This window comes from Daucus carota, chromosome 4 (genome assembly GCF_001625215.2).
Source record: "Daucus carota subsp. sativus chromosome 4, DH1 v3.0, whole genome shotgun sequence".
In the NCBI taxonomy this organism is placed as follows: Eukaryota; Viridiplantae; Streptophyta; class Magnoliopsida; order Apiales; family Apiaceae; genus Daucus; species Daucus carota.
This window is the reverse complement of record NC_030384.2, coordinates 23,551,401-23,623,489: the sequence shown is the minus strand read 5'-3', so window position 1 is coordinate 23,623,489 and position 72,089 is coordinate 23,551,401. Positions and strand designations below refer to the sequence as shown.

The following is a 72,089-nucleotide window of genomic DNA, read 5'->3' as shown; positions in this document are numbered from 1 at the left end:
GCTGCTCTCTGTAATGCAGGAGCAGCTCCCGGAGCTCGGTGTCATAAGAGAAGATTGTTTTGAAGTAAACTTTCTCCAGGCTGGGGTGTACTTCTCAGGCTTTCCTTTGTTCACGCCTCCTGAAATCTTGCTCAACTTGACAATTCTACCGCGGCCTGCGTTCAAATCGAACAATGACTACACTAAAGAGCCAATTCCTGTAGAAGGGCTAGAAGGTATATGGGATCTCATGTACAAACTCCCCCCACAAAAAGCAACTTTACAGTTTACACCTTATGGGGGAAGAATGGATGAGATTTCGGAATCTGCACTTCCGTTTCCTTATAGAGCTGGAACCTGGTTCAAGTTCAACATGTTTGCGGAAACTGATACAGATGAAGCTGACCGCATAGAGTGGATCAGAAGCATAACAACTTATTTGACTCCTTATGTGACAAGCAATCCACGAAGTTCATATGTCAATTATGTGAACTTGTGGTTAGGAACCAACAATCTACAAGGCCCGACGAGTTACCAGCAAGCGAGTAAATGGGGAAAACGCTACTTCAGGAACAATTTTGACAGGTTGGTTAGGATCAAAACTATGGTGGATCCTGGTAACTTCTTCAGACACGAACAGAGTATACCTCCTCTCTCTCTTTGAAACATAACCCACTCGTTATGGAGGGAATTATAATTTCTTGTATATTGGATACTGTAAAAAGATTGACTTAATTACCCGCTCGTTTGAGAGAAATATCTGTACCTCGTTATCAGCAACTCTAATATTCAATAAAATTTGCATTTTCAATATTCGATCTAGGAATACCTGGTTATCAACAGTACCATTGTTCTCCATTGTCCAGTTTTGATTTTTTTTTTTTTTTAACTGAATCTTACAAAATATTTTTATCTAGTTTTAAAATTTTAAGAAAGTAAAATGTGCCAATTGATTGATTTAGATACACAAGGACGGCATGATTATCAAGTATTTGCACCATCTCGTGTTTCTCTTCTCTCTTTACTTAAGCCAAAAGTGTCTACATGTCACCACTCACCACCGCTAACCTCTCGCCTCTCCGTCCCTCCTAATTTCGTCGTACTTGATAAATCTTTTTAAACCAAAATGGGTTGATACACTATAGCTTCTCCCACAAATGATTGTCGGTGACCGTCCTTGCAAAAACGTATCCCATGAGAAGTATGTTATATATAGGCTAGAGTTATGTGGAGGTGGAGTCCTAAATCTTGACCCTATAATATATTATAATCCAACGGTTGAGATTTTTCAATTTTATAATTAAAACTTAATTATTCCTTGCATCGATATCAGTCATTTCTTCGCCAATGGTCTGCACAATCAAATATCCTTTGTTCTCTACAATAATATTATCCATTACGTCTCGCAATAAACTAGATTCAACTTAATCAATATGATCTTGTGCATATGATTATATTTAGCAATTCAAAATGTCTCCATATGTCTTTATATCTTAGGTGGTTTAATATGTATTCTTTTTATCCTGTTCTTACATGATCATCGTTGTTCTGCAAGCCGTGGTCTATAAATCCTGCAATTGTTCATCACCGATGTTCATCTCGAGAGAACCTTTTTTTAATTTAGCGGAGAGATTTTAGAAAACATTTGACTTGTAAGTTGTAAGTGTCAAATTAATGCACGTGATTCTTTATCTATACTGATTATCTTTAAATTAAAAAATTTATCCACTTATCCTGGTATCTACCGTACATTACTATTTTACTCTAAGGGTGTTGGACAAGGTCTCCAAATATTTCTAAATTATTAGTCTCCATGGAGCCTAACTCGCATATAATAGGTATAATAGCCTAATATGCATCAACATTTTATAAAATTACTTTTTTAATCTTTTATTTCATTAGTTTATCTAATTAATAACTTGTATATATAACTGCTTAGATATGTAATTAATGTTAATTAATGTGTTGACCTACTTTATTAACACATATAATTAATAATTTATAATTAATATGTGTTTATATCTAACATATTAATTTTTTTATAATAATTATATCATTAAATAGTGTGTTGATTATTAATGATTATGTAATTAATTACATTAACCTAATATTTATAACAATATTACTAATTTACAGTTAAAATATCCAATTTCAAAAAAAACGTTTACTAAGTTCTTAACGGAATGCCTAGCCAAATTATCCAATTTTCACTAATATTTGACTAAAATACCAACATGAAACTTCATTATTGTCGGAGAAGATGCAAGATGATATGCGATGACTAGTTGAATATCAATGTGATACTCCACTGGTAGAGGAATATGATAGTGATACTTTGCTTGTATTGTTTTAAGTACAACTATTTGTAAATTATTATAATGATGTATTAGTATACTATTCAAACAATAAAAGATATGTGTGCACCAGACTATAACTACACGGACCTAAATCAATATGTCGCAACCAATTGAATATGTATGTCATACTTCACTAATAGAGGAATATATGTAATGATACGTAGCTCATATTGTTCTAAGTACACCTATTTTGAGCTCATAATAATGGTTAGTTCAATACTCAAGTAATAAAAGACATATTTAAACGGACTATAACAATAGGGACCCAAACCTAGCCCGATAATAAATTCTTTATTATTTGTATTGTCAAATAGGAGCAATGTGTGTGTGTGTGAGATCTTAATTAGATTATTGGTTGAATGTCCGGCCAAAATAACCAATTTTCAACAATAATTGACCAAAATATGAATATTCGGTAAAAAAAAAAAGCTCTAAATGCCATCATACCCGTGCCTCAATAAAATTTAACCAAAATACGAATATTCAGTATAAAGGTTCATAAATACCCACACAATATCTGACTGTAAGATGATTCTCATGATGACACGTCATAAATAGTTGAGTATCAAGATGATACTCCACGGGTAGAATAGTATTAGTGTGATACTCCACTGGAAGTGTTTATAAGCTTAATTAAATTCTTGGATGAATATTTGTCAAAATAGCCAATTTTCAATGATATTTGAACAAAATATGAATATTGAATGAGAAGGGCCTTAAATACCCACAAGATTATCCACTGACAGAAGAGAATATCAGCATGATAAGCCGAATATCAAGGTGATACTCCACTGTTACAGTAATATCAGTGTGATACTTTGTGCAGTGCCTTCTCAGCAGGAGAACCCACGTTCCAAGCGCAAGGTCAAACTATCAATTATGATGCAATGGTATGTCTAAAATGGGGTCACAATTATTGACTAAATAGTTTGGTTGGTAGTGATATGTACAAGATAACTATGATATTATTAGTTGTTCGACTTATGTGTTTGAAATTATCAGGTGTTTGAAGTAATCAAATTATATGTTTTCAAGTCACTCCTATCTTTTACAAATAGGGATTCTTGTAGGCAAGATGTAAATAAATAAAACTAGTATTTTTTTATATTATTTTTTCTGGAGAATAGCCTTCTCCAATAGGCAACCGCAACATTGTTGCTTTTATTCAGTTAGACAAAATGACATATATTTTTAACTCACATTGATGATAAGTGAAATGCTCAAATAATAAAAAGGACATGTTTGTATGGCACTAAAACAATAAGGTTCAAAACCTTATACAACTATAAACTCTCTATCATTGTATTGTCGGACAATGACAAGACTAATAACACCCATTCGCGCGTAGGAGAACATGTCTGTGCTACGATGCTAATTATTTATAACAGGTTGACTTCATTTTGAATTAAACCATACATACAATTATTCAACCCTCACAAAAAATTTATATATGATGTTATTCAAGAAAAAAATATGATCACTAGTAGTCTCGGATGTTGTTTTACTTTTTTGTCAAGTCTCGGATTTAAAATTCAATTGTTCAAAATCAAGAAAATTATACGCAAGACATGAACATTTTAAAAATCCACCATATGAAATTATAATTCAACAATGAATTTTAATTATGTCATAATGCTTGAGGAGAGGACTATATATATGGATTTTGTTTTGGATTTTGATTTTTATAAATATAGATCATGTAAAAACGCATGCTAATTTCTCGATTTTTACCATGATAAACGTATCTTTATATAGAATTAATAAAACATCTTACTAGCCAATAATTCTTGTTCATGAGAAGAAGACTATGTAGAAGGATAAAAAGAAGTATGTTTTCGAAGCAGATCCATCAAATTTTGAAACTGAGAAATCCCCTGAAATTTCTAGAATAGGAAGGAGGATCATCATGAATCTTGAAACAACGATCAATACTGTGGCCTGCGATTTTGCAATATGTGTGTTGATAGAGGAATTTGGTAATCAACAAAGATGAGGTTCATGGCCGGAATCAAGATCCGTGACGGTGGTTTTGGTCGCCGGAGAGCGGTGGTTGTGTGTTTTAGGGGGTGGCTGAGATTAGGGTTTTGAGTTGGTCTCACGTGCTCTCAACTCATGATCCCCCAATGTGCCTACGTACCCCTATATTTATAGGGGATCAAGCCATACGTAGTTCTATTGAACCAAGACTCCTAGTTTGATCAGGACTAGGCTTCTCGGGGATAAGACCAACCCTGGGGTGGTGACTTATCTCTTAGACGTCCAACGCCTTCAGAGTCCTACTCCAGTTAGAATTAGTCTTGAGGCTGACTACCTCAGGCTCCTAATCCAAATAGATCACGGATTCGACAATATCTCCACTACGAGAGATAGCATCTACCACGACTCTTATGGAGAAGTCATCTGGGAGAGCCATGACCAACCCCTTGAGGTGTAGGGACGCGTCCTCACCTCCCGGTGAGGTCTTCGTCTTCAAGCAAGGTAAATAAGGAGCCAAATTACACGATCGTCTCAATCCCCCGATGAGGGCTAACTCACCAGAATACAGGATCCAGACATATGATCGGCCTTCATATTACCCCGGAGGGCCTTCAAGAGTCATGATCACCTCAAGCCCCCACACGAGGGTTAACTCGGCAGATAGCAGGATTGAGGATTGTAGATCATGCCCGGATGAGCCCGGGAACTATCAGATGAGCCTGATAACTACCAAATGAGCTTGGTAACTACCAAATGAGCTTGGTAACTAGTCTTCATATCCCTCGGAAAGGTCGTCGTATCCCCCGGAGGGGTCGTCATATCCCCCGGAGGGGTAGGTCTTCCTATCCCCGGAGGGGCGGTCTTCATCTCCCTCGGAAGGGTTGTCTCAGCGAATGTACACTCTCCCATAGGAAGAGCCTTCTTACAATATGTGTTTACATGTGGGAGCGACCCCTGAGGGCGCGCCCTTGCCTTCGCCGTCTTGTCCCATCGACCACTTCAGCAACACATCAGACATGTCCTTCTTTAACATGAGGCCGCGCCCCTCAGTCACCTCCGTAGAGGGCGCGCCCTCCTCCAACACCATGACCAATTTTGGTCATAACAGGGTGGACGGAGGGTCGGTCGCGTCCTTCCATCAACGTCCTCAAGAGTCGCGTCTCTCCTTCCATCAACATCCTCAAGAGTCGCGCCTCTCCTTGTGACTCAGAGGACGCGTCCTCTTTACGCAACATCGGCGGATTAGTCACGCCACGGAGGGCTGCGCCCTTCCGTTCAGACTAGTCTCTTCAAGGGTCGGTCGCGTCCTCACTTTATAAGCAGGAGGACGCGTCCTGATACCTCATATAGGACTCTTAGCCCAATTCATGTCTTACTTAGTTAAACTAAGTACATACCCGGCCCAACAAGGACCTAGCCAAATTTGGCTATAACAAGTACTCCCCAAATTTTCTTGATATTGGAGACAGGGGAATTTTTACTCCATACCACACATCCTCTTCCGAGAGCGCGTCCGCGCATAGAGGCGCGACATAAGCCACTTCTATTCCTCGACATTCCAAGATGCAGACTGTGCACAAGCCTTGCATGTATATAATGTCGGTGTCTTTGATCATTTAGCAAAGTTGCTAAGCATGAGGCTGTCGCGTCTTCTTGATGTGTTCATAAGTAATAAGCAATCTTTATGTAGATAAAAGAAAACAGGGGGCGCGGCCTACCTATCGTTGACAGTGGCGCAGCTTCGCTTATTCCTTCCAAAGGACACATTTAACCATAACACTCGCGCCAATGATCTTCAACAGAAGAAGGGCGCCCCTTCGCGGTGCGAAGGTTTGTGGCTGTTTTTCAGCCTTAGTGTGTCCATGGTACCTGGGAATAGTAAATATAAGGCGCGACTTACAAAACGGCGCCGCCTTGTTATAACATGACCCCTTTTTTATCTTTTTTAAACAATTGCCTAAGTAGAGGGCGCGGCTGAAGGCGCTACCTTGCAATATTTCTTTTCTTCCAAGGACTGTATAAGCAGAGGGCGCAGCCTTACTTGTGAGGCTCTTTTGATCTTTTCCAAGGATTAAGCAGAGGGCGCGGCCTTTGGCGCAGCTTTACTTTTTCACGCGTGAATCACTTACTTAAGAAAATCAAGAGGACCACTCCCCAGTCCATACATCACCCCATATGGGGCATCACGAATCTTATCGTGGTTTAAAAAGCTTCGGTGCATCGCACGGGTCCCAGAGCTCATAGCTCAATGGGGAATTAATAGTATAAAGTGTTATCCAAAGCATATCATGGATATGTAAGATCCAGAGCGTATCATGGATGCGCAAGTATAATGTCCAGAGCGTATCATGGATGCGCAAATATAGTATCCAGAGCGTATCATGGATATGTAAATAATCATAGCATCTAGAGTAGATCGTGGATGACATCCAAAGCGTATCATGGATGGTTAAAATTCATAGTACCCAGAGCTGGTCATGGATAATTAGGTTACCTTTGAAAGGCCTTAAGTGTATCATGATCAAAGACCTTGCAGGTATCGTGCTACGTTCTTGTAGAACGGAGGGCGCGCCCTCATCAAGATGGACAACTCCTTTAGCATATTGGACTTGACCTGCACTCAATCATGAATACGACTTAATAGTGACGGTCAGTGTTACCTCATGACGCGCTCTGTTAGGGGAAGACGCGTCCTCCAAAAAATATAGACCCTGGAAACATGACTTTGGAACTTGGGGCGCGTCCAATTAGGAGAAGGCACGTCTTTGAAGCATCATCATTCTCAATATTTTTATCCTAGGGGCGCGCCCTCATGCGCTCCTCAATTGATGGGTACTCCCGAGAGGGCGCGCCCTAGGGAGGGACGTGACCTCTTCAAGACTATTGAGCTCCTTCATGCGTATGTTTGTCTTCATACACACTCATATTAAACAATCAATGTATCAGACATACCTGAGGGCGCGCCCTGTCAGAGGGAGGCGCGCAATCCGTTCTCTGATAGAATACTAGTTGGATATGGCGTACCCCTTTGTGAGGACGCGCCTTGTTAGAGGAAGGCACGACTATTCCTCACGGCGAAGAGGCGTATTCCTCATCGAGGTAGTTGAACACCACAATACCTGCAGCTTTATACAAGCAGTGGTCCTAGAGAATTAAATACTGAAGGGGTTTAGTATTTACCTGAAGGCGCGCCCGGTCAGGGGAAGGCGCACACTCTAACGGGTGCGCACTCCACGTGCCATCCCTTCAACGCACTGACACTTCAACGGGTGAGCGCTCCAACGGGCGCGCCCCTCAACAGGCTAGCACTTCGACGGGCGAGCGCTCTTTATAACTTTTCAAGTTATGCTCTGTTTGAACAAATCACCTTTCGCAAGTTCCCCTTTCGTATCATCTCGTGAGGTTTGAGCCTCAAGATGTGCTTCTCGTGAACCTTGAAGCATTTTCCAAGGGGAGGGCGCGCCACTTCTGAAAATTTTTGATGCTTCCAAGGAGGCAAAATCCTTTCTGTAAATGCTGGAGGCGCGCCTTCTTCAAAAGTTTCAAGGTGTGCATTCTTCATGGTAGTGGTCGACATCATGTTACCTAGAGGAGCGCCCTGTCAGGAAAGGCGTGCCCACCGACTCCGATGTGCTATTACTTTAACAAGGGAGCACTCCAACGGGCGCGCTCTTCAATATGATAGCACTCCAACTGGCAAATACTTCGACGGGAGCGCACTCTGACGGGCGCGTACTTCGACGGGAGCACACTCTGACGGGCGAGCACCCCGACGGGCGCGCCCTTCGAATGTGTCAGGTCTCCGAAATCCTCATTCTTCGATGACTCCCCGGTCCATAAAACCCGACTCGCAAATTAGGTTACCTCCTAGAATTTTGTTGATGATCGTCCTCCTTCGAACTCCCAATGAAGATATCATCCTTTTCTGGAGAAGTAGATGAAGGTCTCTTCTTCTTTAATGCTCTAGCCATCGCCCTGCCGGAAAACGATCCTCCTCTATGTGCGAATCTCCATCGTGTGACATCTCTTCCTCCTAAGATGGAGATCTTGAATCTCCATCGTGTGACATCTCTTCCTCCTAGGAATTTGGTAATCAACAAAGATGAGGTTCATGGCCGGAATCAAGATCCGTGACGGTGGTTTTGGTCACCGGAGAGCGGTGGTTGTGTGTTTTAGGGGGTGGCTGAGATTAGGGTTTTGAGTTGGTCTCACGTGCTCTCAACTCATGATCCCCCAATGTGCCTACGTACCCCTATATTTATAGGGGATCAAGCCATACGTAGTTCTATTGAACCAAGACTCCTAGTTTGATCAGGACTAGGCTTCTCGGGGATAAGACCAACCCTGGGGTGGTGACTTATCTCTTAGACGTCCAACGCCTTCAGAGTCCTAGTCTAGTTAGAATTAGTCTTGAGGCTGACTACCTCAGACTCCTAATCCAAATAGATCACGGATTCGACAATATCTCCACTACGAGAGATAGCATCTACCACGACTCTTATGGAGAAGTCATCTGGGAGAGCCATGACCAACCCCTTGAGGTGTAGGGACGCGTCCTCACCTCCCGGTGAGGTCTTCGTCTTCAAGCAAGGTAAATAAGGAGCCAAATTACACGATCGTCTCAATCCCCCGATGAGGGCTAACTCACCAGAATACAGGATCCAGACATATGATCGGCCTTCATATTACCCCGGAGGGCCTTCAAGAGTCATGATCACCTCAAGCCCCCACACGAGGGTTAACTCGGCAGATAGCAAGATTGAGGATTGTAGATCATGCCCGGATGAGCCCGGGAACTATCAGATGAGCCTGATAACTACCAAATGAGCTTGGTAACTACCAAATGAGCTTGGTAACTAGTCTTCATATCCCTCGGAAGGGTCGTCGTATCCCCCGGAGGGGTCGTCATATCCCCCGGAGGGGTAGGTCTTCTTATCCCCGGAGGGGCGGTCTTCATCTCCCTCGGAAGGGTTGTCTCAGCGAATGTACACTCTCCCATAGGAAGAGCCTTCTTACAATATGTGTTTACATGTGGGAGCGACCCCTGAGGGCGCGCCCTTGCCTTCGCTGTCTTGTCCCATCGACCACTCCAGCAACACATCAGACATGTCCTTCTTTAACATGAGGTCGCGCCCCTCAGTCACCTCCGTAGAGGGCGCGCCCTCCTCCAACACCATGACCAATTTTGGTCATAACAGGGTGGACGGAGGGTCGGTCGCGTCCTTCCATCAACGTCCTCAAGAGTCGCGTCTCTCCTTCCATCAACATCCTCAAGAGTCGCGTCTCTCCTTGTGACTCGGAGGACGCGTCCTCTTTACGCAACATCGGCGGATTAGTCACGCCACGGAGGGCTGCGCCCTTCCGTTCAGACTAGTCTCTTCAAGGGTCGGTCGCGTCCTCACTTTATAAGCAGGAGGACGCGTCCTGATACCTCATATAGGACTCTTAGCCCAATTCATGTCTTACTTAGTTAAACTAAGTGCATACCCGGCCCAACAAGGACCTAGCCAAATTTGGCTATAACAATGTGCAATAGTAATTTCCCGTTTTTCCTGGAATTTGACTTGCCTTTGGAAATTTCATCAATAGTTCTAGCATTAGGTTTGAAATCATTTTTGTGAAGTGAATATTTCCCTTTCTATTATCAACAACGAAAGCTAGGGATTCTTTTTGTAAGGTAAGCTGAGGGAGTTCGTTGATTTCTTTTTTCTTGTGAGAACATTTGGAAGCTATTAGAGAGACTAGGGAGTGTCTTCTATATAATAATATTGCATTGAATTGTAGGAAACCTGTCACTGAGATTCATCATAAATTAAGACAACTTTCTTATAGATTTTTTGATAAAGATTTCAAGTGCACTTATTGCAAGTGCAACAAGGAAGTGAACTGACGTCATAATGGCATCCCAAATAGTTTTAATCTCAGTGAAAGAGTTTGAAACAGGTTTAGAGCCTTGATTTAAGTCAGAAAGTTGTTCTTTAAGAGCAAACACTTGTATTATTGAAGAAAACAATATTGAAAACAACACAGTTTTTGTTATGGAATCATCTAGATTACTTAATTATCATGAACAAACAAGATCATTATAATGTTCTCAGGCCTTGGGACGAACAGAGGTGACATCAGGTTTGTTTATAATTCCATTTACAAAATCGAGTTTGTTTTTTGCGGATAAATTAAATGTCATATAACATTTCCCCTTGCTAAACAGGTTCCATTAAACTTAATGGGAACAAATAGGCTTGTATTAACATCATATGGCCTAGCTAACTAGGCTTGTTGTAACATCCCGAATTTTCAGAATATTAAAAACTAATTTCACGACATAAATAATATCATTAATTAAATCAAAATCCTCAAATAATATATAAGTCAAAGCAGCGGTCAACCCAATAATCAGAAATCATAAACTTGAAGACGCAGCTCCATAAATCCAAACCACTAGCTAATAAATTCATCAAATTATTCTTAATAAACACTAAGTCTTTATTCACTAATGCAAATAATCATGCAGCATAAAATCCAAAAGTCCTCTATCTTATTCTCAAAATCCTTCCACATGATAGATTAAGTCTTTATTCACTAATGCAAATAATCATGCAGCATAAAATCCAAAAGTCCTCTATCTTATTCTCAAAATCCTTCCACATGATAGAATCTGAAATATAGAAAAACGGATGAGCTACACAGCTTAGCAAGTAACAATTTGACTGCAAATAAATCTCAAAATCGATGGGCGGTTCTATAAAATATTATTTCTGAAAAACAATAATTTGTAAAATATTTGCAAAATTAAATCCAACTCAAAGTTTATGTTTTTAAAAACAATTTCAGAATTTAAACTGAACAGCACAGGATAAAAGAAAATGAAAATCTTATAAATATCACAGTCTTGCTCTACGGCCACACTTTCCCAGTGTCCGGGATCTTATTCTTATTCTTTTGCCACACTTACCCAGTGACCGGGATCTAAAGTTCAATAATCACGCGCCCTTAATAGGTATCTGAAGTTGCACACTTGTGCGCCTACTAAAAGTATCTAAGGCTAGTTTCAGAACTTTAGCGTAAATTACGAACAGTTCGAAACGTAGAGACTGGATCTTCAAAGATTCTCATATCTTATAAATTTCGAAACAAAATTCTTATATCTCATAAATCTCAAAACAAAATTTTCTTATACCTCATAACAAAAATCTGAGAATCTTTGAAGACCCAGTCTCTACGTTTTGAACCGTTCGTAATTTACACTATAGTTCCAGAACTAGCCTTAGATACCCTTAGTAGGCGCACAAGTGTGCAACTTCATAGACCTGTTAAGGGCGCGTGATTATTGAACTTTAGATCCCGGTCACTGGGTAAGTGTGGCAAAAGAATAAGAATAAGATCCCGGTCACTGGGAAAGTGTGGCCGTAGAGCAAGACTGTGATATTTATAAGATTTTCATTTTCTTTTATCATGTTCTTTTCAATTTAAATTCTGAAATTGTTTTTAAAAACATAAACTTTGGGTTGGATTTAATTTTGCAAATATTTTACAAATTATTATTTTTCAGAAACAATATTTTATAAAACCGCCCATTGATTTTGAGATTTATTTGCAGTCAAATTGTTACTTGCTGAGTTGTGTAGCTCATCCGTTTTTCTATATTTCAGGTTCGATCATGTGGAAGGATTTTGAGAATAAGATAGAGGACTTTTGGATTTTATATTTCATGATTATTTGCATTAGTGAATAAAGACTTTAGTGTTTATTAAGAATAGTTTGATGAATTTATTAGTTATTGGTTTGGATTTATGGAGCTGCGTCTCCAAGTTTATGACTTCTGATTATTGGGTTGACCGCTGTTTTGACTTATATATTATTTGAGGATTTTGATTTAATTAATGATATTATTTATGTCGTGAAATTAGTTTTTAATATTTCGAAAATTCGGGATGTTACACTTGTTGAAACCATGATGACCCGATACAGGAGGAATAGTAGACTCAGATATATGCGAAGATATTAGCAACTGCTCCTTAAAATGATAATTTTAAACATGGTATTAAATCCACATATTGATTGAATGAAAATATATATAATTACATGAACCTAATAAAAAATATTAATAAAATAGAATCAATCAATTATAAACACCATAAACACAAGTTGACAGACACTTATGTAAAAAATTGTATACGCAAATACAAAAATAAATAAATTCATATAGTTGTACTATCAAGACACAAAGTAATTTACCGTAAAACTTTACAAACTTCTGATTTGTTTCATAAATTAAACAATTGAGGTTAATAATTTGCATCTGTGTCATTTTAATTAGTTCAGATATAAATTTTTTTGGCTAAAAGGTTTGCCTTCTTCATGTACATATATTAGATATAAATTACTCTGTAGCATATTCTTAACAGACTGTTGCTCCTCAAAAATTACTATCCTTCTTGTGATTTAGTGAAGTGGTTTTTATACATTTCTATCATAAAAAAAATTAAAATTGTACACATTAATTATATTAATTTATAATAGATGTGCCTATTTACATAAATAAAAATATTTTGGATACGTTATGTAGGGAGCCAAGAAAAGTATCAACAATTGATACAAATGATGTTTTTATCTGTGCTTTGTCTTATATCTACAGAGGATATGTAAGGGGTGAGTTATAATTGCAAACACCTGTAAATGAATTATTGATATACATAATATAATGCGTAAATATAAAAAATATTATTTTTTTCAAGTTTTTTTGCTATTTTGCTATCTTCTCAAAATAATTGCGAATATACTGTTCAACTGAATGCAACCAAATGCAACTTTGATATTTTTATAAAAATAATAAAAATAGTCCCCTTCATTTCTGCTAATCACTTTCTGTTGCTTCCACTAGTACAATTCATGACTTCTACAAGTATTAATCTCTTCGTTGATAGGGGGTTTGAAAATCAGATTTCAAGGACTTTATTCCAACCACATTCTCGAAACTCGATGATGCCATACCCCCAAATTTTATATACCTATTGCCTATTAGATGAAAAATGGATATCCATATTTATGATGATATAATGAAGAATTAGGCACAACTGCATAGTGAAAATATCTCAGAACTGTAAATTCAGGTTATTGAGGTAAGGGCCGTCGTAAAACAACATATACATGTGTGCGTTAGCAATTGTAATAGGATTGTGTCGTTGACGTACTCTTCCAATATGATATCACATCTGATTTTCAATAGAGCAATCATTACAAATCACAGATTTTAGTATTGTGTCGTTAACAAAAGCTTGGTGGAAAGAGATAAAGAGAGAGATGGAGAAAAAGGGACAAAAGAGATGAAAAAAGATGTTATGGATTGTTTTTGGTTGATTTTCTCATCAATTGTAGTTGATTTTATCATTGCATTTATGATATTAGTATTGGTCCGGCAGGGATACTCATTTTTCAACTTTGCGATCACTTGCAATTTATTATGCAATTAAATGTAATTTTCAGCAAATTCTTTCAAAGTTGCATTTGTGATTTCGTATATGATTGTTAACAGTTGCATATATGGTTGTAAATGCAACCTTCGTATTGGCCCGGCAGGGATACTCATTTTTCAATTTTGCAACCACTTGCAACTTATTATGCAATTAAATGTAATTTTCAGTATATTCTTTTAAAGTTGCATTTGTGGTTTCTTATATGGTTGTTAGCGGTTGCATATATGGTTGCAAATGCAACCTAACTTCGTATTTTTGCCAAAAAAAAAAAATTAGTGGTATTTTTGCAATTTTTATTTAGAAGATAGTATTTTTGCAAATTTTTAAAAAATAACAGTATGTTGTAAAAAAAATTCTAAATTTGTATATTTATAAAAAAGCCCTTAATATAATTTGTTCAATTATAGGATATTAGTATTAAAAAAGATATCAATGAATGGCAACATCTCTCCAAAAATAATGAAGACGAAAACAAAGACGACAAAGACCGGGATGAACACTAATATCCGGAGAACAAAATTTTTAGGTGGATTTTAATTAACCAGACAACACTAAAGAGAATTTATGTTTGATGAATAAGCCTGTCTCTGAGAATTCTAAAATTTTGTATTTTCTTGAAATAGCCGTCTCTATTATCTTAGGTCGACTTTCATGGGTGTTAAGCTCAATTTTGTCTTTTTTTTCTTGTTATTAATTAATCTCTTCTTTTTATTAGATAATATTGAATTTATTTGAGTTTTGTTTGGTCTCTCCTGGTGAGAGTTTGGTTTTTGTTTAGATTTTATGTTGTTCATCATGTCTAAAATTATAGATGTGCGGGATTTCGATGGTGTAATTCAGTGATAAAAGTTTGTATATATGGTGTTGCATTTATGGTTCGATTGTTCAAAATAATATTGAGAGTATTATACCATGTACATATCGCTTCAAATAATCGCTTGGTTGTCTATTGAAGAATGAATGATTCAATAACGATATGATTATGTGTTTGTTTTTAATTATATCCGTGTTATAGAACTAAAAACGGGGGTGAGCGATTCGTGCTTTGGACTGGTCTCGGTGCGAGATGCCTACGTATCTTCTGCGTGGAGAAGAATCAAGTCCAAAAACGTAGTTCTAGTTATGAGGGGTAGAGCCCTTTATATAGGCGCTTCGGAGTCAGAAGTGGGACGGAAGTACGATTCCGTGTATCAGACTTCTTATCGAAGTATGCCTCGAAGCAAGAGATAAGATAGAACTCTTATCCTCTTGTTGTTGACGTTTATCCGAACTTCTGAATATTTATCTGCTAGAATCAGATGTATTATGGAATTTGGACTTGTAACTGGACCTTTAACTGGGCCTCTATTAATTAATTACGAAATTAATTAATATTTAAGAGCCTCAAGCCCTATTTAACTGGGCTGTAGCGTTCTTGGGCTTTTAATATCTAATAATAATTAAATATTACTTCTGACCCATATCATTTGCCCCCCAACTTTCGACAAGTTTTGTAAAAACTTTTCAAAAGTTGCTGAGTCCTCGTCGGCTTTCTGAGCTCCTGATTCATATATCATGCGAGAAAGCTAACTTCTGCAAATTCCCATCGTCCAAGGTCTGAAGTTCCATAAATAGCGCAAGGATCTCACCGATCTTGACTACCATGAAACAATTCGAGAAATGATTCGAATTGACTGTATAGTAAAGATAGCTCTGTTTCGTATCCTTCAGGATCGTACTTCATTTTTGATTGAAGTATCGGAAGACATGAGTCTTTCTTTTGACTTTTCAAGTCGTTTTCATGACACTACGAGTCTTTTTATTGGTACAACAAGTATTCTTCAAAATTACGTTTGTAATGGTACTTTCGAGCACTTTCGTATTTTTCCAGGGCTAAATTCAAATTAATTGGAATTTTTATGATTAAATTCCAATTTTCTTAGAATTTTTCGAGCCTTTAAATAATTTTCAAAATAATTTTTGAGAAATAAATCTCAACTTTACTCCATTTTCCAAATTTTTGGATTTTTCGGAATCTAATTAAAGAATTAAATAATTCCTTAATTGATCAAACCAGCTGTGAACCAGATATGTCTCCTGGGCGTGCCTTGCCACGCCAAGGAGACATGTTTATCACCACGCCTAGGAGACATGTCTCCTGGGCGTGGTTGCAGTAAGCCATCCAAGGCTGAAGAGTGAGATGCTTCCTTGGCGTGCCTAGGCACGCCAAGAAGGCATATTATCTGCCACGCCAAGGAGACATGTCTCCTAGGCGTGGATAAGATAGGTCTGCCATGGCTGACATGTATGATGCTTCCTTGGCGTGCCTAGCCACGCCAAGGAGGCATGTTATATACCACGCCTAGGAGATGTGTCTCCTGGGCGTGTGTGGTCGATGCCCGTCTTGGTTCTTCAAGTTGATGCTCTCTTGGCGTGCGTGAGCACGCCAAGGAGACATGTTTACTCAGGGTGTCTCCTGGGCGTGGTTGGTCAAGGCCTTTCATGGCTGATCGAGGTGATGCTTCCTGGGCGTGCTTTGGCACGCCAAGGAGACGTATTTGCTAGACAACCAGGGGACCTGTCTCCTGGGCGTGTGTTAGCCTAGCCTATCACAGGTTGAAGAAGTTGTTGTTCCGTGGGCGTGCTTTGCAGCGCCTAGGAAGTATAATTTTCATACGCGCCAAGGATACTTAGTCACTTTATGACCTTAGTGAAATTATTATTTATTTATTATTATTATTTAAATAAACGATGTTTTTGCTCAACAAGTGAATGTGCCCTAGGCGTTACATGCCCCGCCTAGGAGACATGGTAGGTGCCAAGCCTACATACTTGGGAGGTCTGTCGCGTTATAGGCTGTGGGCCTTAGTCTATAAACTTGTCAGGCCTATATTGTGTATTATTCCTTTATTTTCTGTGGTCATCTCCCAGAATTCTCGAGATCCTTCTGGAATAGGTTCGAATTATTCAAAATCATGGGCTTCCCGCCTGTGATATAGGTTTGTGACCGGCCCAAAGCCCATGTTACCGGTTGTAACCTGTTTATTTTAGGGTTTACCGGCAAGTGAACGGGTTGAGAGTTTCCTATATAATGAGTGACTTGAGATTTCATTTCTCACTTCACACAACAGTTTCCAAATTTTAAGAGCCACAAAGCCTTTCCAAACACTCTCAAAATCCTCTAGTTTTTCGGCGAATATTTAGGCGTATCTCCGGCAATCTTCAAGCCTTTTTCAGATTCCGGCCGACATTCAAGGCATTTTCCAGTTTTCCGGGCGATCTTCAAAGATTTCCCAGGTTCCGGTTAATCTTTATCTCCTCTTCATCAGTTTCTGGGTTTCATACCTTCATCCGAAGAAGATCAATGGCTGATTCTGCATCCTCACTGCAATCCCAGCAATCTCAGATTTCTCAGCCTCCAGCCACTAATGCTCGTGTTCGAGGTAAAAAATCACTCGTCCATGCTAGCGTTGTTTCATTACGTGATTTACTTAGCGAGTTTGGTCAAGTTTTTCCCAACCTTCATCATCTTGAAGCATATAATCATCCATCTAAATATAAACAAAAGGACGTAGATATCATGGCTAAGTTGTTCGGAATAGAGCATCCGTATAGGGCCGTGGCTCCAGGCCCAAATGATAGGGCTTGCTACCCTAGGCCTGGGGCCATTAGGGTTTATAAAGAAATGTTTTATGCGGGCTTTAGGCTTCCCCCTCCCATGTTTGTTTATAGGCTGTTGGCCGAAGCCCGGGTGTGTCCAACTCAACTCCAGCCCAATGGCTGGAGGTTTATTTACTGTTTTTTAGTTCAGTGTAAAAAACACAACTTAGAGCCCAGTGTGGCCGTGTTTAGATATCTGTTCAAGTTTGTTAACGCACCAAACGATGAGGGCTGGGTCAAGATCCAGTATAGGACTAAGGGCCGCAGTATTTTTATATCGGACTCGGCCCCTGACTCTTTCCCTCGTTGGAAGGGTCAATGGTTTTACTTATACATGGAGGGGGCCGATTGGGCCGATTACTTTTATTCTCACTTTAGCCGGGCCGAGGATGGGACCATGAGGTCCCTTAAACTAGGGGTCGAAGAGAGAGCAGCTATAAAGATTTTGACCGAGGATTGCCTCCAACACACTTCGCTGCTTATTTCTGAGGCCTCGCTCCAAAGTCATGGGCTAAGTGATTTGGGCCCTGAGGGTAAGCCCACCAAGATTTCAAATTTTGACTTGTCTCTTAACATATTTACATTTTGCGAATACTTATGACATTTGCTTATTTGTCTTGCAGCTCAAGCCGCTCTTGGAAGCATTTTCAAGAAGCGGGAAACAGCCGCTTCCAAGACGGTGGTGGCCGAGGTGCCTCGGGAAAAGAGGGCACGAAAGGAGGGGAAGTCCCCTATTATCGAGAAGGTTCCAACCTTCCTTACTCCTCGGTCCGTGCCCGTCGAGGAGGACCCAAGCCCCTACGTCGTGGAGTGGGGGCTTCTCAAAAAGGATATTGTGGTCGGAGATTCCCGGGCGGCTGCTGAATGGTCCCGGAGCGTGATTACACCCCGGGATCGAGCCCATGTGGTGGAGTCGAGCGAGGACCTCCAGATTGAGCTTTTGGGGGCCCAGGCCGTGGCAACGGTAAGCCCATTTTACGTATTACTTTGTTTTCAGGTCTTTTCCTTAGACAAATTTTCTAACTGCAAACTTTTTGCAGGTCAATACCTACCTCCAGGCTGCGGTCCACAACCTCAAAGCGGTTAGGGCCGAGAAGTCGATCGCGGAACGCGACCGCGATCGTTACTTCGATGCCTCGACTGCTAACTTTGAGCAGTTTCGGAGGGTGGAGGCCGAATTGGTGGCCGAGCAGGAGAAGGTCCGCACTCTGGAGGCGGAGTTGGCCCGGGTTCGCCGGGAAGCGGTGGAGGACTTCAAAAAGTCCAAGGAGTTCGAGGATATCTTGGCTGCGGAGTTCGACTCCTCCTTTCCCGAGACTTTCAAGTCTTGTTGGGAAAGGATCATAGATGAGCTCGGTTCCCAAATCGAGGGAGTCACCTTGGAGCGATTCCCCGTTCCAAAGCTTCCCGGGGAGGAGACTCCTTCCCCGATGGTGGTCGAGGATCTCGGGGATTCGCACCCTGTGGACTCCCAACCTTTGGAGATTCCAACCGAGACTCTGATGATCCAAGGTTCCAACTTGGACGGGATGGACCTCGGGGAAGGCGGGGAGGCCCAGGACGAGGCCCAGGAGAAGGAGGCCCGGGGACCAGAAGCCCAGGACGAGGAAAAGGTCCAGGAAGGCGAGTTCGATGATGGTCTTCCTTAGACTAGGTTCTTTTTGGCCCTGCGCGGCTTATCTTGTAATTATTAAATTATCCGAATGTTTATGCCCCTCGGGGTTTAACTTTATTAACTTATTTATTTAAGCTGCTTTTGTTTCGTATTTTGCAACTTGTGCCTTTAACATTCCTTACTTAGAATATTTTAGGCCAATTTTTATAAGATTCGTTAATTCGAACCACGAAATAGTCCACTTGGGATTTTAACCTACATGAATCTAAGTGATTCATACTTAGAATTTCAAAATTCCAAAGTGTCTTAAGATGACCCTTCAGGGTTAGTCGACTTTTGATCGTCATATTTTAACTTGGGTTTACCTAGAGTCTTTGCTTTGCTCTGAGTTTTTTTTATGCTTAGGAGGTTGCACAAATTAATCGAAGTCATTTGGTAGAATCAAGGCTAAGAATCCTCAGGACTTTTATTGATATCATAGTATAAGAGATAAACTTATTTCGAAATCAACTACATGGCTGTGGTCAACATGACCTTATTCCTGTGATAACTATTAACTCCTACTTTTATCGATAAGTATTAGATATAATATATCTTCAAGTTGGTTGCGTGCCAACTTCTGGGAACTTCGACTCCTTCCAAGGTATGGAGCTTGTACGAGCCATGGCCTGTGACAGCTTTAACCTGGTAGGGGCCTTCCCAATTTGGAGCCATCTTGCCTTTGGGACCTACTCCAGAAGCTTCAATCTTTCTGAGCACCAGGTCTCCTTCTCGAAAGTACCGTTCCTTAACTCGTAGGTTATAGTAGTAGGAAGCTCGCTTCTGATTTTCTATAATTTTAGCATGAGCCTCATCGCGGATTTCATCAATCATATCGAGTGCAAGTCTCATACCTTCCTCATTGGCCCCTGGCTCATACTGCTGTACCCTTGAGGAAGTGTGAGTGATTTCAAGGGGCACAACTGCCTCGGCTCCATAAGCTAGCTGAAAGGGGGTTGTCCCAGTTGAAACCTTACAAGTTATTCGATACGCCCATAGTATAGGGAGTATCTCATCGGCCCATGATCCCTGGGCTTTCTCAACTCTTTTCTTCAGTCCATCAAGGATTATCCTATTGGCCACCTCAGCTTGTCCGTTAGCTTGAGGATGGGCAACTGAAGTGAAGCGTAACTCAATCGAGTAATCCTCACAATATCCTCTAAACTCAGCATTATTGAATTGAGTCCCATTGTCCGTAACCATGACTCGAGGTATTCCGTACCTGCAAATAATATTTTCCCACACAAACTGAGCGACCTGCTTGGTGGTTATCTTGGCTAGGGGTTTGGCTTCAATCCACTTAGTAAAATAGTCAATGGCTACCAATAGAAACTTTCTCTGCGCACTAGCAAGTGGAAACGGTCCAAGAATATCCATCCCCCACATTGCAAAGGGGATAGGAGTATTAATAGACGTCAGCATCTCAGGTGGCTGTCGTACAACGGGTGCAAACCTTTGACAACGATCACACCTTTTCACATAGTCTTGAGCATGCTTTAGCATATCTGGCCAATAGAATCCAAGGCGAGTTATTTTATGAGCCAATGCTCTTCCACCAAGGTGTTGGCCACATACTCCTTCGTGAACTTCTCTAAGAGCTTCTCGAGCCTCATCCGGCCTCAAACATCTCAAATAAGGGATCACAAAAGATTTTCTATATAAGACCCCCTCAATGAGTACATACTTAAGGGCCCTTACCTGTAACTTTCGTGCTTCATCAGCATTAGGCGGCAGATGACCGCTTTGTAAATACAACTTAATCTCATCCATCCAAGTGGCCCCTGTGTCAATGGGGGCAATTAACTTTGCTTCGATGCTAGGGGTTCTCAAAACCTGATAATAAACGCTTCCTGAGCATACCTCATCATCGGAGGATGCAAATTGCGATAAGGCATCAGCCTTGGCGTTCTCCTCCCTTGGCACATACTCTACCAAGCATTCTTCGAATAGTGCCATCTGGGTCTTTACAATCCTTAGATATTTTAGCATAGTCTCCTCACGGGCTTCAAACTCACCATTCACTTGGAAGACTACAAGCTTTGAGTCACCACAGACCTTCAAATTCCTTACCTTCAAGGTTCTGGCTAGGCCAAGTCCAGCTATTAATGCTTCATACTCCGCTTCATTATTGGTGGTTGGAAAGTCTAGCTTAATAGCATATTCCACAGTAAAGCCATCAGGGCTTTGGAGCACAAGTCCTGCACCACTACCTTTTGTTTTTGAAGCCCCGTCAAAAAATAGTAGCCAATATTCTTTGGGTTTTTCTTCCTTAGAAGGTTCTTCTACCTTGTCTCCTTGCCCCCCGACTTCCTGGTTGCTAATGGTGCATTCAACTAGGAAGTCAGCTAAGGCCTGAGCTTTAATCGCCGTTCGAGGTTTGTATCGGATATCAAATTCTCCAAGCTCAATGGCCCACTTGATCAATCTTCCACTAGCCTTAGGGCTATGTATAACATTCCGGAGAGGTTGGTCTGTCAGAACTTCTATCTTATGAGACTGAAAGTAAGGTCTCAACTTCCTCGAGGCCGTAATCATGGCCAAAGCAAACTTTTCGATCACTGAGTAATTGAGCTCCGCTCCATGCAGAACCTTGCTCACATAATATACTGGTTTCTGGACTTTGGATTCCTCCCGAACCAGGACAGCACTTAGCGCTTGTTCCGAGACAGCTAAGTATACATACAGGGTTTCGCCTTCTACGGGTTTTGATAAGAGCGGTGGCTCTGCCATATATTTCTTTAAATGTTCGAAGGCCACTTGGCTCTCATCCGTCCATTCAAAGTTCTTAACCTTCTTTAATGCTTTGAAGAAAGGCAAGCACTTGTCTCCTGACTTGGATACAAACCTTCCCAAAGCTGCAATTCTTCCTGTCAGTTTCTGAACATCCCTTACGCTCTTTGGGGGTTCCATATCTAGGATAGCTTTTATTTTGTCGGGGTTGGCTTCAATACCACGCTTTGAGACCATTAAACCCAGGAACTTCCCAGAACCGACCCCAAAGGCACACTTAGCTGGGTTTAACATCATTTTATGCGTCCTCAGGACTTCAAAGGCCTCCCTAAGGTGTTCAAGGTGATCTGCTTTGTTCAAGCTTTTCACCAACATATCGTCTACGTATACCTCCATAGTCTTACCAATCAGATGTTTAAACATTTTGTTTGCAAGGCGTTGGTATGTTGCTCCTGCATTCTTAAGTCCAAAAGCCATAACCAAATAACAAAATACACCAAAGTCAGTGATAAACGATACCTTGGGTACGTCGTCCTTGTCCATCCGGATCTGATTATATCCGCTGAAACCATCCATGAAGCTCAGCATCTCATGTCCAGCGGTGGCATCTATTAACGTGTCTATCCTTGGAAGAGGGAAACAATCCTTGGGACAAGCATCATTCAGATCAGTGAAGTCTACACACATCCTCCACTTTCCACTGGCCTTCTTGACCATAACAGGGTTCGCCAACCATTCCGGAAATTGTATCTCCTCGATAAAACCCGCTTCCAACAACTTATCGACCTCCTGTTTAATGGCTTCTTGCCTTTCAGGGGCGAAGTTCCTTTTCTTCTGCTTAATAGGTTTCCTCTCGGGGTTTACATTCAACTTATGGGTCATGAATGAGGGATCGATACCTGGCATATCAGCCGCTGTCCAAGCGAAAACATCACGGTTGTTTCTCAAGAACTTCACAAGCTCTTGTTTCAAATCTTCCTGGAGTAATGCTCCTACATAAGTGACCTTTTCAGGTTCTTCCGTATACAATTGGATTGGAACCAAATCTTCGGCAGGCTTGCCTCTCCTTTCTTCTTCTTCTCGGACATCAAGGTCCTCTATAGGTAATACTTGCCCCCCGGCTCCTCCAGATCTTAATGCCCCAATATAACAGCTTCGGGCCATTTTCTGATCTCCTAATTCTTCCCCAATTCCGTTCCTAGTCGGGAATTTGATCTTCATGTGGTAAGTAGATGGGATTGCTTTAAAAGCATGTATTCCAGTCCTCCCAAGGATGGCATTATAGGTTGATGAGGCTTTAACGACCAAGAAATTTATCATGCACGTGGCTTGTCTGGGTTCGGTACCCATAGTTACCGGAAGTTGGATCATGCCTTCAATTTTGGTTTCTACATTGTTGAAGCCATATATAGGCATGTCTGAGGGTGTTAACTGAGTGTCAGAATACCCCATCTTTTCATAAGCATCATAGAACAAGATATCCACCGAGGCTCCATTATCAACAAGCACTCTCTTTACGGACGAGTTTCCAATCACTGGGGTAATTACTAAAGGGTCATCATGAGGAAATTTCACCTTCTCAAGGTCGATATTGTCGAATGCTAGAGCATAATCGATTTTTGCCCGCTTCGGAGGTTCTCCAACTATATTCATCACTTCCCTTGCATAAGCCTTTCTTGAATTGCTTGAAGTGCCTGCAGCCGTAGGTCCTCCGGAGATTACATTAATAACTGGCCCTCGAGGCTGAGTTCTTTTGTCATCGTTGTCTCTCCCACGATTATCACTGTCTCGATGGTTCTTGTCTCCATCCTTGGTAAATTTGGATAACTTGCCTCTTCGGATCAAGAACTCAATCTCATCCTTCAACTGCCGGCAATCATCAGTCTTATGTCCTGTGTCTTTGTGGAATCGACAATATAAATCTTTGTTACGTTTCTCCGGATCAGTCCTTATAGGCTTCGGCCATCTAACACTTTCATCCTTCTCAATTTCCAACAGGATTTGACTCCTCGGGGCGTTAAGCCTGGCATACTCAGTAAACCTCGGCCCCAGCTTCTTTTTAGCGGGCGATTTTTCCTCATCATCCTTCCGGGAGTACTTATTCTCAGCATTATACTCCGTGTCATTCCCACGTTTCTTGAAGTTGGTATTCGGTCCCTGATTGTTCTGGGATTTTCTCAAACTTTCCTCCGCCTTTATATACTTTCCGGCTCTCTCTTGTAAATCATTCATATTGTCCGGAGCCCTCTTGGCTAGGGATCGGCGAAAATTGTCATCAGTGGTGCCCTGTTGGAGGGCAATCATGGCTACCTTCTGATCAAGGTCTGGGACCTTCAAGGCTTCTTTGGTAAAACGATTCATATACTCCCGGAGTGATTCGTTCTTACCTTGATGCAAATTCATTAGGGAGGCCGAGCTCTTAGCATGTGTTTTGCTTCCAACAAATTGCCCTATGAAAGCCCTGCTCAAGTCAGCAAAACAAGAGATAGAATTAGGGGGTAGGCGACTATACCAATGTTGGGCCATCCCACTCAAGGTTTGGGGGAAAGCACGGCACTTGATTGCTTCAGTGACGGGCTGGAGTAACAAAGCGTTCATGAAGGTTCGAACATGATTAGCGGGATCACCCGTGCCATCGTAAGCTTTTATGGTTTGGAGCTTGAATTTTCGGGAAATCCTTGCACCCATGATTTCTTGCGTAGAAGGGGGAACCGGGTTATCAGGATCGCCTGCTGGTAACAAGTGAATTTGATTCATCACGGTTTGACGAGGGTTTTCATCCCTAGATTCCGGGGGTTGCATCCTCGCCTGGTCTCTTTTTAACCGTGCGATTTCCTCTTCATAGGCCCGGATCCTTTCCTCATAAGTTATTGGCCCCCGGGGCTCATTAGTTTCTTGCCTATGGCGGCGTCGACGGTGTCGATCAGCATCTCTCCTCCTTCGAGGGGGTGTATCATGCTCCTGCTCCGATTCGGAAGAGTCGTAGTCAGTTACATGCACATAGTCATCTCTTGTGCCTCCACGGGTGGTTGTAGTGACCGTTGAGTAATGTGTGCCGGCGTCGGTGACGGTTGCAATTACTCGAGTCAGAGGGGGCAGCGAGCCAAAAGTCAGGGGAGTAGTAGTTTGAGCAATGGTCGTACCAAGCGGGAGGGTGGTAGTTACAGGGGTTGACTCAGTCGAGACCCCGGTGGTGGTTCGACTGCGTGGAACATGGATTTCAGAACGTGGTCCGGTTGGGTTCGTCATGGTTGTTGTTGTTGTTTCCCACAGATGGTTGTTGTTGTTGTTTCCCACAGACGGCGCCAAATGTTATAGAACTAAAAACGGGGGTGAGCGATTCGTGCTTTGGACTGGTCTCGGTGCGAGATGCCTACGTATCTTCTGCGTGGAGAAGAATCAAGTCCAAAAACGTAGTTCTAGTTATGAGGGGTAGAGCCCTTTATATAGGCGCTTCGGAGTCAGAAGTGGGACGGAAGTACGATTCCGTGTATCAGACTTCTTATCGAAGTATGCCTCGAAGCAAGAGATAAGATAGAACTCTTATCCTCTTGTTGTTGATGTTTATCCGAACTTCTGAATATTTATCTGCTAGAATCAGATGTATTATGGAATTTGGACTTGTAACTGGACCTTTAACTGGGCCTCTATTAATTAATTACGAAATTAATTAATATTTAAGAGCCTCAAGCCCTATTTAACTGGGCTGTAGCGTTCTTGGGCTTTTAATATCTAATAATAATTAAATATTACTTCTGACCCATATCAATCCGTAAACATTGTTTGATTATTGAAGTATTTATTTTTCCCAAAACAAACACCGATATCTCTTTTATTATAAGATTATGAAAATAGAAATGTTTACATGAATGTATTTAGTTTTTAGGCTAAACAGAATTTATAATGTTAAAGTTATTTTGCCACGTAAAACATTTAATTTTTTATTAAATTAGTTGAATGGTTTATCATTGAAGTTGGTAAATCTATTTTGACCAAATATTACTTTCGTCTATTTTATAATTTAAGATTATAGGAGATTATAGAACATGATGTTATCTAATCACAGAATTATATAATGATGATATAATATGTATTAATAAAAATAATGATTTTTAACTATTTTTATCTATTCTCTAAAGAAAAATATAAATTTCAATTTTTGATTTATAAAAAAGTTAAATGATTTTTAACTACTTTTTATCTATTTTATAGAACTTTGTTCATTTTATATGAGTTAAGTTCCATGTAGTCCACATATTTACTGTAGTACCGTAGACCACGTATGTTCTGCAACTATAAAATGACATAAAAACATTGCAAAATGTATGAAACTTGTTATTTTGTGAAATACATTCTATAAATATCACTATTTCATGAAAAATATTGAAAATCATTTATGTTCGACAAGTGGAACACATATGTTCTGTAATATGTAAATATGTTCTGCAAACTTAGCATGTTTTGCAGAATAATGTGTTTTTCACTATTTAACTTGTAGAATGTTTAGGATCAAAATTTTTAACAAAATAATGATGTTTATAGAACATGATTTGCAAAATAACACATTTTGCAATGTTTTTATGCCATTCTATAATTGCAGAACATACGTGGTCTACGGTACTACAGTAAATATGTGGACTACATAGAACTTTGTTCATTTTATATATATAAATTAAAAGTACAAAATTTTATTTATAAGTAGTTAAAATAAAATTATTAATATGTCTGCTCGATGCAGGCTCATTAGTTATGCTTGATGGAGCATGAATAACGGGATGTCAATTTTCAGGTCGTGTTCATGTCGGTGTTCATTGTAGGTCAAGTTAAAATCATTTAAAATTGATTAAAATTGAAAAATAAAATTTTAAAAAATTAAAAATTATTTTGAGTCTATTTCAGCACAATCTGACTGACTTTCGTGTCATTTTCGAATTTCGTCGCAATAAATTGAGTTATTGGATCTTTGGGTTAAGTCTAATATTGCCGAGAAGTCATGCTTGACACTTGACAGTATAAACCCTTAAAATTAGTTAGCATCTTTCGGCACAACACATGTCCAATTTTAATAGCCCATGTTACTTGTATATAAAAATACACGGGGACTGTTTTAAGGAGCCATATGCATTTTTTTAAAGTTGGCCGCTGATTTGCATAAGAATTCAGAATCCGTTGATCTTGGAATTCCAAAATTATTTTAATAAATATCAGGGACAATTATTAATATATTTAAAGTATTTTTGATGTAAAAAAAATGAATGATTGATTTATGATTAGGACTGTTAATCGATACCGACTATCCAGTGTCTCGCAGAGATGGGAGAAATATCCGACCCGATAGATACCCGACCCGCTCTGACCCGATTGGATCTACCCAAATCCGATTTTTTTGGATCTAGATCTGGATCCAGATCCGAATTTTGTTTTGAACCCGAAAAAGTTTGGATCTAGGTCATAAGTATCCCGAACCGATACCCAACCGAAACCCGATCCAGACCCGATCCGAACCTGAAACCTGATAAAAAAAACCGATATATATATGTGTGTGTATTATTAAATATATTTAAAAATTTATATTTATATATTCATATAAGTATTATATATAAATTATATACCATTTAAATGTTAATATATTATTTTATTACTTAAATGAATTTGAATTGATTTTTTACTCTGGTCAATCTCACACAATCAGTCTATCACAGTTCACACATCTTACAATTAGGGTTCTAAGTGACGCAGCGCAGCTACCACTTTCATCTAAGGCTGCAAAATGATCCGGGTGATATCGGGTACCCCTCTCCTCAAATATCGGATCATATTATTTTTAGTTTGTCTAGATTTGGGTCTGAAATTATATTATTCGGATATAAACCGATCCCGGGTATTTGAGGTCCGGATCTGAACCGAATATGATCCAGTATCGTATTTTCTATTTTTTAACCAGGTAGTTTATGATTCATCGAATACGAGCCGGATATGATCCACTAATATTAAGTATCATTATTATCTCAATTATTCAAATAATTATCATATAGTCTAAGTAAACATAATATTATAAAATATAATAATTTTAAATTAAAACTTATAATTTTATGTCGGTATATATCATTTATTAAATATATATATGAAGATAATAAGCATTATCACATTAAAATAAGATATTTAAATTTTATAAAATGATGACAATTTGCTTACAAATGTGATGGATTTAAAATATAATATGTAAATACGAGTTCGAATCATATGAACCGTGGATCATATTCGGGTATTCGGGTAGGATCATATTATGAAAGTTATATGAGAGCGAATCTGAGCAGGTATATGTATGCTCATATTCGGGATCATATAATATACGGGTTTAATTTTTCCACCAGATTTGGATCGTTTTCAAAACGGATGTGAGACATGTATCATATTTTCGAGCCGGATATAAACCGAGATACCGGATAGTCCGTATCAATTATCAGCCCTACTTTCATCAGTGCCATTCAGCGTTGGCAAGTGACCTGTTATATTGAAGGAAATGAGGCCACCTGATGGCAAGGTTAATAATTCTTAATATATATGTTGTTTGTATATATGGAAGAAGGGAGAAGTTGCAAGGGTACAGCAGCACTGCAAACCAATTAGTATGAGCCCGCACGAGGCCGTGTTGCTGCAGACCGCCAGCCATCTTTGCACATTTGTGTAAATTGAATTACTGCTAGTCCTGTCTACTAAATTCAGCCGGCCACCGCCGTGTCTGCTAAGAGCATCTCCAATGGGGGTGCCAAGAGAGGTGCCAAAATGCCATGTGGCATGACATGGCATAATAATCTTTTTGGCTACCCATTGGAGTGATAGAGGTGCCAAGCAAAGTTGTCAATTTTTGACACCCTTTGGCACCTACCCAAAATGGGAAAAATTCATTTATTGTCATAAAAGTCTATAATATCCTATCTAATTTTAGATAAACAAAATTATAGTATTTTTGACAACTTTAATTGCCAACCATTGGAGTGAATATTGATAAGAGGGGTGCCAAAAGTAACTTAAAAGAAAGAGAAAATAAAATATTGATATTTTTGATGAATAAGCATGTTTAGCAACTTTGGTTGGCACCTCACATTGGAGATGCTCTAAAAAGGGTTCGGGTCCGGATTTCGGGTAATATCCGATCTATTTTGGGTTTGGGGTAAAATCCGATCTGATCCAAAACCCGGTTGGATCCGATTCGGGTCTTATTTTTCGGGTTTTTTCGGGTCCGGGGCGGGTTCGGGTATTGTAAAAAATTTCGGGTCTAGATCTGGATCTTGAAAAACCCGGCCCGATCCGACCCGTTACCATCCCTAGTGTCTCGGATGATATCCGGTTCGAAAATATGATATGTCTCATATCCGTTTTGAAAACGATCAAAATATGGAGGAAAAATTAAACTCGTATATTATATGATCCCGAATATTTGCACACCTATACCCGCTAAAATTCGGTCTCATATAATTTTTCATAATATGATCCTACCCGAATACTCGAATATGATCCAAGGTTCATTTTCGATTCGAACTCATATACATATTATATTTCACGTTTGTAGGTAGTCATCATTTTATAAAATTTTAATATTTTTTTAAGTTTATATCTTCATAAAATATGATTTATTTAATGTGATAATGTTTATTATCTTCATATATATATATATATATATATATATATATATATATATATATATATATATATTTGAAAAATTCTAAATTTCTCAAAAATATGGTCTCAATTACGATGAAACATTCAGCCCTGTAGCCAAGATTACTACTGTGAAGGTCTTACTTGTGTTGGCAGCAACAAAGTCTTGGAATCTATGGCAAATGAACGTTAAAAATGCTTTCTTACACGGCGAGTTAGATCGATGCATTTATATGAAACAACCCGAAGGGTTCTAAAGCAAGACACGTCCAGAATATGTTTGCAAACTTAAAAAAGCTTTATATGGCTTAAAACAGGCTCCACGAGCATGGTACGGAAAACTGGCTGAGTTTCTTGTGCAAAGTGTTTATTTAATCGCACCAACAGATTCAAGCTTGTTCATAAAACAATCCGGTGGAAAGTTGTCAGTAGTTTTGATCTATGTGGATGATTTAATCATCACAGTTGACCATGACAAAGAGATCAGCGAAATTAGAACAAATTTATTAGTTCGATTTCAAATGAAGGAGCTTGGAGAGCTAAAGCACTTCCTAGGTCTTGATATACAACGAACAAAAGAAGGAATATTCTTGTGCCAACAGAAGTATTCAATGGACATACTTGAAAAGTCAGGGATGATTTATTGCAAGCCTATATCAACCCCTATGGAGCCAAATATGAATTTATGTGCATTCGAAGGTCGAGAATTAGAAAATTCCACCATGTATAGACAACTAATTGGGAGTCTTATTTACTTAACAATTACAAGGCCAGACATTATGTTTGCAGTTGGAGTGGTAACTCGGTTCATGCAAAAGTCGAGGAAGCCTCACTTAGATGCAGTACAATGCATACTAAAGTATATCAAGGGAACTTTGGATTTTGGAATATTATATAAGAAATGCAACATGAATAGAGTAATACTCCCTCCGTCCCTCGGAATTGTATACATATGGATTCGGCACGGAGACTAAGAAAAGTGTATAAAGTAATGTAAAGTAGGAAGAAAGAGAAAGAAAAGTGGGTAAAGTAGTGGGACCCATCAATATATAATTGATAGATTTGGAAAAGTAGTTGAAAGTAGTGGGTGAGTGGGGTTTTTATATTATAAAACTTGACTATTTTGGGAAATTTTTGAAATGTATAGAATTGAGTGGGACATCCAAAAAAGGAAAGTGTATAGAATTAAATGGGACGGAGGGAGTAGGTCACTGTGATGCTGACTATGCTGGAGACCACGATACACAGAGATCGACAACTGGTTATGCATTTAATCTTGGATCAGGAGTTGTGTCATGGTGCAGTAAGAGAGAACAATCTGTGTCATTGTCAACTGCAGAAGCGGAATATAAATCAGCATCAATTGTAGCTCAAGAATGCATGTGGTTAATTCAACTTCTAAAAGATCTCCATCAATCAGGAGATAAGCCTGCAGTACTACATTGTGATAATTAATCTGCCATTCGAATAGCCGAGAATCCAATATTTCATGCAAGGACTAAACATGTGGAGATTCAGTATCATTTTGTGCGAGAGAAGTTCTTCAGGGAGACATTGAGATGACTTATATTCATACGAACTAGGGTTGCTCATGGGTTGTCCAACCCGTTGGAACCAACCTAACCCAACCCTAAACTAGGCCGACCAAACCGACTCATTCAAAACTGTGGGCTAATTGGGTTAATTTCTGGTAGGGCTGTTTATAATGGGTTGGGTCAAAATCTATCTTCTAAAAATCTTAAACCAACCCAACCCGGTCCAGTGAATTAAATCCAGCCCATTCCATATCTACCGCTTGGTGCACTACACTACCATCATATCTACAACTTGTTGCACTACACTGCCATGAGCCCACGAGTTAAACACTATCAATCTTAGTGATGAATGATCAGATTGTCCACTTTAATAGTTGTTTTGAATTCAGTTAATTTTTCATTGAAGCAAAGAAAGACATTAGACTTCTATGGATGAATGTAATATTTTAAACTTAGACTCTATTTCCTTGTTTTAAGTTTATTTTTGGTTTGCAGTATATGACATAAGTACGACAGGATATTCTATTTAAAACCCGATCAACCAGAACCTATCCAACCCAACCCGTCACAAGGGTCGTTTGGTTGAAGAGAGGGTATGGGATTGGAATGAGGAATCGAGTTAAGCTGGTATGGGTTTGAGGTATCATTTCTGATATCAGGTGTTTGGTTGAGTGGTGGAATGAATATGGTTGAATTATAATATTTATGAGTTATTAATTGTAATTAATTTAATATATCATGAAATTAATATTCATATACATTTTAAGTCATTAATTTCATTTTGTTTTAAAAATTTACAAGAAATAATATAAATAATACTGAAAATAAAAGAAAATAATTTTGATTCCTAAAACCCATGTTTCATACCAACCTCCCCACTTGGGTATGAAAATCTCATACCTTGTGGGTTTGAGGAATGAGTTTGATGAAATAAAATTCTCAACCAAACACCAGGCACTACACCATAAAAGGGCTATAGCAACGCCAAGTCAGAAATTTGTTAATAAATTGTTGCTGTTTCTTAACAAATTTTGACAGACTTATAGCTGTTGCAATATTTTTAAAAAATGTTACAAATGAGTGTAATTATTTGAAAAAACTATAGCAGCCGCAACGAGTTTCTATAATTGTTGCAATAGAGTTCAAAATTTTGGGCGCAAAAGTTTCCCGGGTTGTAAACATAAGCGGGCTTTCCCATTTTTTTTTGTCGGGCTTTCCACCCCAGCCAACACACATACATTATTATTACTAATGTTATTACTTATTATATTATTACATACATTATTGTCTGAAGAACTCAGGCGACTACAAGCGCGCGAGAAAGAGGGGAATAGTCTGGGAGATTCAAGCTAGCAAAAGTCTCGAGATCGAAGATTCAAGCTCGCAGAACCCACTCAATTGCTCGAACAACATTTAATCTCGTAGGTAAATAACTGAACTGCATAGTCGATTTTCTTCCCCAAATTAATTTTACTCCTCCAATCGATGTTTTATTTTTTTGTAAATCGAAATGGGTGTTTCAATTAGTGCTTCTTTGTTGATTAGAGCTTCAATCAAGGCTTGTTAATTTGTTAATCAGGGCTTGTTAATTTTTAATTTCAAAATCGAAGACTAAAGCTCGAACTTTCAAGATTGAAGAACACCGAAGCTTGAATACTTAAGCTTGAAGGTAAAACCTAAATCTTTCATATTGCAAATCTAGAGCTCTAACTAAATTTTGGGGGAAAGGCTTGACTAGAAGTGGGTGCACTTGAATTATCTTCTTCTTGCTTCTAAGGTATATAATTTGTATCTTACAAGTCTTAATTTCCTGAATTTTGAATTATGAGATTGTTTATTTAGTTGGACAGATTTTTGGATTTATATGTGGTATAATGTTTTCATGAGTGATTGTTGTTATTGATGTTAAATTGATGCATAATGTTTTATTTAATTATTTTTTTAAAGTTTAATTGTTGGCCCGATAGGTTAGTCCTCTTATATATGCTTTTGTTATTATAGCTATTGGGCAAGAAAGACAATACTGATTTTGTTACTTCTACAGAGAGACTGGAGCATTGTGTGCAATGAAAGAAGTTGGATTGGTACCGGGTGATGAAAAATCTGCAGAATGTATAAGGCAATTAGAGCAGGTCAGATTATGCTTATTGGATAATTTGTGGTCTTAATTATATCACCAACCATGGTTTTCTAACAGTGAGTGCTTCTCTGTTGCCCAGTGTCTAATATTGCTATGCAGTAGTATCGGATTATATATGCTAAAAAAAGGAATTCAAATGTGTACATGTAGGTCGGTGATTCGGTTTTACATATATTTGGAGTATGTCCACCCTGGTTCATTAATAAATTATATTTGTGACCACTGTGGAGCAATCACAGAACCTATCGTCCGCAACTTCACACGCCACATTCTTTCCGGCTTAACTTACTTGCACAGCACAAAGACAATACATAGGTACATGTACTTGAGTATCTGATTGGGCTTGAGGAATTATTACTCCTGAGTACTTTTTTTGTTGTTGATCAAGTTGAGGATTAAACTTAAATTCATCTATGATTGATTAATAAGTATCTTTTATGCTGTGATAAAATGGAAAAACCAGAAAGTTTTAAGATATTTAGGATTTTAGATCTGCATTATCACCTCAATCATAGTGAACTTGAGTGGCGTTCAATATTTGAAATTGAAGTTTGACAGTAATTTCACATATAGGGACATCAAATAAGCCAATTTGCTTGAGTGGTGTTGTCAAGCTTGCGGGCTTTGGAATGGCATAGCATGTAAGTTTCTAAAGTGCTAATCACTATAATTGTCAATCCGGAACCTAGAATCACTAAATTAATGCATTATAGAGTTTTTATGAAAGGATTAAGCATTTGTGTCTTGTTATAATTCATTGGATTTCAGGACTAAAATATAAATTGCTTGCAGCTTAGTGGACAAGCTGCTAATCTGTCGCTAAAGGGAAGTCCATACTGGATGGCTCCTGAGGTATGTAGCTTGGCACCCCATCTCTTTGGTTTTCTCTGTACATCCTCTTTATACTGACAATGTAATGTTTTCTGCAGCTCATACATCCTTATATGCAGAACGAATCTGACCCTGACCTTGCGCTTGCTGTTGATATCTGGAGTTTGGGTTGCACGATTATCGAAATGGTGAACAGAAAACCTCCTTAAAGTGAATATGAAGGGGTTAGTACTCAGAGAGTATGGTTTTCCTGTACACGTATTTACATCTTTTTTTTATAATTAATAGGCTATGGGTGATTAAGAAGATTTATGGAAATTGTTTAAATCTGCAAGAGATTGTGGAGAACGAATCTGATTTGGTGAAATTAATAGCAGAGGTTTGTTTCTAGTTCAGAGTTGAACTCGGGTTATTTCCATTATAATATATTTATATATTATTACATATCTTGAAATTTAAGTTATAGGTAAAAGGATTGGTGGTACTTTTCTTTTTGTATTAGATTACTACATGATATCCTTCCTACATATCTATACCAAAGAGGCTCCTTTGTCAAATGTATTTGATCACTTAACCTCAATTATCTTTAGGAAGAAGAGTTAATTTTTTAATCACACGCCCATAGGAAATTAGTTCTGGACGGAGGTACAGGGGGCTATGTACTTTATCTATGTAGAAACTCCTAGAAAAAGCATAGAACAAACAGTAACAATAGAAGTTGAATAAAAGTAAGAATTTAGCTTTGGGGGAGAAATATGAAGCCTAATAAACTCTAAAAGATTGCAGAATATACTTCCATGCTTAGAAATTGGCTTGGATATCTTTTTCTCATTTAATCAGTTTTTAATCTAATTGTCAACTATAGATTAAAGCATTGTTATAATTTAATCTAATTGGTCTATGACTAAGACAACTTATGTGATGATTGGCGTTGTTTTCTTTGCTCTACCTCAGACATCTCTTATTGCTCCAAATTGTAGTAGTTTAAGTTCTTTTTCACTGAAGGTCATAACTGATCAAGGTGACAACCTTTCTTTGATAGGCCCATCTGTAAACCTGTGTAACATCTGAGATTATCCGTGTAATTATTTGGATGATTAATGAGTATTATATAAATTTTATGTGAATTTCTGTGAATTAATTGGTTCCTGTTCTATTGATTTAGTTATGCATTTTTGATTAAATTTGAGGAATATCAATTTTTATATGTTCAGTACGAAATATAGTTTATTTAGATATTTTCATATCGATTTATGTGTTGTCGTATGATTTTATATTTGATTTATGGATTTAATTACGTATATTATATTTAATTATTAATTATTTTAATTTTTCGAAAACCGTCAACCTGTAACGGTACCGAGATTTTTCTTCCCGAAAATTTCAACAAAATTCACCTTTAGCCTAATTTGAGTATTCCGGACACTTTTCATGTTTTGACTTTTTCGATCCGGAGTACGGTTTGTTCCGGAGCCGGTCCGGCGGAGTTTTTCGGTATTCGATAATTATCTGTTTGTCTCGATAAACGTGAAACTAGATATTTTACCTCATCCTTATCTTGTAATAATTACAATGGGACCCGCATACTAATGACTGATTAAAAAGCCCCGTTTTGATAGTTATCTCGAAAACCGGTGCCGATTGGACCTGTGTTATTAATATAAAGCTATTAAACATGGTATTTTCGTGTCATATATGATCCAAAGGGGTATTAATTTTTCATAACTATAAATAGCCTTAACCGCACCTTAATTCATCGGGGAAATCATAATCTCAGTTAAACACGAGTTTATCGAGAGAGTGTTCTTCGTGTTCTTGAGATTCAAACAAGGATTTGGAAGCGTTATCGGACTCGGATCTTGGCGTTCAAGTACTCAAATCGAAGGTTTTGGCGAGTAGAATCCAAATCTAGCATCAGTTTTAGTGCAGAAACATCAGGTAGGTTCGGATTTGAGGATTTAAATTCGAAATAATTAAGATTAAATTAGGACTTTTTGATTTTGAAGTTGTTCATGTGATTTCTTGTTTGTATGTTGTAGACAATGTTCTCCTGATCATTTTGGTATATCATATGTGTGATTTGGAGGTTCATAACACCTTTAAAATTGGGTTTGATTTTCGAATTTGAAGAACTAGGGTTCATAGCTCGTTTGAATGTTTTCAATTGAATTTGGGGTTTTGTTATTCTGGAGTTATATGTGTAAATTGAAGTGTGGAATGGATTGGGAAGGTTTAGAGGAGTCGAATGGTGGTATCAAAAGTAGGGTGAGGTTCAGGAATGGCCGGAATCGGAGTAAAGAAGACTCGCCGGCGACGGCGAGTTTCTTCGCCAATTTCCGGCCAAACCACTGCGTTGTTGATCGAATCGATTGGATAAATAGATTCCTGGTGGCTTGGAGAGCTGATCTGCACTTTCTGAGCACCAACGGAAGCCTGGAACCGGTGTTCCGGCGATCGACGGCGGTTCAGGGGCGGCGGCTGTAATTTTTACAGTTTAGCCCCTGAACTTTTGAAGATGATGAGAGTTTGGTACTGTGGTTTGGTTTGTAACAATTTAAACCTTGAAGTTTCAAGAACTTTTAAAAACAGTTTTATTTAAATTATTTTATTTCGAAAATCATTTAATTATTTTCAAAAATAGTTTTTAATTATTTCTTTATTCAAAAATAATTCTGATTTAATTTATTAATTAATTTTAATTAGTAATTAATTATTATAATTAGTCAATTAATTTAAATATTAATTGATTAATTGTTTTAATTAATTATTAATTAATTTTAATTGATTTATTAATTAGATTTAATTATTTTAAATGATTTTAAAATTCCGAAAAATAGTTTCGAGCTTTGAAATATTATTCTAAAATATGTTTGAAGCTCGTTAATTGATTTCAAATGATTTCGGACTTGATTTCGAGTATCCAGAATTGATTATTTATTTATAAAATGATTCTTTGATCCGTTTTAATTCCGAAAAATGTTCTAAAATTCATATCAAATGCCAGAAAAATCCTTTTGACTTCAAACCTTCTTTGAAAAATAAATTTCATCGAATATCTTATGTGATACGTGTTATGGCATATCTGATTGATGTATTACGTGTCTACATGAACATTATATAATTGTTTTGATATATCTTTTGATCCGTTAATCGGATTTGGGTGAAACGAAGGGTAGATAGAAACTCGTTTCGAAGGTGTGATAATAAGAATAGTATGAGATCATATATTGATAAAGAATTGTTGTGATTAGCAGAAGAAGCGAGACGTAGGAAGGGAAAGCAAGTGGTGATAGAGTAGTATAGCGAGCAAGCGTAGTTGAAACTTGAGATCAGCTATATAAGGCAAGTTTCCCTCAGACTTTCCTTCAATTATATTTTGTATCTGTTGTGTTTATTTAGTGAACTTTCTGATAAAGTCCTGTGACCTATTGAGTTACAGCATGGATTATTTATCCTATTGATTCTTGAACCTTCAACCAGATTTCTTGAACTATATTATGGACTACTTACCTTATTGATTCTTGAACCCTTGACCGATTCTTTGATACCTGCTACGAAACTTATTTCAATTGTAAACCTTCTATCTTTAAAAATTCTAAATGATTACCATACGAACCTAATTTCATTTCAAGAACATACCCTCGATACCTTAACCAGTTATCAATTACACCTCCTTCAGACCTTAACCACTTGATCAACACCAAATAACGTTTGTTATGACATATATTTTACAGTTGCTTGATTCTTTCCATAAACTCAAGTTTCTTGACCGTAAAAGTATTCATTTATATTTGGATCCTGTTTGTGAACCTAGAACCCTCCTTCATATAAACACTAAACTTTGATATACTTTGTCATCCAATCATGCGCTATCTGATTCTTTGATAAACCCTGAAGTTGTCCTCATTTCTCTTCTGAAATACATCTGAGACACTTTGAATAGTAGTCTGCTTCTGCTTCAAAATTTATTTATGATGTTGATGTTTCTATTTTATTGATTAATATTGTTGATCATCTTGATTGTGATAGAATTGGATAGTTTTCTAAACTTGGACCAAATGAATGGTCAGACCAGATGAGTGGTCGCTTTAGGCCAATGTGTGCCTTGGATCCAGTAAACGAGCATGGTGGGACCTGCTCGGGGTTAGTGTCTGACTGATCAGCAGCCTAACCTTTGATTTTTAAAAATAAATTTAATATCCAATTCTAATCGTACTTTAAAAACAAATCTTGGTATCGATATTGATTCCCTTAGACACTGGTTTCCTTCAGCTTATGTTTAATATTTTTAAATTGATATTGTTATACTTGCTGAGCTGGTTAGCTCACTCTTGCGGTATTTTATGTTCTTTCCAGTGAAGGCAGAGAAGGTTTGTAACGATGACCCTCAGGCTAGTGGTAAGGCCAGGATTCCAGGCTAGGAAAGGAAGAGAGCTATCAGCGGCACCTGGCTTTTTATATATATATGTACTAGTTTGAATAACGAGACACAAATGATGTGTAAGCCTGTAAGAATTAAGTTTATATTTTGGGATTTGGGTTTGTAATAATTAAAGTGATGTTGTGGCTTGTTTTATACTTTAACCTGTTGCGATCCATGGACAATTAAGGGTCACTGTTTATATTATAGTAATTACAGGTTTATGTTATGGTGTGGACCCCAAACTTCTGACCCGGGTTTGGAGGGCGCCACAGGTTGGTATCAGAGCGACAGGTTTTAAGTCAATGAAACAAGCCTAGATTGTTAGGTTGGGTAGAAGATTAGGACTAGAAATGAGTGATAGGTAGATAGAACGTTGAGAGGTTGAGGAATTCGTAATAGATGTAGGGTTGATTCTGGTAGTGGATACAGATTCTTATGCGTGTTTGTTCTGTTGATTCTCAGACTATCAGGCATGTCAGGTCCCAGTACCCCGGTTCATTCTGATCATTCAGAGTCGACGGTTGAAGGACTTCCACCTCGTCCTGGAGTTGTACCTATATCTCCACCCAGGGCACTTACACCCCCACCTGTAGCTGGACCTTCACGTCCACCTGGATACCCTCGTAGTGGACAGACCCCTATTGCACCTATACCACTTAGGGCTATACCCCCGCCCGCTCCTGTGATGTCCCCACCTGCTCCCTTTATACGACCTCCTATCCGTGGACCTCCACCAGAGCATGAGTCTTCTGGATTTTCAGGTGTCGGACCCTCTTATCCGTGTTCCCCTCTTTCGGTACCCTATCACTACTACCAGGCACTCTTGATGGAGAGAGAGGAGTTGTTGGGCTAGATTGGAGAGTTGACACAGGCGATGCAGAATCTAGATCCTAACAGGGGAGAGCGACAGTTGAGAGAGGAGATACGTGCTTTCAGGACAGAGGCAGTAGAGAGATTATATGGGATCACCGCACCACTTGGTACCCCTGGGGATATTATAGATTGGGCTCGTTGGGTCTTGGAGCAGCTAGAGGTTATTGGAGGACCAGACTTTCCATAGGTCTGGAGTATATCAGATGTTGGAGATGATCAGTATCATAGTGAGTAGTGTGTATGATGCAGCGTGTAGTGAGTAGTATGTATCAGGTCAGCAGATTTTGTCATGTATATAGACTAGCGGAGCTGACTAGATGATATGTATGTTGTTGTGGTTGTCAGCAGATTTTGACATGTATATATAGACTAGCCGAGCTGACTAGATGATAGTTTGTTGTTGCTGTTGTTGTACGTTACTTTTGACGAAGCGCTTGACGCTTGTATCTCCAGCACTGACTTATATATATCAGCATCTTTTACTTTACAGTTTTGTCCTTTACTTTATCGCACTTGTTTTACTTTACCTTACTTTCAGTACCGATCATAAACTCTTGTGATAATATTGCACCCTTTCTTTTATTGCTTTACATTCTGTAAAGAAGCATGCAATTTATTTAGTTAAACAATCTCAAAAATGTTTTCAAAAATGTATAATTTTGTTTTCTTAAAAACCTTTTATAAAATGAGAATTTGATTTAAAACGACTAAGTGAATTGTTTCTTCTTTACAGAATGCCTCCAACAAGACATACTCGTGCCAACAGTGATCCTGAAGGCACCAACAGCATCAATGATAACAATAATAACCAGAATGTCAACATAGGCTCAGTAGATCCTGCTGTGGCCCAACTAATTCAAATTTTGGCTCAACAAACTGCTCATCTTACCCGACAACAGCAACATCAAGAGAATCCTAGGGTAACTTTTAAAACTTTTCAGGCAGTTAATCCTCCAGAGTTTAAGGGCTCAGCAGATCCTGTTGCAGCCCAAACATGGTTAAAAGAAATGGAAAAGTGTTTTGAATTAGTTCCAGCAAGTGAGGACCAGAAAACAAAGTTTGCCAGTCATTACTTAAAGAATGAAGCAACGTATTGGTGGGAATCTGTGAAGAATATGGAAGGTACAGTTGAGATTACTTGGGAAAGGTTTAAGGAATTGTTTTTAGAAAAGTATTTTCCTAGGTTTCTTCAAGACCAAATGGAGTTGAACTTTTTAGAGCTGAAACAAGGAAATATGTCTGTGGTTGAATATGAGAATAAGTTTGCGGAATTGGCTAGGTTTGTGCCAACCTATGTAGAGACTGATAGGCAGAAAGCAAAAAGGTTCCAACAAGGTCTGAAGCCTTGGATTAGGAGCAAGTTAGCTATTTTGCAATTGGAGACTTATGCGGCAGTGGTTGAGAAGGCAATGATTGCAGAGGCTGAAAATGAGTTGTTTCAGAAGTCTAAAGAGGATAAGAAGAGGAAGCCAGATAATAGAGAGGGGCCATCCCATCAGGGGAGGTTCCAGAAGAAAGGGAAATCTCAAGCAGGAAGGAATTTCAATTTTAAGAAGCAGAATATAGGCAGTAGTGGACAAGGTGGTCGTTTTATTATGGGAAATCAGGCCAATCAGCAGAGGTCTTCTATACCAGAATGCCAGATATGTGGCAAGAGACATGGAGGAGTGTGCAACAAGCCGAACATAGTGTGCTTTAAGTGCAACCAGAAAGGACATTATTCTAGGGAATGCCAGAACCAACCAGCAATAAGAGATCAGGCGAATAGGAGCTCAACAAGCAAAGCTCCAGCTATAGGATATGCATGTTTCAAATGTGGAAAGCAGGGACATATGGCTAGGGATTGCAAAACATCAGCCCCAGTTAGTAATGCACTTAGAATTATGGGAACTGTTCCAGAAGTGAATGAGCCTCCTAGGGCAAGAGTCTTTGATATGTCAGTAAAGGATGCTATTCAGGATGCCGATGTGGTGGCAGGTATGCTTAATGTAAACTCTTTAAATGCTAAGGTGTTAATTGATTCCGGAGCCACTAGATCATTTATTTCTCAAGCTTTTGTTGATAAGTTGAATTGTCCGGTTGAATTGTTGAATGAGGTTATGAATGTAGAGCTAGCTAATCAGGATCGTATTTCCGTTAATCAAGTTTGTCCTGATTGTGAAGTTGAGATTTTAGGAAGTAAGTTTTGCGCCGACTTGATACCTTTCAAGTTGGGGGAATTTGATGTAATCTTAGGGATGGATTGGTTGTCTAAACATAGTGCGCAGATAGATTGTAAAAATAAGAAGGTAATACTAAAGGCACCAGACGATAAGATAATAACGTTTAGAGGACAAAAGCAAGTGAAGAAGTTCTTAACCATGATGCAAGCAAAAAGGATGTTACGTCAAGGATGCGAAGCCTATATTGCCTATGTAATTAATAAAAGTCAAGAACCAGTAAAACTTGAAAATATTCCTGTAGTGAATGAATTTCCAGACGTGTTTCCGGATGAGTTACCAGGACTTCCTCCAGATAGAGAGATAGAATTTGCAATTGACTTAGCACCTGGAACGGAGCCGATATCCAAAGCCCCGTATAGGATGGCACCCGTAGAGATGAAAGAATTGGCAAAACAATTACAAGAGTTATTGGAAAAAGGAGTGATTAGACCGAGTGTATCCCCATGGGGAGCACCAGTGTTGTTTGTAAAGAAGAAAGATGGAAGTATGAGGTTATGCATAGATTACAGAGAGCTTAATAAGCTTACTATCAAGAATAAATATCCTTTACCCCGTATTGACGACTTGTTTGACCAGTTGAAAGGAGCAGAATATTTTTCTAAGATTGACCTTAGGTCAGGATACCATCAGCTCAAAATCAAATCTGAAGATATACCTAAGACAGCTTTTAGAACAAGGTATGGTCATTATGAATTTTTAGTTATGGCTTTTGGATTAACGAATGCACCAGCAGCTTTTATGGATTTAATGAATAGAGTCTTTAAGAAGTATTTGGACAAGTTTGTGATTGTTTTTATAGATGATATTCTGATATATTCTAAGACAGCTGAGGAGCATGCGGAACATTTAAGAACAGCTTTAGAGATACTAAGAAAGGAGAAGTTATATGCAAAGTTTTCTAAATGTGAATTTTGGCTACAAGAAGTTCAATTTCTAGGACACATAGTGAGTCGTGAGGGAATCAAGGTAGATCCAGCAAAGATTGAAGCTATAATGAATTGGGAAAGACCAAAGACCCCCACGGAGATCAGGAGTTTCTTGGGGTTAGCAGGTTACTATAGAAGGTTTGTACAGGATTTCTCAAAAATTGCAACTCCACTGACCAAGTTAACTAGAAAGAATGAAAAGTTCATATGGAATGAGAAGTGTGAGGAAAGTTTTCAGGAGTTGAAGAAGAGATTAGTGTCAGCACCAGTATTGTCCCTTCCAGATGATCAAGGAAATTTTGTGATTTATAGTGATGCCTCTTATAAAGGATTAGGATGTGTATTGATGCAGCATGATAAAGTTATTGCGTATGCGTCTAGACAACTTAAACCTCATGAACAAAAGTACCCTACTCATGACTTGGAGTTAGCAGCTATTGTATTTGCATTGAAAATATGGAGACATTATCTGTACGGAGAAAAATGTGAGATTTATACTGATCATAAAAGTTTAAAGTACATCTTTACCCAGAAAGAGCTTAACATGAGACAAAGGAGATGGCTAGAGTTGATTAAGGATTATGATTGTACGATTAATTATCATCCAGGAAAAGCCAACGTTGTAGCAGATGCTTTAAGTAGAAAGGAGAGGTTAAACATATTGACTGTGCCAGAGGAATTATATAAGGAGTTCCAAAAGTTGGAAATCGAGGTAAGAATTCATGAATCATCAGAGGTAGCAGTGTATACCATGACCTTCCAACCAGAGCTATTAGAAAAGATTAAGAAGTGTCAGGAAGAGGTAATGGATCAGGATGTAAACAAGTTAGTAGGGGAGGAGTTATGTACACAGAAAGATGATCAAGGTATTCTTAGGTTTTCTTCCAGGATATGGATTCCACCGGTGACGGAGTTAAAGAATGACATATTGCAGGAAGCACACAATTCCAAATATTCAATTCATCCAGGCAGCACTAAGATGTACAGAGATTTAAAAGAGAACTATTGGTGGCCAGACATGAAAAGAGAGATTGCAGAATGGGTGAGTAAATGCTATACGTGTCAAAGAGTGAAAGCAGAACACCAAAGACCAAGTGGATTATTGCAACCTTTAGAGATTCCAGAATGGAAGTGGGAACATATTGCTATGGATTTCATTGTAGGATTACCAAGGACTAAAGCAAACCATGATGCCATTTGGGTGATAGTGGACAGATTAACCAAGTCAGCTCATTTTCTTCCGATCAATGAGAGATTCTCTTTGGATAAATTAATTCATATGTACTTGAAAGAGATTGTAGTTCGTCATGGAGTCCCCGTATCCATTGTATCAGATAGAGATCCACGATTTAATTCAAGATTTTGGAAAAGTTTTCAAGAATGCTTGGGCACCAAATTGAATATGAGTACGGCATATCATCCACAAACAGACGGCCAAAGTGAGAGAACTATTCAGACGATCGAGGACATGTTACGTGTTTGCACAATCAATTTCAAAGGCAGTTGGGACGAACATCTACCTTTAGTGGAGTTTGCATATAATAATAGTTATCACGCAAGTATTGGGATGCCTCCTTATGAAGCTCTTTACGGACGCAAATGTCGATCGACAGTATATTGGGATGAAGTCGGAGAACGCAAGATACTTGGACCGGAATTAGTACAACAAACAAAGGAAGTCGTTGAAATTATTCAGAAACGACTAATTGCAGCACAGAGTCGTCAACGAAATTATGCAGATCAATTCCGGAAGAACGTAGAATTTGAAGACGGAGAAGCAGTGTTACTGAAGGTGTCACCATGGAAAGGACTGTCCAGATTCGGAAAGAAAGGCAAGCTAAGTCTCCGATACGTGGGGCCATTTGAAATCTTGAGGCGTGTAGGCAAAGTAGCATACGAATTGGCGTTACCCCCGCAAATGGAGCACATTCATAACGTCTTTCATGTATCGATGCTTAAGAAGTATAATCCAGATTCGAAACATGTGATAGAGTATGAGCCGGTAGAACTCGAGGCAGATTTATCGTATGTAGAAAGGCCAGTGGAAATCCTAGATAGAAGAGAGAAGGTGTTAAGAAACAAGGTAGTTAATTTAGTAAGAGTATTGTGGAGAAACCCAAAGGTTGAAGAGTCAACCTGGGAATTAGAAAGTGATATGCGTGAAAAGTACCCTCATTTGTTCACCTAAGCGATTCTGAGGACAGAATCCTTTTAAGGGGGGGAGGATGTAACATCTGAGATTATCCGTGTAATTATTTGGATGATTAATGAGTATTATATAAATTTTATATGAATTTCTGTGAATTAATTGGTTCCTGTTCTATTGATTTAGTTATGCATTTTTGATTAAATTTGAGGAATATCAATTTTTATATGTTCAGTACGAAATATAGTTTATTTAGATATTTTCATATCGATTTATGTGTTGTCGTATGATTTTATATTTGATTTATGGATTTAATTACGTATATTATATTTAATTATTAATTATTTTAATTTTTCGAAAACCGTCAACCTGTAACGGTACCGAGATTTTTCTTCCCGAAAATTTCAACAAAATTCACCTTTAGCCTAATTTGAGTATTCCGGACACTTTTCATGTTTTGACTTTTTCGATCCGGAGTACGGTTTGTTCCGGAGCCGGTCCGGCGGAGTTTTTCGGTATTCGATAATTATCTGTTTGTCTCGATAAACGTGAAACTAGATATTTTACCTCATCCTTATCTTGTAATAATTACAATGGGACCCGCATACTAATGACTGATTAAAAAGCCCCGTTTTGATAGTTATCTCGAAAACCGGTGCCGATTGGACCTGTGTTATTAATATAAAGCTATTAAACATGGTATTTTCGTGTCATATATGATCCAAAGGGGTATTAATTTTTCATAACTATAAATAGCCTTAACCGCACCTTAATTCATCGGGGAAATCATAATCTCAGTTAAACACGAGTTTATCGAGAGAGTGTTCTTCGTGTTCTTGAGATTCAAACAAGGATTTGGAAGCGTTATCGGACTCGGATCTTGGCGTTCAAGTACTCAAATCGAAGGTTTTGGCGAGTAGAATCCAAATCTAGCATCAGTTTTAGTGCAGAAACATCAGGTAGGTTCGGATTTGAGGATTTAAATTCGAAATAATTAAGATTAAATTAGGACTTTTTGATTTTGAAGTTGTTCATGTGATTTCTTGTTTGTATGTTGTAGACAATGTTCTCCTGATCATTTTGGTATATCATATGTGTGATTTGGAGGTTCATAACACCTTTAAAATTGGGTTTGATTTTCGAATTTGAAGAACTAGGGTTCATAGCTCGTTTGAATGTTTTCAATTGAATTTGGGGTTTTGTTATTCTGGAGTTATATGTGTAAATTGAAGTGTGGAATGGATTGGGAAGGTTTAGAGGAGTCGAATGGTGGTATCAAAAGTAGGGTGAGGTTCAGGAATGGCCGGAATCGGAGTAAAGAAGACTCGCCGGCGACGGCGAGTTTCTTCGCCAATTTCCGGCCAAACCACTGCGTTGTTGATCGAATCGATTGGATAAATAGATTCCTGGTGGCTTGGAGAGCTGATCTGCACTTTCTGAGCACCAACGGAAGCCTGGAACCGGTGTTCCGGCGATCGACGGCGGTTCAGGGGCGGCGGCTGTAATTTTTACAGTTTAGCCCCTGAACTTTTGAAGATGATGAGAGTTTGGTACTGTGGTTTGGTTTGTAACAATTTAAACCTTGAAGTTTCAAGAACTTTTAAAAACAGTTTTATTTAAATTATTTTATTTCGAAAATCATTTAATTATTTTCAAAAATAGTTTTTAATTATTTCTTTATTCAAAAATAATTCTGATTTAATTTATTAATTAATTTTAATTAGTAATTAATTATTATAATTAGTCAATTAATTTAAATATTAATTGATTAATTGTTTTAATTAATTATTAATTAATTTTAATTGATTTATTAATTAGATTTAATTATTTTAAATGATTTTAAAATTCCGAAAAATAGTTTCGAGCTTTGAAATATTATTCTAAAATATGTTTGAAGCTCGTTAATTGATTTCAAATGATTTCGGACTTGATTTCGAGTATCCAGAATTGATTATTTATTTATAAAATGATTCTTTGATCCATTTTAATTCCGAAAAATGTTCTAAAATTCATATCAAATGCCAGAAAAATCCTTTTGACTTCAAACCTTCTTTGAAAAATAAATTTCATCGAATATCTTATGTGATACGTGTTATGGCATATCTGATTGATGTATTACGTGTCTACATGAACATTATATAATTGTTTTGATATATCTTTTGATCCGTTAATCGGATTTGGGTGAAACGAAGGGTAGATAGAAACTCGTTTCGAAGGTGTGATAATAAGAATAGTATGAGATCATATATTGATAAAGAATTGTTGTGATTAGCAGAAGAAGCGAGACGTAGGAAGGGAAAGCAAGTGGTGATAGAGTAGTATAGCGAGCAAGCGTAGTTGAAACTTGAGATCAGCTATATAAGGCAAGTTTCCCTCAGACTTTCCTTCAATTATATTTTGTATCTGTTGTGTTTATTTAGTGAACTTTCTGATAAAGTCCTGTGACCTATTGAGTTACAGCATGGATTATTTATCCTATTGATTCTTGAACCTTCAACCAGATTTCTTGAACTATATTATGGACTACTTACCTTATTGATTCTTGAACCCTTGACCGATTCTTTGATACCTGCTACGAAACTTATTTCAATTGTAAACCTTCTATCTTTAAAAATTCTAAATGATTACCATACGAACCTAATTTCATTTCAAGAACATACCCTCGATACCTTAACCAGTTATCAATTACACCTCCTTCAGACCTTAACCACTTGATCAACACCAAATAACGTTTGTTATGACATATATTTTACAGTTGCTTGATTCTTTCCATAAACTCAAGTTTCTTGACCGTAAAAGTATTCATTTATATTTGGATCCTGTTTGTGAACCTAGAACCCTCCTTCATATAAACACTAAACTTTGATATACTTTGTCATCCAATCATGCGCTATCTGATTCTTTGATAAACCCTGAAGTTGTCCTCATTTCTCTTCTGAAATACATCTGAGACACTTTGAATAGTAGTCTGCTTCTGCTTCAAAATTTATTTATGATGTTGATGTTTCTATTTTATTGATTAATATTGTTGATCATCTTGATTGTGATAGAATTGGATAGTTTTCTAAACTTGGACCAAATGAATGGTCAGACCAGATGAGTGGTCGCTTTAGGCCAATGTGTGCCTTGGATCCAGTAAACGAGCATGGTGGGACCTGCTCGGGGTTAGTGTCTGACTGATCAGCAGCCTAACCTTTGATTTTTAAAAATAAATTTAATATCCAATTCTAATCGTACTTTAAAAACAAATCTTGGTATCGATATTGATTCCCTTAGACACTGGTTTCCTTCAGCTTATGTTTAATATTTTTAAATTGATATTGTTATACTTGCTGAGCTGGTTAGCTCACTCTTGCGGTATTTTATGTTCTTTCCAGTGAAGGCAGAGAAGGTTTGTAACGATGACCCTCAGGCTAGTGGTAAGGCCAGGATTCCAGGCTAGGAAAGGAAGAGAGCTATCAGCGGCACCTGGCTTTTTATATATATATGTACTAGTTTGAATAACGAGACACAAATGATGTGTAAGCCTGTAAGAATTAAGTTTATATTTTGGGATTTGGGTTTGTAATAATTAAAGTGATGTTGTGGCTTGTTTTATACTTTAACCTGTTGCGATCCATGGACAATTAAGGGTCACTGTTTATATTATAGTAATTACAGGTTTATGTTATGGTGTGGACCCCAAACTTCTGACCCGGGTTTGGAGGGCGCCACAACCTGCATATGATAGGTTGCCATTTCTATTTAATTTAGGAATTTTTAAATTTGTTGAACCACAACTTAAGTACATTTATTTGTTACAAACACAAGTTGCTTCATGTCTTGCCTATCTCATTTTTGATTTTCGTGATATGCAGGACCTTAAAGGAAACATCACAATAGTAGGGAAAAAACATTAGCTGCAACTACATTGGTCGCGGTTGAATCCCAGTAGCAAAGCCTGGCATTTCAAAGGTCTCGCAGAATCCCAGCAACAAAGCCTGACTAGAATGCATGCATATATGAGAACGAAGAAAAGAATAATAAGGCAGCAGTGTTATGTTCTTGAAATTTGAAGAAAAGTAAATACAAGGATGACAGTCTTCTTAAATTAATTAGTTTTAATTATCTACGTTTAGACTACATACTTTTATTTAGATTATGCCTTAGACTTTATTGACTAATTTATGTATGCGACTTAGATTTGGAATGGTTTGTAAGACTTTGTAAAGTTCATGGTACCGCTTTTGGATTGTTGGCTACTTGATGCTAATTGGGATTCTGAATAGACAATTGAAATTTGTGGCTATGTATGCCTGGCTATTTGTATTTGTAGTAATGACCTTTTCATTTTATTTTCAAAATTTGTTGCTATTGCATCGAAATCTGTTGCCAAAAAATGTATAAAAATATTGCAATATGGGCGAAATCATTGCTATATTTTGGTTAAAATTCATTGCAATTGTTCTATTATTTGTTGCCTTAAAGTCATACAAATGAAACAAAATTAAGCTAATGCAATACAAGGAATGTGTTGCTGTAGACAAACATTTGTTGCTATATCGATTTATTGCAATAAAATAATTTCATTGCTGTATGGGGATAAATTTGTTGCTAAATCCACCAATTGCAACGCGGTCAGATGCAACGCCAAAATTTGGCACTTTTGTTGCTATAGAACCTATTGCAACATATATAGCACTTTGGGCAATGGTTTCTCCGCGTTGCTATAAGCCTTTTATGGTGTAGTGAGGTATGGGTTTGGAATGAACAAAACCCATACCTGATACCAGGGAAGCCTGAACCAAACGACTCCAATAGGGTTGGGTTTTTAATTTTTTTTGTGATTAATGGGTTAATGTTTTTCAACCTATATTAAATGGGTTAGGTTGTTTAAATGGTCTAAACCGGCCCAACCCAACCCATGTGCAGCCCTAATACGAACGATCAAGTTGCAGAATTGTTTACTAAAGGTTTGAACATAATAAAATTTGAAGATTTCAGAAGACAGCTTGGAATGATTGCAAGGTCGATGTTAAAAGAGAGTAGTCGTTGAGGAGGAGTGTTAAAGTTCAACGACTCTCTCTATAATCGTCTGAGACTTTCTAGTTTCTAAATTTCAATACAGAAGTTTGAAGAGGGTGCATTTAATAAGAGAAGTGTCTAGATCTTTTTCATCAACATTAATCTATATAAATAGTAGTAAAGTCCGAAGTCTGGAAATAAGGAGTCTTCGATCAGTACTTGTAATTTGGAAGGAAGTTTCATTTTTAATAATAGTTTCTCTTATCTTACAAATTCTTTTACAAAAGGCATAAACAAAACATTCGTTTTAAAATGTTAATCTTTGACATATTTAAAATATACATCATAATCAATCTAACCTCTCCAATTGTAGATGGTGTGTCATTTGTTGCTGATGAATAACGCACAGTAGATCAAGAAGCACTGGTATCTACAATAAAAAATAGTCTGCTCTTCGGTTTAATATTATCCTCATTGATGTTGTGAAACACAGTGAAAATTACAGCAACAATGTATAGAGCAGTTATATTATATAAACAAGAGTAGGCCAACGAAACCACAACAATTTAGCATGCACGAAGATCGTATACACAATAATCAGCGACTGATAAATTACGAGAAAAAAAGAGAAAGGCGCACCTTACACCGTCGCTAGAATTAGTATACAGAACAGCTGAGTCGCCTAGCCCTTCGATGAAGACTAGATTGTTCTTGAAGTGATTATTGCCCCACTACGCTGTGATGGGTAGTCGCAATATCGCTCCCAGGATAAAACAGCACAGACCGAATCGCTCACAGACACGAATACGATCAACAGCGATCAACACCTCAGTTCACCCGAGAACAGTATGTATATGTGTATATATCGAAGTAGAGGGTGAGAGTGTAAGAGAGAACAATGAGAATGATGTTTGTGTTTTTTCTCGTGTCACAACTCAAGTGTCGAGGCTCACTATTTATAGTGAGGCCAAGCCACCAACACACTGTCCAGGTTCATTTGTCCAGGTTCAATGAATCCGTATCTGTCAGACATTTAATAAATATATTTATTATATCATAAATTCTATAATTGCTCATATTTAAAGTAATATAGTATTTAATTTTAGTAATTCATTATATATACTTCAATTGAGAACAATTTATAAGGATTAATCGGATTTCAAAAATCGAATCGGTGACCGATCTTGCAGGAAATTAATCGTGGATTAATCGGTAAATTTGGGGGGTTTTTAGAACATCGAAATAAATAGATAAATATTAATACTGATGGAAAGTACTCGGGTATTTTTTAGTACTAATTTTATCACCGTACGAGAATATTTTCAACAAAATATTACTCCCTCTGTACCAAAAAACATTTCTTGTTTTGACTTTTTGCACTGTTTATTGTAAGCAATTGACTACTAATTTATACATAATTTATAAGATAAAATATAGTCATGAGTGATCTTGTTTGATTCGTATTTATGAGTACTTTAATACAGTGAAATTTTTATATTTAATACTAATACGAAATTAAAAATATTAAAGATAAGAAATGTGTGTTGGCAAACGCGCACATGATTAACAGGAAAAGTATTAAGAGACGGAGGGGGTATGATTTTTATATAGCGTTATTTCTGACAAGACATGAATCTTGAATGATACGGATTTTTACCACTTTAATTCAATAAGAAATTTTAACTTTTCTACAAATACTAATAATTTTAAATTGTAACTTTTCTAAAAATACTAATAATTCTATAACATATATTATGACAAAAATATACTAAAAGTCATAACCTTTTATATGATTATAGTAACATTCATGAATAATGTATAAAACTCTATAAATAATATTTTTACTGTTTTTTTTTGAAGTAATATTTTTACTGCTTGAATTGAACTCATATTTACTTGGCCAGGGACGACTGCAACAAAAAAAAATTATTTCTGAGAACATTCGATTGCTGGTAAATTATGTTCTCTTACCCTTTTCTTTCCTCCAGGTTTACGTGAACCAACGACAATTATTGTCTCCTTTACCAGAATAAGATAACTGATGTTTTTCCTGAAGTGACTAGAGCTATTACAAGAAAATAAGTATAGTTATCAATCGTTAGAAAATGGAAAGTTTAAAACATATTTTTTAATATGTTTTTGATGTAATTTCTGGGACATTTTCTTAGTGAAATCCATTGAGAAATAGAGTTGAATACAGTGGCCTGAAAGAATTTGAAATGAGAATGTGATTCATTTAATCTGGACAAATGAATCTGGTCAGTATATCTGACAGATACAGATTCATTGAACTTGGACAAACTAATACTCCCTCCGTCCCAGTGAGTTATATACATTGGGATTGGACACGGAGACCAAGAAAAAGTGTAAGAAATGAGTAAAGTTAAATGGAAAGTGAGTAAAGTGGTGGGACCCATATATTTTTTAATAATAAATTTGAGATAGTGGAGGAAGGTAGTGGGTGTAATAGTGTTTTTATTATTATAAAATGGAGATAGTAGGAGATTGTAGTGGGTGTAATAGTGTTTTATATTATAAAAAGTTGCTATTTTGGGAATGTATAGAAATGATGGGACATCCCAAAAAGGAAACTGTATAGAATTGATTGGGACGGAGGGAGTATAATAATAAATAAATATCAAAAATAATATTAAAATATTAAAATACAACCGATTTTCGATCCGATTAATCTCCGATTTCTGATAAACCTGAATCGGTACCTCAATCGATTTGGTCCAATCTCCGAATTCTGTAACACTGATTTTTTTTTTTTACGAAAACATGATTTTTTTTTTCCCCTTGCCGGGCGAAAACATGTTTCTTAAAACTACTTTATTTCAAAATTTATCAAACTTTTTCTTGTTTGAATTTCAGGATGAGATTACAGTTATTATTATCTAGAAACAATTGCAGACCGAGACGGAAAGCTCCGATCTTTATAATTCAACGGACCAAAGAAAAATATCAACGTCAGAGCTAATAAATTCGTTAACCGATTTGACATTGTAATCGACTACGTAGCTACCCCGCGTCTCCTTCAGGGGTCGTTTGATTCGCAGAGTGGTATGAGTTTGGAGTGAGGAATCGGGTTAAGGTGGTATGGGTTTAAAGCAGTGTTTTAAAAAGCGCATTAAGCGGCCGCTTAAGCGGCCGCCTAAGCGGAATCGGCCCTAAAACGCCTCGATTTTGTATTAAGCGGGTTCTTAAGCGTTTTTGAAAATTAAGCGGACTATTAAGCGGATTAAGCGGTCGTTAAGCGGATTAAGCGGTACTTGGTCAAAATGATTTTGACTTGCTAATTTTTCAGTTTTAAAATATTTTTTTATATAATATAACTATAATTATATTAAAAAATTAATATATATATATTTTTAAAAATTTAAATTCTTACCACAATATAACATTATTTTTGAATATATTAATATTAAAATTAAATATTTAATTATATTTTATTAATCCGCTTATTGGCCCGCTTAAGATTCCGCTTAAGCGTCCGCTTTACCGCTTAAGCGCTAGAAGGTCCTTTCACCGCCTAGAGCCGATTTGCGCTTTTCATAACACTGGTTTAAAGTATTATATCTGACATCATGTGTTTGGTTGATTGCTGGAATCAATATATTTAACTTTTTTAAAAAAATTATATTAATTATTTATATTAATTAAAATATTAATAAAATTATTATTGTTATGTATTTTTGCATTGTTGATTATTTTTATATTAAATATTAATATTTAATTATTTAAATAGAGACAAAAAAATAAAATATAAAACTGATACCCATACCGCCATTTCATACCCACCTCATCCCTTGGGTATCAAAAATCATACCTTGTGGGTTTGAGGAATGGGTTTGAAAATTTGTTTTCTTACAACCAAACACCAGGTATGAGTTTAGAATAGACGAAACTCATACCTGATTCCAGAAACCCCTCAACCAAACGACCCCTTAGAGCTTGCATCCGTGATCCGACGCCCTCGGAGTTTTTCATTAGTCATAAGAAATTTAACAGTTACTCTACAATATATAATATATTGATATATTGATTGATAAAAAAATAATAAGCATTGTAAAAATTGTTTCATAACGTTAAAATAGCTTTTGAGATGCAGTTTATCGACTTAAAAAGATTTAATATTAAACTTTCATCGTTTCTTGTTACTATTGACAAAATGTTATGTAGAGTATGTACTTTATGTAACAACGGTAAAGGGGCATAATTTGGTCGCATGGTTGTATGGTCCAAAACCTTATCATCCGTTGGACTGTATATTGAACAAATAAATACCGTTATATTAGAACAAAATTAACTTCTGTTCCTTAACTGATATCTACTTGCATATTTATAATTCCTTTTTTGAATTCAAAACAAATTCTGTCTTTCAACTGTTTATGATTTTTTTTAATCAAAAATATATATTTTATTTAAAGACAAATGTGTTAGATTAAATTACTCATAACCGTTAAATCATGGAAAACTAATATTTTCGATTCGATTCAACTAAAATTTAAGATAAAATTTTAAATTATACCAACAACATATAAAAATTTCAATTTATTATTTATAAATTAATTTTTTCCACACCATTTAAAATATATTTAAAAAGTCTCTAAATAATTAAAAAGCTCCGGTGCCTTGCACGGGCTATAAGCTAGTATATATAATAGCTTTTGAACAGATAAAGTTGAAAAATAGAAAACAAAAATAGGAATGAATACCTATATTTGAGACGAAATAACTTTACGATACCCAACAAATCTAAGAAAATTACAGAATTACACTGCTGTGTTTTACACGCCAACAAAACAATAAATTAATAAAAAAAATTGTTTGATAAATTTAAAAATAATAGAGCTTTTATTTGAAAAGTAGGTCTTATGAAAAAAGCCACTTTTCAATTTTTTGAATTTATCATAGACTTTCTTAAAAATATTATTTTTTTATATTATAATTCAAAAGAGTAGTGCCAATCGTAAATAAATTCCTCAAATTTTTACCAAATTTAGGGTTAAAAATGGGGTGGGAAAAATGGGGAACCGGCCCCAACTCGTCCCTAAATGGGACAGATCCAATATGGGAAATGGAGTAGTGACGAAGAATAATTTCCTGCCCCGTCAAAATTTTGAGCAAATATATATGTTGATTTTATCCGGTTTTTAACTATGATCAATTTTAATTATAATTTAAATTTTTGATTTTGAAAAATCAATAAGAGTAAATAAAAAACGTGAATATATTTAGTCAAGAAATTAAAAAATTCCGAACAACACATTAAATGTGGATTTTTATGAGGAAATTTATTAAAACATTCATATTCTTGAAAAATAAATTAAAAATACATTCAAATACATGAGTAATACCCAAAATAATATAATTGGGAAAAAATGATCACATATACCAGTTATTAATACTCATGATCTCCGTTTTCAATTTTGGAAGGAATTATTATGTTATTTTAACCTTAATAAACGCATAATGTTTTATATATCCAAAACGCTACATGATTTAATGTTAATAAATGATATGCAGATCATTTTTTATGATGGTAATATTCTGGATATTTATTAATATTATGGATATTAATTAGGGATATCGTGAACCGCCCGTTTGGGCACCTCTAATCATGATAATAGGACCAACAACCTAATTTTATTTTTTATTTTTTTTGTTTTTGAAACAAACAACCTAATTTTTTTTGTTTGGACAGTTGCAAGGAATTGTATACAAGGTTGCATTTGTTAACTTGCAGGTTATAAAAAGGAAAACGATTTATGCAATAATTGTATACAAAACTTTTTATGACATATGATAGGATTTTGTATTTTATACATAAAAAAACTCTTTACCAGTAAAAGTGCACGATGGATATTATAAAATTCGTCCCTCTTGAGCACCAAAATTTGTTTCATCCCTGATATCAACCCAGAACACTGACTGAATCAATCTCTTTCATGGTATTCCGCGTGTGATGAAACAAGTTTGAAACGGACTTTACTCTGCAAAATAAGCTTGAATTTAAAATGTCAAATATCTTAATTACCTTCGCAAGTAATGTTACGTAAGGGTTTTTGCCGAGTCTTTCATTTTGCAACACCCAGCCATGCAGCTTTCAATTCGTCAATACTAACGAAGCCAAACAATATTATTTTATTAGCTTTGATGCCCTATAAGTACCATGCAATCACCATTTCTATCTCCACATCAAATAGAACCATAACCATCACAAAAGATGAAGCTCAGTGCAACAACTTCATCTATTTGTGTTGTTGTTGTGCTGTTGTTAACAATTTCATGCGAAGCATCAGCTGAAGATTTGTCTGACAGGTACCTTGAGTGCCTAAACCGTCACTCTCGTGACATATCCGCATCTGTACACACCCCCAAAAACACGACCTTTGCAAATATCTTGCTTCAGTCTGTTAATAATTTGAGGTTTGCGAAGCCTGATACGCCTAAACCCCTGGTTATCATTACGCCTGTGCGTGGATCACAGATCCAGAGTGTGATTTACTGTTGCAGGAAGCACGGCATTGAAATGAGGATTCGGAGTGGTGGTCATAGTTTTGAGGGTCTTTCTTATGTTTCCCCTGTCCCCTTTGTAGTACTTGATCTGGTTGAGTTCAAAAAGTTTGATTTTGAGGCTAAAAGCAAAACTGCGTGGGTTGATTCAGGGTTGACGAATGGAGAACTTTATTACAGGATTGGAGAGGCAAGTGATAGGCTTGGATTTCCGTCTGGCTTATGGGGGAATGTAGGGGTTGGGGGGATTATAAGTGGAGGGGGGTATGGCATGATGATGCGAAAATATGGGCTTGCTGCTGATAATGTCATAGATGCTCGTTTGATCGATGCCAATGGGAGGATTCTGGATAGGAAATCAATGGGGGAGGATTGGTTCTGGGCTATTAGAGGAGGTGGTGGTGGAAGCTTTGGAGTTGTTCTTTCTTGGAAAGTAAAATTGGTTCCTGTTCCTAAGACTGTGACTGTTTTTAAGGTCACAAGAAGTGTTGAACAAAATTTGACTACAATTTTCCATCGATACCAGTCTGTTGCACCTAAATTCCCCAAAGAGCTGGATATCAGGGCAACTGGACAGAGTATTGTGACCAATTCTAGTCCGAGGTCGGATAAAAAAACGATGGTCATGAGATTTGAGTCCTTGTACCTAGGCGGATTGGACAGAATGCTACTTGTGATGCAACAACACTTCCCAGAGCTTGGTTTGCTTAGAGAAGATTGTTCCGAGGTTAGCTGGCTCCAGGCGATGCTGTACTTTTCAGAATTTGATTTGCACATGTCTCCTCAAATACTGCTCAACAGAACAATTCTACCCCGAACACCATTCAAAGGAAGATCCGACTACACTCAAGTCCCGATTCCTGTACAAGGATTGGAAGGCTTATGGGAGATGATGTACAAATTGCCCCCACGAAAAGGAACGTTACAGTTTACACCTTACGGAGGAAGAATGGATGAAATTTCAGAGTCTGCTTTGCCATTTCCTTACAGATCCAGAACCTTGTACAAGTTTAACGTGTTAGTAGATACTGAAACAGATGAAGAAGCACGTCTGGAATGGTTGAGAAGTTTGGCGAGGTACTTAACTCCTTACGTTACCAAGAATCCAAGAAGCGCGTATGTTAATTATGTTAATCTGTGGATGGGGACTAACAATCTCAAAGGCACCACAAGCTACGAACAGGCAAGTAGATGGGGAAAACGTTACTTCAAGAATAATTTTGACAGATTGGTTCAAATTAAGTCTGCGGTGGATCCTGATAACTTCTTCAGACACGAGCAAAGTATCCCTCCTATCACTTTATAAATCGATCAAAATTAGGATCTTCAATAAACTTGTATCAGTCTTTTGTCATTTTCTTTTTCTGTATTTTTGTTAGCAAAGAGAATAAATTTACTATAATCTGTTTTAAAATTTCAATACCTGAGATCAGTTTCATTTCTTAAGCTTTGTAACATTACATTCGAGGTATGTTAGCTCTCTGCATGCTATATGTCAGTTCGTAGATTTTATATATTCATTTTCACTGATTCGAATTCTTAAGAACCATTAGCTCATGTCATTACATGAAGAAGGTGCTATCTTCATGGCCTGCACTGATGGTAGCATGCGCAAATTATCTGAAGGATGAACATGTATAATAAGGATCTCGAGTGTCAATTAAAGATAGAGTCCAGAAGTTCGGTATGAGTATGAATCAACCAGCTTGAAGCCATATTACAAGGAAGCAAAAAACAGGGGATCTGAAGAGAACTGTTTATGTCTATTGAATTACATTTACACACTTGTGTAAAAGTCTTGTACTTGGAAACTTGAGTTGGAGTCTTGGAGATCGTCATATAAAATTTGTTTTGTACTCCCTCCGTTCCTATTTATCTGTCCATTTTGGAAGTAAAAATTTGTCCCTATTTATCTGTCCATTTATACTTTCAAAACTAATTTAATGATAGTTTTTCAAATATATCTTCATAATTTCAATTTTCAAGCCTTAACTTATTTAAAACTTGGTTGAATTCATGTTTTCAAGACATAAAGTAGGGGTATTCCATCATTTTCAAGATATTAATTAGAGGTATTTAATGAAAAAGTTTATACAATCAATTATTCCTTGGTATGTGTTTTTTTTTCCAAAATGGACAGATAAAAAGGGACGGAGGGAGTACCTGGCCTGAAGTTTGAGCCTGAAGTTTGCTGATGATTAAACAATAAACATGATCACTGGATCTGACTTGCCTATCTCCATTCTCCTGTCTTTGCCTCGTTGAGTGGAGCACGAGTTCTCTGTGGGAGCTCACTTATTAGTTGATAACGGAACATTTGGCTAAATTTAGAAGAAGGTGCTTGTGGACTATAATTGATAAGTAGATTATGATTTATATGTTATTAAAGTGTTTAGATGATATGACTTATAGAAATGTTTTGTTATTTAAAGAGAGTGTTGGTAGAAAAAATACATTATAAAAAATATTGTAAAAGTTGCATAAAGATAACTAGTTTTCTCGACTTCCAACTTCTGCCTCCATAACTTCTCAAAAATATTTCGGTTTCACTACCCAAATGGATTAATAAAAGCATAAACCAATTTTTTATTTAAAGAAGTTTCACTCCTTGAGCCGAATGTGCAACAACTCTATTGATTATTTTAAGATTAGTCAATCTTTTTAAAAAGAGAATCTTTTATTTCATGGTAGCCTGCTCCACTCCAGTATCTTAGGAAACTTTTTATGAACAACTCGATCTAGGTAAATGGCAACTCCGACTATAAAATAGGTTTGAGAGTGGATATTGGGGATCCATATTTAAACCAGAGATTAGTTATAATTTATAAAATTAAGAAGACATTAATCATAATAATTATGATTTCATATTTTCATGAGCTAGTCGAATTGAAATTAAAGTAAACAAGTTTTAGTATCGTGTTTAAAATAATTTTAATAAACTTCAGTAAATTTCTTCATGAGTCCCCCATTTTATATACGAAGATATTTATTTGTCAGATGTCATATATATTACTGAAAAAATAAAATAGAAAAGCAACAAGCATATTCAATACCGATATTAGAGTATCTCCAGTGGTGTTGGTTATAGTCGTTGGTTAAATTGGATCTGTAAGATATTATGTAAAATTTGCCGAACCTGTAAGACATTGTGCTTCAATGGTATTGGCTATATTGATTGGTTATAATTTAAAAATAGTATGTCATTAATATTTAGATTGTTATAAATAGAATATATCAGTTTAATATGATAATAAATAATATGTAATCAGTGGGAAGGAGGAAAATAAATTGAAGGAGATGATGTGGAATTCGTTACAGATCTGTAGCGGATCGACAAATATAGCCATCCACAGGGGGTGGCTATAATTATACACAAGGGGTTGCTGTGGTTGGAGTTATATTTTTTGTGAACATTGGCTATAAAATTTAATTTTGGAAAGCCACGTGGACTTTTAGTTAAGGGCTTGTGAGGGTTGGAGATGCTTTTAGAGCATCTCCAACCATACAAACCCCTTAGCTAAAAAATGAGTTGTCATTTTAAATATAAAAAATTTAGCTAATCTGTTGAAAAAATCATATTCCAACCACGTGAACCCGTTGTCTATAATTTTAGCCAACCTCTGATGGATGACTATATTTGTCGAACCTCTACGAGTCTGTAAGAAATCTGTAGGATGATTGCACATCATTTATTACCATATTAAACTGATATATTCTATTTTAACAAACTAAAATATGAATAACATTCTACCTTTAAATTATAGCCAACCAATATAGCCAATACCATTGAAATAAAATATCTTACAGGTTCAGCAAATTTAACATAATATTTTACAGGTTCAATTTAGCCAACTATTTTAATCAACACCGTTGGAGATGCTTTTAGGATTTATATTTATCGCAATTTGCAACTCCACTTCCATTTCCTGACTTTTGACTAATTGCAAAATCTAGTATAGGTATGGCAGGACTACATGAAAATTCTGTGTACGATCCAGTTGAAAATGTATCGTGATGAAGTGCCTTACAGCCGTAAATTCTTCACCGATGGTTCCTTAATTATTTTTTAAAAATAATATAATATATGATTTATAACAAATTAATATATTAAATATAAATACTGCCCTTTATACTTTCTTTATTTATATTTTATTATTATGTAAGATATTTACTATATATTTGTGTAAAAGAATATAAATATGAAACTTTTAAACATAATATAAGCGCATCCCGACCGACTTCAGTAATTGTGACATTCCGTTGAATTTCTATACTATGTACTTGTCAAACAGGAAAAATAGAGTTTCGGGACGATCCTAATGGCTAGCTTATCCTTGATAAGATATTTGACAAAACAAATTTAATTAAATCGATTAATAATTATATTCCAACTGTGAACTGTGAAAGTTGATCGTCAAGTACTCAAATGCATTGTACACCAAAATGGGTTCTGTTTTAAAAGCAAGACCTGCTAAATAGTGATTCTAACAAAAAATAACGAACAATTCTACATACTCCAAATTTTGTTTCGAATTTTCCAAAATGATGTACTAATAAACAAATCAATGACATGATGAAGAGGATACCAGTAATTCAACGAGGATGCATGAAGCGGGTACTTGTATTTGTATATACATTTTCTTCAAAATATCGTTTAATTGTCTCTTTATGAGAACATGCGATTGCAAATTACTGTTTGTTCGACTCGATCATTGGTGTAGATGCCGTATGGCTTTTTATTATTAAAATTAACACCTTTGTTTCAAAAAAAAAATAAACAAATCAATGATTTTGGTAAAATTATTTACATGGGAATTGCATTATCATCAATGCGACAACCGATAAAATATTGGAAATTAGCGACTTAAGAACAATTTGTGTACCTAGTATTTTTTTAAAAATGATAGTCATAATTAAATTAATTGCCTAATATATTTTAATCTTTTTGAAATAGATACGCTAGCTAAATGTTCAAGTTGTCAACTATTAGAATTTAGAAGATACAAGTGAAAGGTAGTATTATGTTAAGAGTTGATGCACTATAAATACCATGCAGTTTTCATCACATTATCATATCAAACACTTGAAGCCTTTCAGTGCAGCAAACTAGAAATATCTCAGAATGAACTTTAGCAAATCTCTTTGTTTTCTTCTTTTCTTAACATTTTCATGTGCATCATCATCTGAATTACCAGAAGATGAAAATCCTTCTAAAAAATTCGTCAAATGCCTTAACCGTTCCTTTAGGGACATTTCTGACCTTGTATACACCCAGCAAAACCCCAACTTCACTCAAACCTTGCTCTCCACCATCAATAATCTGCGATTCGCGGAGCCTGATACGCCTAAGCCTCTGGTCATTGTCACACCAGTGAGTGAACCACAGATCCAAACCGTGATTTTCTGCTGCAAGAAACATGATTTGCAGATGAGAATTCGGAGTGGTGGGCATAGTTTTGAGGGCCTTTCTTATGTTTCGAATGTCCCTTTTGTAGTACTTGATCTAGTAAAATTGAAAACTTTCAGTTTTGATGCTGCAACGGAGACTGCATGGATTGGTTCTGGCTTAACAATTGGAGAACTATACTACAATATTGCGCAACAGAGTGATGTGCTTGGATTTCCTTCGGGTTTATGGGGGAGTGTGGGAATAGGAGGAATTATAAGTGGAGGGGGCTATGGCATGATGAAACGAAAATACGGGCTGGCTGCAGATAACGTGGAAGATGCACGATTAATCGATGCCAGTGGCAGAATTTTGATTAGGCAGGCCATGGGGGAAGATTTGTTTTGGGCTATTAGAGGAGGTGGTGGTGGTAGCTTTGGAGTTGTTACTTCCTGGAAAGTGAAACTAGTTCCGGTTCCAAGAAATGTGACAGTTTTCAGAGTTTTCAGAACTCTGGAACAAAATTTAACAAATATTTTTCATCGATACCAGTCTGTTGCACCTAAATTCCCCAAAGAACTGGACATCAGGACAGATGGACAGAGTATACTGAGTGCTGCAAGCCCTCGTTCAGATAACAGAACAATGATCTTCCGATTTGAGTCATTGTACCTAGGCGGGATTGAAAGCATGCTTTCCACAACGACACAATTCTTTCCTGAGCTTGGATTAGTTAGACAAGATTGTTTCGAAGTGAAGTGGATCCAGGCCATGTTGTACTTCTCAAATTTTGAGCTAAACACTCCACCTGAAATTTTTCTCAACCCAAGCGTTCTGCTTCGGATAAATCATAAATCAAGAAACGACCTCGTCAGAGCACCGATCCCTGTACAAGGACTAGAGGGTCTGTGGGAGATCATGCACGAGATGCCACCACAACAAGCAGGTGTACAGTTCACATCCTACGGTGGAAGAATGGATGAGATTTCGGAGTCTGCTCTTCCGTTTCCTTACAGAAATGGATCGCTCTACGAGTTTAACATGTTTGTACTAACTGATACGGATGAAGCTGCAAGAATGGAATGGATTAGAAGTTTGGGAGCATATTTGACTCCTTACGTTAGCCAAAATCCCAGGGGTTCGTATGTTAATTATGTGGACCTATGGCTGGGAACTAATAATCTCAATGGCACTACAAGCTACGCACAGGCGAGTAGATGGGGAAAACGCTACTTCAATAACAATTTTGACAGGTTGGTTATGATCAAGACTGTGGTGGATCCTGGTAACTTCTTTAGACATGAACAGAGTATTCCTGTGACCTCTGTATAACTAGCATCGACATGTTCGTTCTTGTACTTTGTTTTCTTGTTCTCAAATAAATGATTTATATTGTCTATGAAAATTCGGTGATAGCAGATATTATCATGCAAATAATCGAGATAATATTGGCCCTGTTTGTTTAAGAGAATCAGGAGCTGCTTCTGGCTTCTGCTTCTCTTGACTCGTTTGTGTAAAAAAGTAGAAGCACTTTTAAGAAGCTGAGAATGCTAGCTTCTCTCTCACAGCTTCTGCTTCTTTTCCAAACACTTTATTAACTTATTTACTTCGCTCTACTTCTCTAGTTTAAGTAAGAAAATCACTTCTTTTAAACTTGCCCAAACGGCCCCAAACGAATCAATAGCTTTTTTGCAATATTCATCATCGTCTAAATTACGAGACAAGGGCCGTAATTTGGAGCAACTACAGCGCAAGGCAAGTGCTGCATCAGAGAGCGTGCTCTGCATCCCTTCTTTGTTTGATGTGCTGGCATAATGGCGTGAGAGCAGTTTTTTGTGTTCGTCAATTTTGGTGTGCGTAAAAAAAACTAATTAATCAACTATTCACTATACTTTCCATAAAAAAAAACTATTCACTATACAGTTTTACGAAAAACTGTCAATTCAATCCGCTAGTCAAAACATTTATTTCAATCAGCTAGTCAAAATATCTAATTTAATCTGCTAACTTTAATCTCTAATCGCTAATTTCCAAACATGACCAATGTATAATATTTTTATTTCAAAACAATATTATTTTTATTTTCAAAATATATTTACTATAATGATATTATTATTTCAAGTTTTTATTTGATATTTTAAAATCACATAATTAATTTAAATTTCTTATAGACATGTCACTAATTCTTAAAGAGTTTAAAATTTAATGACTATGAAAACAATATTAATAATTTATTCTTAAATTATTGTTATTACATTAATTTCTAGTGAATTGTCAAATCCGACATTTGAGTGAGTAGCTTTTTAGAGGGTAGTCAATCTCAATCTTTAAAAAAAAAAAAAATCATTAGTAGAGTGTTGTCGATTCAAAAAAATTCAGTATGTTAAATTATTATTGCTTGTATGAAAATATTCTACAAATAACTGTTGATAGAGGATTTTGGTAATCAACAAAGATGAGGTTCATGGCCGGAATCAAGATCTACGACGGTGGTTTTGGCTACCGTAGTACGGTGGCTGTGTGTTTGGGGGTGGCTGAGATTAGGGTTTTGAGTTGGTTCCACGTGCTCTCAACTCATTATCCCCCAATGTGCCTACGTACCCCTTTATATAGGGGATCAAACCATACGTAGTTCTATTGAACCAAGACTCCTGGTTTAATCAGGACTAGGCCTCTTGGGGATAAGACCAACCTTAAGCCGGTGACTTATCTCTTAGAGTTCTACTCCAGTTAGAATTAGCTTTGAGGCCGACTACCTCAGACTCCTAATCCAAGTATATCACGGATCCGACGTTATCTCAACTACGAGAGATAACATCTACCACGACTATTTGCACTATGGAGAAGTCATCTGGGAGAGCCGTGACCGCTTCCTGAGGTGTAGGGACGCGTCCTCACCTCCCGGTGAGGTCTTCATCATCAAGTAAAGTAAATAAGGAGCCAAGTTACACGATCGCCTCAATCCCCCGATAAGGGCTAACTCACCATAATACAGGATCCAGACATATGATCGGTCTTCATGTTACCCCGGAGGGCCTTCAAGAATCATGATCACCTCAAGCCCCCACACGAGGGTTAACTCAGCAGATAGCAGGATTGAGGATTGTAGATCATGCCCGGATGAGCCCAGGAACTTGCCAGATGAGCCTGGCGACTACCAGATGAGCCTGGTAACTAGTCTTCATATCCCTCAGAAGGGTCGTCTATAAGACATGGTGGGTCTTCCTATCCCTAGGAGGGCTGGTCTTCAATTTCCCTCGGAGGGGTTACACCTCTTCCCATTGAAAGGGTCTTCTACATTTCATCCAGCTAAGCTAATATATTTGCACAATGGATGCGCCCTCAGGAGGACACATTCTACCGTGAGATGAACACAAGATGGTGCACCCTCGCTTAAGGAGACCACTATCTGGATAGTTCCATTCATCCGCATACCTTTGTTTCCAACTCTGTCATAGATGCACATTCACTTCTTATCTAAGTACATAAGCCGAGCCCTTCCGAGGCCGAGCCCTCCGAGGGCGACACCCTTCCACATAGGCCGCGCCCTCCGAGGGCGACACCCTTCCTCATAGGCCGAGCCCTCTGAGGGCGACACCCTTCCACATAGGCCGCGCCCTCCGAGGGCGACACCCTTCCTCATAGGCCGCGCCCTCGAGGGGCGACACCCTTCCACATAGGTCGTGTCCTCCGAGGGCGACACCCTTCCACATAGGCCGTGCCCTTCCAGGGCGGCGCCCTTCGAGGGTGACATCCTTCCATAAAGGTCAAGCCCTTAGAGGGTCATGCCCTTTCATATATATTTATAGTCAAATTTTGGGCATAACAATAACATTCACCGGAATTTAGAATCAAACAAACTCATCATCTAGATTTTTAAATTTCTATTATCATGAATACTTTTCTACTCAAAGAAATCGCAAGATCAACTGCAATATATGATCTAATGCTGCTGCTGATGACGATCAAGACTATCATCATTAGTCAGATTCAGATGGGGATGTGGCTGATGAGATAGACAATGACGAATAAGATGATTCGGATGACGAGTAATAAGATTCAGATGACGAGCAAGAGCATATTCCAACTGCTTCATGATTTACAACTGAAAAAATTAATGTCTCATCAGACAATTGTTGAAACATTAATCCACTCAATAATGAATTATTTGAAGGTCAAAATTTTGCAGGTAAGCAAACTGCAATTGCTATAAAAGCAAATCACATAAGAAAATTTTAGAAATTACCATGTTACAAAAAGTGATACAACACGATATGAAGCAAAATGTCTTATGGAAGATTATACGTGGAGAGTCCAGGTTATGACATCAAAGCGATCTGGACTTTTTGTAATCACTAAACTACCTGCTGAACATAACTGATTTTTGAGGATCTGGACTCTTTGTAATCACTAAACTACATGTTGAACATAACTCTTCAACGAGATCACAAGTAACTTACGTCAAAGATGATTGTTGATGTAATTAAACAACAAGTATAACTTTCTTATACTTATAGTTGTGTTTACTTTATGAAACTATTAATTTTATTTATTATGTTTACATAATTAGGTTACAGGGAGTCCATATATGAAAGTAAGTAACATCATGAGTCAAATCACATCCATATACAATGATAGAGTGTATATTTACATATATATTTTATATGATTAAATTCCTCATATTTATTATATTTTGCATTGAATTGGATTTTTATTTAAATGATTTTAATGTTTTATTGTAGGAAGCAAGGAGTTCCTAAACTTGGAGGAAATTGGAATAAAAAGCTTAATTTGGAGATTTATTAGAAGGAAATTCGGATTTGTTTGATTGTTTGCATTTGACTCACTGTTTGGGCTATATCTTGAGTTCTAGAAGTCAGAATTGGGTGATCTTACAGCCCACGCGAAGCTAAGAGAATTTTCTATTATTCAAAGGTGGTCCAATATCCGAAATCCAACAGAATCAGCCCAGAAAAAGGACAGAATAATCTGCTGCGAATTTTCATTGGAAAAACCAATTCCATTTGGGAAACTGTTTTGTATTTCATTGTAAGCATTAAAATCACACATATATTAGGTGAATAGACATTAGAGGGTATTATAGAGTATTGTATAATTAGGTTAGACCAAAACACTTTGTCTTCTTCTTCAAGACTCCGGGATTGAAGACTCCGTTGTATAATCCATCTTTGTTTTCTTTTATTAATTTATTATGTTAGAGTAGATTTTATTCTAGAATTGAGTTGAACCCTAGTTGTGGTTGATGCATGATTTTCGATGATCTTTTGTTGATAAGGTTATTTGCTCTTGCTTATTGAGTTGTGCTAATTAACAATTAAAGGTCAGACGTGATTATGTGTATTGTTTGAACCAATATCTATCTACCATCGGAAGTTGGATTTAGATGGTTGTGATTTATCCAATAAGGACATGAACTTCTCCATGGAAATAGGTAGAAGGAATTGTTTGGAAGTTAGGATGTTGTGTTTAATGTCTCTAAACTACATGATACCATGGAAATAGACTTGATTGTATTTTAGAGAAGCCATTAATACTCGGAAGAGGTTGTTGGTATTTTATAGGGTGCATCTTTCCTCTTGGGTAATTTATCTGATTAATTGGGGGAGAAAATCATAATTGCATTGATTCATGCTAGTCGGGATACTTGATTCTGGATATTTTTAGTTAATTGTTTTTTAGATATTATTTGTATTAATTTAATTATATCTCCCAATTTTTATTGTGTTACGTGATTAGTTGGATTGAATCGAGAATAACTAGTGTTTGATACGTTTGTCTCTGTGTGAACGACTCTGACTTACCCTACTACATAGTTAGGAGGTTCGGTTAGATATTTTATTATTTGATAGGTACGCGACAGCCCTGTCAAATTTTTGGCGCCGCTGCCGGGGACAAAGCGGTATTAGATTAGTTTGTTTTTGATAAGATCCAACTAATTTTTTTTTCTTTTTCTAGTTGCTTCGGCTATTATTCTTGTTCCGTTTAATCCTTCACTTGTGGTTTTCCTCGTTTCTTGCAATATTTGAATTTCAGGTTTCCAGGACAAGAAAGTAAGCAAGTGAATGGAGGAAGAAGAAGAAAGCATGGAGGCATTGACTAAGGCTATGCATTCATTATCTCGGACAATTAATGAACTTGAGCCTATATCTTCATATTTGGTTGCTACTTGTGAAGTTTGCGGTATGAAGGGACACACTCGAAATTTTTGCCAATTCAACACCCCTTATTATCCAAACCAAGCACCATATTGGGATGGTAATTTTGATTACACTACCAATTATAGCTCTAACGAAATACCACAATATCATCCTTATTCTAACACATACAACTCTGGTTGGGAAAATTATCCTGATTTTTCCTACCAAAACAACCCATATCCATCACAAAAGTCTAGCTTGGAAACTGCCTTGGAAACTTTTATCTCCTCATGTTCTCAAAATCAACAATTTTATCCTCAGTTTGAAGAGATTCAAGTTAGTCCATGCCAAGCTCCACCACCTGAAATCAACTACCCTCAACCACCACAAAAATCGAACTTGGAAAACCACAAGTGAAGGATTAAATGGAACAAGAAGGATTACAGGTCAGATGTGATTATGTGTATTGTTTGAACCGATATCTATCTACCATCAGAAGTTGGATTTAGATGGTTGTGATTTATCCAATAAGGCCATGAACTTCTCCATGGAAATAGGTAGAAGGAATTGTTTGGAAGTTAGGATGTTGTGTTTAATGTCTCTAAACTGCATGATACCATGGAAATAGGCTTGATTGTATTTTAGAGAAGCCATTAATACTCGGAAGAGGTTATTGGTATTTTATAGGGCGCATCTTTCCTCTTGGGTAATTTATCTGATTAATTGGGGGAGCAAAATCATAATTGCATTGATTCATGCTAGTAGGGACTTGATTCTAGATATTTTTAGTTAATTGTTTTTTAGATATTATTTGTATTAGTTTAATTATATCTCCCAATTTTTATTGTGTTACGTGATTAGTTGGATTGAATCGAGAATAACTAGTGTTTGATACGTTTGTCTCTGTGGGAACGACTCTGACTTACCCTACTACATAGTTAGGAGGTTCGGTTAGATATTGTAAAGCATAATGTAACGTAACTGTAATTACGATAACTCAACACAACAAAAGACAGGAAACAATACGTAAGTATAATACATGAATCTACAAGTTGGAGATTCGATACGAACAGACAAAGACAATCAAGATATCTGAGACGAGCATCCGTTCACTGAAAGAAGTTCATTAATATGTTCAAGCCTCAGTGAAGAATAAAGTTCAATGTGTCTGTTATCAAGATTGCCTGAAGATCAAGTATCAAAGACCAGAAGATTCCAGTATATTTAATTTGATTATTTATAATCAAATTTATCGAAGCAACATCTAACCCGGAATGACTGATCAAGTATATTATCAAGCAAAGGATTCAAAGAATTATTTCAGTTCGAGTCGTTCGTGAACCAGACCAGTGCACCGGACGTCAGGACGTACGAAAGTATTCAGTGGATTCGATCAACGAATTAATTGATCAAGTCAATCGAGCTGCTCCAGAATATTGCCAAAGAATTTATTAATATACATATGTACATATATATATTAATTGTGAATTACTTGAACATAAATAATTCAAGTAATTATTTAAACACAATTAATTCCATATATATGTTATATATATCTTAATAAGTGATACAAATGGAAGTCTAAGGCAAATTCTTCTAAGTATACAAACAATGCATATACTGTGAATGAATCAGGCGCCAAGTTTGACTGGAAGTCAAAACTTGCGCTTGGTTTATTCATCAGGATATTGGCTAAGTAGTGTTACTTGTATACTGAAGAAAGGAGCGCAACATTTGACCAAAAAGTCAAATGTTGCGCCTCCTGTCATCTTCCTTGGCGCAACTTCAAGGTTTACTTAGATTTCTCTAAGTCAATTACACTGTCTCCCTTCTTAAGCGCAACTGTTGACCTTTGGTCAAAGTTGGCGCCTCATATACAAGGGAAGAGTCAAGTGCATCTATTACTTAGAATTTAATCTAAGTCTTGTCCACTGTGAAGCTCTTGGCGCAACCATTGACCAAGAGAAGGCGCCATGTTTGACTTTTCATTTAAGCATAACTTAGAATTTTATTCTAAGTACTACAAACCATATACTGTGATGAAGTCAAAGCGCAAGGTTTGACTATCACTGGTCAGTGGCGCAACTTTGGTACATTCTGGGAGTTAGATTTATTTTCATAAATCGAATCCGTCCAGGATGAACTCAAGTCGTCCAGGACGAACTCGTTAACCATGGTTAGTTGTTGGAAAGCCTATAAATAGAGGTTGATGTTTTCATTTGAAAACAACTACACACTTTGTAAGTGCACACACTATACACATTCTCGAGAGTTAAATTAGAAGATCGTTTTTATCGAGAGTTTGTAATAGAGTGATTGTAGTCTCTGCAGCCGACACTTGTGTTGGAATTTGTAGCACCCGAGGATTATTTCTAATACAAAGAATATTCCCCGACTTGCTGGAGTTATTTATTTACGATTGATTTACCATGGACTGAAACAAGATTATCCGCAATTAAATTAAATCGAAGAAATTGGTACGACGTATTCAACCCCCCCCCTTCTACGTCTGATTGGACCTAACAATTGGTATCAGAGCTACGCTGATCGATATACAGATCTGAGATCCGTAACCAATCTGAAAAGCTAGCTGTCCGTACAATCGTAATTTTGTCTGATAACAATGTCGACACACAAGTTAGGAATCAAAGTAACTCCATTTGACAAGGATGACTACAACAACTGGAAGATGAAGATGTTGCTGTACATCAGAGTTGCTAATCCCATGTTCATTGGGATTCTGGAAAATGGTCCGTTTGTGCCTATGAAGATTATTCCTGAATCTGTTGAAAATGGTGTTCGTATTCCACAGAAGTCTGTTCCCAAAGAGAAAAGTGAATACACTGACACTGATAAGGAATATGTTGCACATGACCATAATCTGCAACTCATAATTGTTGAATCAATGACCAAGACTATGACACATCTGATACTAAGTCTGAAAACTTCAAAGCAGATGTGGGACACTATTGAGGCATTGATGGAGGGATCTGAAGAAGTCAGGGAAAATAGATACGATATGCTAATTGCCAGATATGAAGCATTTCAGGCAATACCTGGAGAGAACATTTCTCAAATCTATGAAAGGTTCATGCTGTTGTTGAATGAACTCACCCTGCATGGAAAGACTTATCCACAGAAGGAGATTAACAGAAAGTTCTCATTTGTGATGCCACCCCCATCTAGTTGTAAAGACAGAGACCATCCGGGAAAGAAGCGACTTCAGAACTATGACTTTGGAAAAGCTGTTTGGGAAACTGAAGACGTTTGAGATGGAACTTGAACAAAGAAAGATTATATATGGTGGTGGATCAACGGAATCCAAGAGTATAGCCTTACAGAAGACCACTGCACTTATTGCTGATCAACCATACTTTGGTTATCAACAATTAGTTGAATATGGTATCAATGATCACACTGTTGCTCAGAGTGATTGTTCATCCATCAAAGCTGACTATCCTTCTACCAATACTGAGATTGTAGAAGCTGAAATTGATGAAGTTTCTGGAGAACCGGAGGATGAGTTCTACACTCAGGAAGAGCTGGAGCAGCTGGAAGATAAGTCAATGGCTTATATGGCTGCAAGGTTCAAGCATATCAAGTTCAGGAAAAACCCCCGGTACAAGAAAGCTTCAGGGAACAAGTTTCAGGGTAAAGGAGGATACTCAGGGTCAGGGTCAAAGAGTACTGGCAGTTTCAAACCAAACATGTATGACAAGAGCAAGGTCAGATGCTACAACTGCAATGACTTAGGGCACTTTGCAACAGAGTGCAGGAAACCCAAAGCGGCTCCTGTCATAGAAAGAAGCAACTCATATGATAAGAAGAATTCTTATGAGGATCTGAAGAAAGAGAATGAGAAGCTAAAAGCTAAGTTGGAAGCAATGGTGGACAAGCATAAAGGAAGGGCTTACATTGCTGAGGGAAAAAGCTGGGATGACACAGATTCTGATGATGAACCTGTCCAGAGCAATTATGCTTTTGCATTAATGGCTGACACTGTCGAGGAATCTCCATCTCAGGTATCTCCTGAAATTTCTGTTGATGACATGACTACCGCTGATTATAAAAAGACTATAAATGAACTAGGTCAAGAGATGTATAACTTGCACACTAGTTTATTAGCTTTAGAATCAGATAACTGTAGTCTTTCTCTAAAGATAGCTAAACTTGAAGAAAGAGTAGATGAAATAGCTTTAGAGAAACTCATGAACACTAACCTTAAAGATAGCATTGAATATCTAGAGAATAAGGAGAAGTGTAGTGCAGAAATTGAGGTCTCAGATTGCTGACCTAGAAACTAAGCTTAGGGCCTATCAGAATTCTGCTTATCTACAGAAAGAGATCTTGGATAGTCAAAGGGTTGATAAGAAGATTGCTATTGGCCTTGACTATAGTTCTTTGGAAAGGTCTAAAAGAAAGAAGAGAAAAGAGAATGAAGGCATATTTGTT

The 72,089-nt window shown here is 37.2% G+C and overlaps 4 protein-coding genes across 21 annotated transcripts in view; all 4 read left to right on the top strand.

Annotated features, from left to right (window-relative positions):
- Positions 1-820, top strand: part of LOC108217044 (tetrahydroberberine oxidase) — a 1,815-nt gene extending 995 nt beyond the window's left edge. Inside the window, exon 1 of the mRNA XM_017389896.2 lies at positions 1-820. This exon is cut by the window's left edge and continues 995 nt beyond it. Within this exon, the coding sequence (XP_017245385.2) occupies positions 1-643 (643 nt within the window). The 3' untranslated portion in view covers positions 644-820.
- A 31,432-nt stretch (positions 821-32,252) lies between these two features.
- Positions 32,253-48,886, top strand: LOC135151961 (mitogen-activated protein kinase kinase kinase 5-like). Of its 18 annotated transcripts, none has more exons than XR_010290958.1 (9): positions 32,271-32,434; positions 32,589-32,678; positions 33,011-33,205; positions 33,300-33,464; positions 33,723-33,790; positions 33,918-34,001; positions 34,079-34,168; positions 34,269-34,359; positions 48,428-48,886. XR_010290958.1 is itself a non-coding variant. In XM_064091196.1 (7 exons), exons 3-5 carry the CDS (start codon positions 33,076-33,078, stop codon positions 34,187-34,189), a joined length of 237 nt encoding a protein of 78 aa, XP_063947266.1. In that variant the 5' UTR covers positions 32,254-32,430; positions 32,589-32,786; positions 33,011-33,075; the 3' UTR covers positions 34,190-34,204; positions 34,269-34,359; positions 48,428-48,886. The 18 variants fall into 18 exon arrangements, 10 of the variants coding, with proteins under 10 accessions (XP_063947268.1, XP_063947266.1, XP_063947261.1 ...); XR_010290956.1 differs by having other exon boundaries at positions 32,273-32,434; positions 33,054-33,141; positions 33,942-34,001; XR_010290955.1 differs by having other exon boundaries at positions 32,273-32,434; positions 33,011-33,141; positions 33,942-34,001.
- Positions 48,887-55,777: 6,891 nt separating this feature from the next.
- Positions 55,778-57,513, top strand: LOC108217042 (tetrahydroberberine oxidase). The gene has a single exon (XM_017389894.2). The coding sequence runs from the start codon at positions 55,804-55,806 to the stop codon at positions 57,397-57,399; it is 1,596 nt and encodes a 531-aa protein (XP_017245383.1). The 5' UTR covers positions 55,778-55,803; the 3' UTR covers positions 57,400-57,513.
- Positions 57,514-61,181: 3,668 nt separating this feature from the next.
- Positions 61,182-62,884, top strand: LOC108217041 (tetrahydroberberine oxidase). The gene has a single exon (XM_017389893.2). It carries the CDS (start codon positions 61,216-61,218, stop codon positions 62,809-62,811), a length of 1,596 nt encoding a protein of 531 aa, XP_017245382.1. The 5' UTR covers positions 61,182-61,215; the 3' UTR covers positions 62,812-62,884.
- Positions 62,885-72,089: the final 9,205 nt, after the last annotated feature.

Bases quoted from the DNA above. Each gene is read 5' to 3' on its own strand.
- LOC108217041 (XM_017389893.2), top strand. From the start codon at position 61,216: ATGAACTTTAGCAAATCTCTTTGTTTTCTTCTTTTCTTAACATTTTCA.
- LOC108217042 (XM_017389894.2), top strand. From the start codon at position 55,804: ATGAAGCTCAGTGCAACAACTTCATCTATTTGTGTTGTTGTTGTGCTG.
- LOC135151961 (XM_064091198.1), top strand. From the start codon at position 33,076: ATGAAAGAAGTTGGATTGGTACCGGGTGATGAAAAATCTGCAGAATGT. The intron at 33,142-33,941 runs GTCAGATTATGC...AATTGCTTGCAG, and splicing joins GTATAAGGCAATTAGAGCAG to CTTAGTGGACAAGCTGCTAA. The intron at 34,002-34,078 runs GTATGTAGCTTG...TGTTTTCTGCAG, and splicing joins CATACTGGATGGCTCCTGAG to CTCATACATCCTTATATGCA.